We start from the raw sequence: 60,159 nt of genomic DNA on the forward strand, positions 1-60,159 counted from the left end.
GTACTAAAATCCGATGAACAAAAAAAAAACCAAACATTCGTGTGTATAGATAAAGAAAAAAAATAAAAAAAGGTAAAATAAGAAAAAAAACTAAAAACATGCAATGAAAAAAGTTGGTCCTCTAAAACCATGGTTCGAACTTGAGACATTCTGTACTTAAACACATGGAAGTGCCACTGCGCCAACAGACTAATCGCTTAATTAATAATAAATATTTTTAAAACCAATATAGTAACCATTCACTTTACAAACGAAAATTTCCATTGTAAATCTCAGAATCCCTGTTTGAGCACCTCCCCGGGTTGGACCTCTAATTTACCCTTTTTAAATTAGCCTATCTTCTTCCCATATGTCTAATCTATCTCTGTACCAAGTTTCATCGCAATCGGAACAGCCATTTAGGGATGCATAAGGGATAGACAAGCATTAGTTTATATATATATATATATATGTACATTATATACATAGATAACAGCTAGCACATTCTTAATTATATAATAATAGCCAACCTAACTATTAATACCGAGTTATTATTATAGATGTACGATTTTATTTGGAACGCCGACGATATTCGTTGACATTATGTCTGTTTTCGAAAACCTTTCGCCAACTCTACAAGCCAACGATTTGAAGTTCGGATTATCCGGTGGTGCCACGTGTTCTCCGATCTTAATGACCAAGTTCAATAACATGTTTCCACGCGCGAAAATATTGGTATTTTTAAATTGGTTATAAAATAACTTTTTTTGGTTCACAATATGTCGTGGTAATTTAGTCTCGACAATTGAAACGATATAACTATAATATTATTAATATAACTTGTTCGTTTGACTACCTATGTATAATTTTCGAATTCTTCAATAATTTTAGTCTCTGTTCGGAATGACGGAAACCAGTCCCTGTTCTTTTCAAAGTTTTACAGACGATTCAGATGAACGAGTAAAGTCGACGATGGGTTTCATACAAGATCACGTGGAGGTCAGTATGATGTCCAACAATATTTATAAATATATGATACAAACGTTGTTATAAGGGAGGGGTTATAATAAATTAATAAACCTTTTCGGGAAGGCGTTTGTCGTTACATTTTAGTTACCTGTTGTAGTCTACGGTCACTCCACCCTCCCCCCACCATACACACACACACACACACACACACACACACACACACACACACACACACACCGATGGTGTAGGTACAAGTGCTACGTATATACTATGAACTTACATCATTTTAGTAAATAACTTTAGTGTGCTACAACTATAGACTATATTCGATCAATCGATCGATGGTATTATGTGAAAAATATTAAATACCTACAATGAAAGTTTGTCAAATTCTAGGCGAAAGTGGTCGATACAAATGGCGATATGGTACCGTTCGGGACTCCCGGGGAATTGTTAATTCGCGGGTACCTGAACATGAACGGTTATTTTAACGATGAAGAGAAGACAAAGGAAACGATTGATTCGAACGGGTGGCTACACACAGGGTAAACTTTATTGTCTATTCGAACTGCAAGGCGATTCTTATATTGTGTATATCGCTATGGCATTGCTTGTGGCTCGCGATAAAACAATCGATCTGCATAATATACGTATAGTATGGGTTTAATTTTATTGCATACCTATATATTATATGTTTTTGTGTTGTTAGCTCATTTTGATATTAAATGATACTTCGATGTTTATACTATTGTTTTACGGCTGTATTTAGAGACCAATTTGTTTTGTACGAAGACGGATATGGCAATCACGTTGGCAGATTAAAAGAAATGATTATCCGTGGTGGCGAAAACTTATTTCCCAAAGAGATAGAATACTTCTTGGAGTCCCATCCGTCGATTTCGCAAGTCCAAGTAATTATGTATATGTATATATATTAGTACATGCATGTACTATACGATTGTTAAGTATATAATATATTAATATGTATACAAAGTATATTATATAGTTGGGAAAAATCAAAAAATACCATTAGGTAATCGATTATTATTATTATAATTATTTATAATTCAAAATTTTCCAATCTCCTGAACCACCCCGCAGTCTCTTTATCTCAGAACTATCAGCTGTTCCCACTATTCCTGACTCCTGTTAACCCCAGAATGCACCTATAGAACAAACGCGGTATCGTGATCTATTAATTGACTAACCCCCACTTTTACATGTTATGAAGTTCTATCAATGGATGGCCACTTCACTTCATTGTCTGAAATGTTGTAAATTTTATTTTATTAATTTTATTCTACTTTTTCTTATATTTCTTATAAATCCACAACATCACGTCTTGTGCTTATTAGTTATTGTAAAAATAAAACTTTAAAGATTGTAAAATTACTATAGAATAATAAAAAAAAATAAATTTACAAATAAAATATAAAAATATAGCAAACGATTACGAACAAGCTATACCTATACTGTTTGCTCTACGATGGACGTAGAGAGACAAAAAGCTTAGAATGTGAGATATACCTTCAGTGTAGAATTAAACTAAAAAATAATAATATAATAAAGTGTGTTTTCACCTCGCTATCATATTGTTTAATAATATGAACTTTTAGGAATATAATTTTAACGCTTTTGTTTTTTAATACTATATAATATGATAAAATTATGATTTATGGTCGATGATAATACTATATGTTATACCTAGTCAAAATATGACAAATTATGTCAATATATGTATATTATAGGTACTTATTAATCGTACACTAAAAACCCGCGCCCCACGGGCCATGACTGCGTACTAGGTATTGCCTATTATTATTATTTTAATATTCTTCTAATACATATTTTACACGCACAATATTATAATATGTGTATAATAATTATTGCTGTTTTTCACAGGTATACAATATACCGTATTGTATATTATTATTTTATTTTAATAATATTCTTATAATACATAATATAAGCACAACTGATGGATAATCGCTTTGTATCGCAGGTTTACGGTATACCCGACCATCGGATGGGCGAAGAAGTGTGTGCCAGCGTCATCGTCAAAGAAGGGGCTACCGCGGTTACCGAAGCCGACATAAAAGCGTACAGCAAAGGAAAGGTTTGTTTTTAATTGACTGTACCACAGATGTAATTATGCTCCACAACGGTTTCGTATTTGTAATGTGTGTATTGTTTTATTCAGATCTCCCATTTTAAGATCCCCAAGTACATATTCATCGAAAAGGACGGGTTCCCGATGACGGCGACGGGCAAAGTGCAGAAGAACAGATTGAGAGAAATGGCGATGCAACGGATTTCCGGCCTTACATAATATTATAGTTTTATTTATTTATTTATTTTATTATACAATACGGAACATTGAACGTGCCCCCTCCCCACAAGTCAGCTGCAGTGTATTATATTTCCACAGGCATTTGAATCTATCGTCTTGTATGCGTTATCACTGTGATTGTTAATTTTTAAAACTATATATTATTATCAACTGAATAACTGTATTTTACCATAATACAATATAATATTATTATCATACATACATACTGCAACTGTCCATATACCTTATACCTACGTAATCAAGAAGTCACGCCGTTAGGTTTTCAAAGTTCAGTAGGTATATATTATAGGCTTAATAATTGTATTGTAATTAATATTATTTATTTTACGTTAATCGCGTGTATCTATTGTTATTGCCTAGGTATCTGGAATACCATTATACAGATCGATTATTTGGTTGGATTAAAATATACATATACCTAACCTACTGTGGTAATTGAGTAAAATAAATTTTATTACATTTTATTATATTTAACTATTTAACAGCGAGGTTAAATAAATAAATCGCTGGGGATACAAACCGAAAAAAAATTGACGAAACTATAGTGAACGTAGTGAAGAAATTCAATGCAATCGGCAGCCTTTTGTAACTTGGGAAGAATTGCTTATAATCTTAAATTTTAAAACTAAATGGAGCTGAAATAAAATTATTATAAATATTTATGTATTACATTTAACTAAATTTAAATATATTTTATTAATTATTAATTGTATTGTAATTAACAGAACCTTTGGTGATAACATTTTTATTTTTGATATTTCGTATTTTACGTGGATATTTTGTATTGGAGATAATTTTATTGAAAACATTCTGACTTATAAGTTACAACCATTGCAAATTTCAATACATATATCTTAAAAATAATAATGTATAGAAATAATAATTTAGGTGCATTCAACGGTATAATATTTGGTACTAACCAGTACTAACCTATCTATTCACACAAAATATAAATCAGCTGGTTCAAACATTATTAAAAATATTAATTTATTAATTTTCCGCACTACCCCCACACGATCTCTAGCGTACCACCATGTAGTTTTCCACATACCCACTATAAAAACCGCTGCTAAAGTATTTCAAATACTTAAGAGGGTCACTATACCGCACCTACTGTTCTATATAAATAATACGCAGTTTGGAAAATCTAGATTCCGAAAGGCAAAAACAGTTCATTATGATTACCGTAATATCGATAGAGGTATAGTTTCGGAGACGGTATACATTTATAAATGTGTGAAAAAAAAGTAATATGTGTGGCTCGTGCGGGAAGACAATTTCAGTCTTCGGCGAAAATGAGTCGTCGCCCCCGACTGAAATAGCTCATTCCCCGCCATTGCCAAACGCCAACACAACATATATGACTTGAATCGTTGAGTAAATACAACATTAGGTATTATTTTTAATTACAAATATAATAATATGCTCGTGATTAATTGATTGATCTTAGAATCGTTTTTCTTACACAATGATATTATATGATTGAATTCAAATTGAACACCATTCATTACAGTGACCCACTTGTAACCTACTGTACAGCAGAGCGACACCCACTTGCCCACCTTTTTAAGTTTACACTTTTACGTAAAACGACTTCAAATAATAATATCATAATATAACCAAGCAGATTATTTTTTCTACGAATTGTAATATAATATAAAAATGGAATTTCCAACGAGTGGTTATAATCAGTAATCACTTATATGTATTTAAAGTAGAGGGGCAGAAAGTTCCTCATGAAATTTGTAAATTGTTCCTTGCAACAACTATACTCTGACACTCTGTTCATCTAAACTTTGAATAATTGTGAATTTATAATTAATTTACTACTTACTTTTACGGAATTCGATCTTTTAAAGAAATGTTGGAAAAATATTGGGAATATTCTTGGGAATATGAAAATACAAAATACATGTTTCTTAAAAAAAAAAAAAAATAAGAAAATGACCATGAAAAGTTGTAAAAAATATTTATTTTAAAAATTGTTCGTAATGGTTATACATTTTACAAAAAAAAAACTTAACAACGTTATTACTTTTCGATAAAATGTGTGTGTTTAGTGTTAAAATAATCACCCAGTGTGTAAGTATAACACAATGATAAAAATAAATAAAATAACCTTTTAAGAACTGTTAGATAAAAAATAATAGCAAACATCATTTATTGGTTTGTGTTCAATGATTATAATATTATATTTATTCTAACGTGTTTTATTATTATATTGTAGGTCCTTGGAGGTACATTGCTAATTTTTTGTTGAATTTGGTTATCGCCAAATACATTTATATACCTAGATATAGTAGGTAAGTACTATAAATTCTCAAGCACTTCTTGTAGGTTACGTACCTACGTCAAATTAATTTTTTTCGTAACAACTTATTTAAATTCTGTTCAGTGAATATAAAATCTTCATCATCTTTGACAAAATATTAATATTAAATTAATGAGAAACAACTAGGAAATCTTTGTCTTAACTGAGCTTTTATATACATTTATTGTATTTTGTATACATAATATTATGTACCTATAGGTATTAGCTTCGTCCGTGTGGAGTTTTTTGTTTTATATCAGTTTTTATACTACACTTAGATATTGTCTTTCGATCATTAGCGTTAATAATATTATAAATTAATAATAACTATCACATTGATTTATTAAGAATAGTTGTTTCTGGGTACTCTTCTAAAAATTTATGAGGTCTTACGATGTCGTTGTAACATAATTACGTTATGGTGATATACAAACACACCAAACTTTAAACTGATATATTTTATTCATGTCAATACAACAATACCTTTTTATACATACAATTTGTGGTACTGCATTTTGGGGCTAAAATAATCATAATTTATATATATAATGACACCCCCTAGTTGCAGGCAGGATGTGGTACGATAGCGGTGGTGGTAAATCCTGCCAAATATAATGTTTTTTGCCTTTTTTTATCATCATCCAAAAAACCTAGAAATAACGTTTTCCATTTTTACACCCTTTTTACAATTTGGGAAAATCGTTTCTTCTTGGGTATCATAAAACGAAACTACTGAACAAATTCCATACTCGTAGCTTCAGTGGTTTCGGCTAAGTGCAAATTATATATATACCTAAACCCCTGGGGTTAAATTTTGGACGTAGCCTAATTATTCGAGTTGTTTTTACCAAATAGAACATACGCAGGTCTAAAATTATATCCAATCATAATAACTATTTTATTTTCTGTAACCAATTGGCAATAACAACGACATATATAAATAAAATAATAATAGTTTTTCGTGTGTCAACTATATTCGACATTTATATGTTCAAAAGTAAAAAGTAATTAATAAATTATAGCCCATGACACGACGGATCTGGCTGACTCTATTGACGATAATTTTATTAAAAACCGGCCAAAAACAGTACGCCTAAATAGCTTTGTGAATTAATTTTATATAGATGGGCAATTTCGGAATAAATTTAGCTCTTTGTATATTTTTTTCCAACTAATCTCTAAACTTTTCTTATGTCTTTAAAAACCTTATCTGAGATTTTCTTAAAAATCAATTCAGTAATTTTTTTGTATGTATACTACGAACATGCATATCTTGTAAGATAGGTATATATTTCTATTTAATTGACACCATGTAAACGTGACGATTTGATGCATGCTTTGCATGCAAAAAATTCAAAAACTTATTTCTGCTATTACTATATTATAATGTGCAACAATCAATGGCAACCGTTTATAAACGGAAAAAGATTTCAAGTTCCACCGTGAATCTCAAAATCTTGGTTTAAAGACCTCTTTAAAATGCCAGTTTGGGAAATTCCTTCTTAGTGGGTATTAACACCATAAAACGAAACTAAAACCAAATGTCATAGTTTCGGTCGTTCCGACTAGGTGCTGATGAAACAGTCAGTCAGTCAGTCGGGACAAGTTTTTCATATATATATATATATATATATAAACATTTAACATGCCTACCATCTCCAGTGGCCCAACCAAATGTAGCACTGTATAAGCTAGGGTTAGACCTCCCGGAAACTCCTGGACACGGTTATTCTTGTTACGGAGTACCAAAAATTACCAACAAAAAACGATTTGTCTGTAATTATTTTTTGTTATTATATATTCACGTATCTAGATTTATGTATTTTTTACACAAGTAATATTGTAAATACCTATTATATATTATAATAATTTTAAAATGTATTATGATAAAATCCTGGTATATAAAACATAATATTATGATACTTATTCATCACTATAATATTATATGCAATTAATATTTTTAGCAGAAAAAAAGGTAATTTTGATCAGAGTAAGTACCAATGTACATATATGGCTATATGCCTATACATATATTATACTACTAAACTACTGATGAAACTTTTATAAAGTAGTTTTTTGAATTCTGAGGGGAATAATGAAATGCTAATTGTTAATTTTTTTAAAAGCCAAACACTAATGCTTTGTTTATTAGCCGATTAGGTATTCATTGTTATCGAACTCTAGGAATGCCAACAAAATATTCATGACATAAATCAAGTTATAGTGGTATAGTTTCCCATTAAATTTATCTATTTGCTAGTTAATATGGACGCCAACCTGCAGTTATACATTTTACCTTAAACTACGCGTATTTTGTAGGTGTGCCTATAATATGGACTTTTGTCTAGGGCGTCGCTTTTTGACCTTTTTAGTGTCGCAACCCCTGAAATAGGTCAACATTAAAGTCAATCACCTCACGACCCACTTGTAATAAATACTAATTTGAGCCTAATTATCGTTAGGTTAGGTTCTCACCAGTTACAAATATTTTATCACATATTATATTATATCACACGCTTGTTATGGAAAGAAAACATTTCTGAATGCTTATTTACTTTTAAATGTTTAACAAACACAACAATCTTGTTATATTAAATTGTTAAAATTTTAATTAAAAATATTATAAATTAAAGTTTTTTTTTTACACACAAGCGTTTAATTATTTCTAACCCCCATGATCCCTATTCCCCTGCCTTCCCTTCCTCTAACCCACAGGTTGAGAAACAGTGGTATGTAGGGCCTAGATTCTAAGGTATCCTGCAAACGTCCCGGTGTCTCAAAAATCTTTATCTGGATTTCGGTACCTATATGTCCAAGAACTATAATTCGTTATTCTAAATTTCTATTGCATTATTTAAATTACCTTTCTGTGGAATCGTCATACCTGCCTATTTATTTTATTTAGCGGTGAGGTTTTGAGTGTTTAAAATTGTTTAATATACTAAAAAGCTGATTTATTTTATAAGTTGTATTGCAGTTTAAATGTAATATCATTATTAACAGTTATAAAATATGTTTTGGATTAAATTGTTATTTAGTACCTATATATACCATTATGTCAATAAATTGTTTGTTTATCATTTTTTTCCCCATTGAATTTTTCCACCAATATAGTATTAATGCCGCATAACACATAATAGTACATAATATACATATCTCAATTGAACCCTTGTTTTTAAACAGAAATTCAGCGAAAAATTTGAATATTTAAATTAAATTCGCCATTAACTTGCCATAATAATATAATATGATGCGTAAACTATAATCCGTTCGGTTTCTGTATGATTTCTAAGAATTTCCACACGTTTCCAGAAGTGTCCATCCTTATAGTATCAGCTTTTATTTGTATATAAGATGATTCGTTTCGTTTACAGTTCGAACCGGGAATAATGTAAATGGAATTGGCTCTGTACACCCATGATAAAATATATTATATAAATATTCATATACATCAATTTTGTGGTGTGGAGAGAGGGTATTGACGGACTGTTAAATTTTAATAAGCCTTAATGAATTATTCAATTTAAACTGCAAAATAATATTGTGATTTGAATTAAAGTCTTGTTAGGTGATTCTATTTTCATTTACCGTTGTCAATATGAATACATCTTAAAATGAAAATATAGGTACTTTATTTTACAGTAGTTGCAGTCGAATGCGGTCAAACTATTTTCAATAGACGCATCAAAAATAAAATTCGGTCAGAACTGTCTAATAATTGTTGTTTATCGTTTATGTTTTTATTTTTGTTGTGTTGTATAAACATCTTAAAGGTATCGTAAACCTATACCAATAAGTATTACGTTTAATAAAAATAAATTATATGTTTTTTTTTTTAATTTTCAGACAACCAATCACAATAAACATTCAACGATCTCGTCCCACTCCCACGGTCGAATTTGTTCAGTTCTTTCTTTCCGTATACAGTGTTGAACCATATTATTTTATTTTCAATATCACTGATAATATAGGTATTATTATTATTATTATATAACGGCAAGATAAATTATTGTCAGATTTTTAAATATGACTGACAGTTGTTAATCAACTTCAGAACGTCTAATATACACAAGACTACAGTAGGTAAAATACTAATTAGTAACTATTAATTTACAAAGTAATACAGTATTACAGTTACACGGTTTAAATGATTTTATTTCACGTGAGCTATAAGTGACTGGAATTAATAAAATGACAAACAGCTCGTTGTTTAAAATAAGAAACCTGAAAGGACTACGTGCTCTTTATGGACATAAAATGTAAGTACCTATTATTGCAATGAACTATAAATACTATGTGTTCTATCGTTGATAAAATATAAAATAAATACAAAATAAAATAATACTAAATATTATTATTTATTTTGTCTATCTTGTACAATATACGCGTTTCAAAGTTTAAACATTTAGAAATGGTTTTATTATTATTATTATTAATATGAGAATCACGCGTACCTAATGCTTTATTATTTACTGTAAAATAAAAATACATTTGTATTTTGTACGTTTTCTATAAAATTGCAATATCAATTTGGACTATATGTGCAACTACTCTAGTTCAAAATAATATGGTAAAATATGAAAATTTGATTGGGCATATCGTGTTTTTTTTTATTTTAATTGCATATAGGTACACAAAAACGAATATCATGGTGCAGCACTAAAGTGTAATACAGACTGTAGAGGGTAGGTCACTTGTCACGCGTTCACCCTCCGATATTTTCTAGCCCCTTGGCCATTTTATTCGGCTAAAAAACTGGAGAAGTATATTATAAAGTATATATATATATAGACCAGGTTTAGCACGCAACTAGGTCATTTTCGCACGATTGGCCATGAGTCATGACCTACAGAGCTTCTAAGTGTGTAATACGGCATACGGCGTATTCCACGCGACGGTATAATAATATAATGAATGAAAACCACTTTGATTTTTGAACCACACCAAAATAAGGTGTACCTATTTCAACATAGGTATAGGTACGTTTTAAAATGATGAAAAATAAACACATCAATTAAGAATATTAAGATTAAGAACAATAATAATTGTTATTATTTATTGTATAGTCTCGTTTTAATTACCTATATTATACTATACACATTAAAGCATATCAAACAAAATTAAATTTGTGTTAACTGTATATTAGCTGCGTCTTCAGAAGAAAATAATTATCTCGAATACAGTGACTACATAAACGGTATAATATGGTATGCTTAAATATTTGTATATCGTGTGATGTTTAACGCGTTATTTCGGAAAAAAAATCAGAAAACGCCTACATATTATATTACAAGACTTACTAACTTACTAAAACACTGCGCGTAATAACCATATTATGCATATAACACAACAATACAATGTATTATTATTATTATAGTCTTGTAATAATACCGTACAATAATAATTATGTCTCCCATAATTCATCGTCATTATTTGCGTTTTTTCGCAGTTATCATAAATGTTGGAGAAATAATCATCACTGGTCGAAGTACAGCTACGTATGCGGGGCCTCGAACGATCCGCTCAAAGCTTATACGATCGGAGGAATTTTCAATGACGCCGTGCAACAGACTCCGGGCCGAGAGTTTCTGGTCAGTCGACACGAGAACAAACGATACACGTTCGCCGCCATGGATTCCGAGGTCAGCGAAAACTAAAAAATACAATTTTATTATCATACTATTATAAGTTTCGCCGAAAGCGACAGTACCAGCTATACCTATAATATAATATTACCATGATTTGTCCTATATTATATTTTTATCATTATTACACCCGATTATGACGTGTAGGTATCTACAATAATTATTACGACGGCGCAACACCCAGAAAAATATTATGTACTCTTACTGTAATAAACTCGTATGCTGATTGATTCAAATTTTTTTTTTTGCCACAGGTGCATGAGCTTTGCAAGAGCTTTAATGCCATCGGCCTCGTGCACGGGGACCGAGTAGGAATATGGATGCCCAATTGTGCGTTTTACTATTCGATGATTATCGCCACAGCTCGCCTGGGACTGATTTTGGTAAGTATATTTATCGATTTTTTTTCTTTGTTTGATATAAAATCAAGAACGAAAGTCTATGGTATAAGTATTTAAGAATTTCGTTTCGGAAAAAAACAAAATGATTATGATGACTTATTCTGTGTACCTAGTAATGCTGCAGTGTCTTTATGTATTTCAATGAATTTTAATTTTTTAAAAACTACCTAATTGTTTTTTTTTTCCAATCCACGCCAAGACATAATACTTGAAAACAATTTCGCTTATTTCGCTTATTTCGCTTACCGTTTTTGTTTGCAACTACGTGTTATTGAACGTCTTCGATATTTTTCTACGTCATCTATGATATTTATATTGATACGTAGCAGTGTTTGTTATTAGTTTGTCGTGTAGTCGTATGGAATTTAAAAAATTTAATAGGTATCATAATTCGTAAATAGGAAACGGATTTTATTGTAAATACGTCATATTTTTATTGGAATAAGATATTTTTATCTGGTAAAAAATATGTACGATTTATATCATTTTAATTGAAACAAACCCACATTTTTTTTGTATATTATGTAAATATTTTATTAATTTTTTATTTGTTCTGATTTTTTCATTGATTTTTGACGACGACAAACATTAACTGCTTAATCTAAACGGCATCCACTATACTCGTATCGATATGCTGCTATTAAATATGCCGTTGATAAATTAAATAGGTAATGAAAGCCTAAAAAAACAAGATTAGTAAATTTTGAAAACTACTAAAATATGCTCCATGTTATCTAAATTACATTTACGTACTGCTGACATGCCGCATTGCCGCTATTATATATGTTGTCGATAAGTACCTACTTATAGTCACCTATAGGAAGACTTGGGTAAAATACTTTTTAAATGTATTTCAAATAAATATTCCGAATATTTAAAAATAAGTATTCAGAATATGTATTCGAATACTTTATAATAATAATATTCCCAAGTATTCGGAATACTTCGCAAAAAGTATTCCAAATATTTTTCGAGTAATTTTTTTACTTTCTACTTCTTACTTTACATCTCTGACCAGCCTACCTCACTCCATACTTTAGTCGGTGATTTTGCCGACGACAAATTCATATTAAAGCCCTTGCAAACCCTATTAATTTTTCATCAAAACGACCTTAGCGACTGACAAAAATTAAAGTACTTCTAGTGGTTCGATTTAAAAAATATAAAGATAATTTAATTGGCCAACAAGTCTACTTTGCATCGGTCGGAGCATAATTTTTATATTTTAAATATTTTTTAATATATTCAATATTAAAAGTTTATAAATTTATAAAATGTAAAATATTTATTCTCGTCAAGAATTTGTCAAAATTGAAAAAGTGCTCCGACCGTTGCAAAGTAAACTTGTTTACCAACACAAACATCTTTACATTTTTTTAAATCGAACCACTAGAAGTATCTTAATTTTTGTCAGTGCGACGGCTATTTCACGTCCATAAATTGGTTTTGTAATGACTTTAAATGACTTGTGCGTGTGCGTGCGTGTGACCATACACCACATAAGAAATAACAATGAAGTGTAAATTGATGCAGGTCGCGAGTGATGGTAGGGGAGTATACTCACACTAATGATCATTTACTACACACACAAAGACAATCAGTAATCGAAATAACGAAATAATTGCCTAAACACAACTCCTTAAAAATGACACATTTGCAGGGGCCTTAACAAGAAATATTAATTAGAAATTGCCTAAATGTTGCCCCTTAAATAATAGCAGTAACGAGGCACCTTAAAGAAAAATATGCATATTATGTATTCGGGAAAAATCATGGACTAAAAATATGAAAATAATTAGAGACTAGGTATAATATATATATATATACATAGGGTTTTAAAATTCCATGAAATTTATTTTCATGAAATATTTCATTTTGATGAAAAATAAAAATAAAATGTTTATTATACCTAAAAGTTTATAGTCGTCAACTTCTAAGTGAATATTTTTAAAAGCTGATTTATTATATGAAACAAAGAAAATATGTAACATATTTACATATAATTTATAAGTAGTTTAACAAATCTATAACAGTTATAACAAACTATATGATCTAAGTATTAAATAATGAGCCCAGAGCACCTTCACATCACTCAGCCACATACACACACATATTATACGAATTTTGTACACTTTATAATTACTGAAAATACACTATTATTTTATTCATTGTTGGAATTGACTTCAATTTTATTTCAAACCATTACCTTTTGGACCACTGATATACAACAATATTTTAAAACGCATGTAAAAAAATGTTTTTATTCTCAAAATAATGCCAGGAATATTTTTCAGCACTATATAATATAGAATATACCAATATGAAATAATAAATCAACAAAAATAATATGTTTTTCTTTAATTATAAGTGTGTAATCAATTTATTGTTTCTAATCATCTTTAAGCTATAACCGAACACGTTTAAAAAAAGAAAAAATATTTTTCATAATTTCATTGAAATATTTCAAGAACAATGAAATTTTCAATTTTGAAATATTTCAAGTGAAATATTTCAAATTTAGAACCCTATATAATATATATGTAGGACTAAATCCCACAGAATCACTGGACGTTGAATTCACACCACTTGATATAGCTAATATGAAGTATGTCCATTGTCCACATTACATCAGTCGATGTGGAACGTTCGTTCAGTGAGTACAAAAACATTTTGCGACCAAATCGTCGCCAAATTTTGTTACATATTTTGATAAAAAAGTATATTTTTGATTTTTTTATCAATAATAAAGTCCGTTCCCTAATCATAAATGTATATTTCAGTACATCTGATCCGCATTCCGGTGATAGCAATATATAACAATATATAATATCGATGTGAGTTTAATCCATGTGCTGTGTGAATGCAAGTGTGAGTACCTACCAAATTTTATTTTTTTAAATAAAATTTCCAGTAGATCTAGTAGTTTTCCCAAGTTGTAACGGTTTTATTGTGTATAGAGGTTTTGACATCGGCACATGGCTGGTAGCCGATGTATAGGTTATAGTTATTTATTATATATTAATTATTGTACAGATATTTAAAACTCTTTTGCTGATTTTGATATCATATAATATTATAAACTATTATATAATTTCATAATTTATATTATAATATTATGTAGGTAGGTACACTCGTGATCCATGTTCTCAAATTGTATTAACTGATAATAATACTTAATTCGTAAGTCGTAACCGACAAAAAATGTTATTATATAAGTACAGTTCATTATAGTCGTCGGAGTAGGTGATATTATATTGCTAAATTCGACATCTATGTATATTATGGTTGTAGGTGAACGTCAATCCAGCCTATCAGAGCGACGAACTGAAACACAGCTTAACGCTGGCTGAAGTGAAGTGTCTGGTGACTTTAGAGAAGTTCAAGACCCAAAACTATCCCGAAATATTGGAGAAAGTCGATGCGGACATTTGGAAGCGACCGCCCAATACGCCGGTTAAATCGAAAAAGTTGCCCACGCTGGAATCGATTATTTTTTGTTCCGAAAACTCTTTAAAGTTAGCAATTGCATATTATTACATTTGATATTTTGATCAATAACTGAAGTACCTACCTATTCGTCCTATATATTCAATACTCCGTAAACTGAAGATAATATTGAATAGTAATAATTAATATCATAATAAATTATGTTACAGTGGTGCCTTTAATTTACAAACGTTCTTGGACTTGGGGTCCAATACAAATTATAGTATTCCTAAAGTCCAGCCAGACGAAGGATGTAATATTCAGTTTACTTCAGTGAGGAAAACAATGAACTGTTTAGATTTTTATTATACCAACCTATGCTATAATATTGATTTTTTTAATACATAATAATAAAATGCATCCAAAAATGTATTGGTGAAATTGTTTTTAGGGTACCACTGGCAAGCCAAAAGCAGCATTGTTGAATCACTTTGGACTAATTAACAACGCATACTTTATCATGAAGCGTTTAGGGATCTATGATGATGTCAATGAAGTAATTATTAGAAATATTTTGTTATCGATTTTGGTTGTAAATATTATATTATTACTTACCTATCTGCTGATACTAAGAGTATTATATACGTATAGGGTAAATTACATAAAATCTGCTGTCCAATGCCTCTATTTCATGCTTTTGCTTTATCCATTGCTGTTGTTGCACCTTTGGTTACCAAATCAACAGTTTATTTACCGTCTGCCCATTTCGATCCGAAAGCTACGGTCGATGTTCTTACGAAAGAAAAGTAAGCTAATGCATGGATTATTATTTTTATATACATATTATATAGTATTTTATTTTAATTTTATATAAATAACTACTTTTATTATTTTACGCCAATCGGTAGTTAACAAGGATAAATATATGGACGTATGGTGGCAATAATAATTAAGTACCTAACAATAACAATGGCTATATTGTATAACAATGACAATAAGAAAAAGCGTACAAGTCAAGGTGGATTGATATCAATCCACCTTAGTACAAGTGATACAAGTAGCCGGAGAACGTAGCTAAAACAAGTAAGGAGCATATTATGACTATTAACTCGGAGCATTCTGTGTAGTGGATGATTCGAAAGTATCCGCATCGGCTCCCGTTTGTCCATTTTGGCTCCTTCCTTTCATCTGAAGGTGGCCGTATCGGCTCCGACCCGATGCCAGTGGTATGGACTTATCGGCTCCCAATCAACAACATTTTCCTTCCTATTTACAGGCTGAGGACTGGCTACAGCGAGAAGAAATTCTCTGTAGGCATGGTTAAAAATGTTGTTGGCGTTTAAAATAAAAATTTTTGTTGACTTTTAAAAAAAGAGTTTTATTGACTTAAAAAATTGTGTTGACTTAAAAGTTTTTTTTAGTTTTATGTTAACTTAAGTAAGGTAAAAATTAAAAGTAAAAAATTAAAAAACTTGTGGTTTGAACTTGAAAGAAACTTTTTTTACGTATTCCGCTCTGGTAATGTTTCTTCTTTAAATTGATCAATACATTTCTGAATAACACTAAAAATCTTTTGCTGGTTCTTAGTTTTTTTCTTAATATTCGTACTGTGGAGCCTTATATACGTGTCAGCCTGTATCTGCTTCAAAATTTCCATGAGATTGAAAATGTTGAGATGAGCAGACGTGAACTCAGCATTCAATTTTGCGTGGAAAGATTCGCAGCAGTTCGTGGTGCGATCGCCTGTACTCGACATATCACCCCACATTTCCGGGGGGAAATGTCCGTCATCTAAGTAAATGGCACAAATGTAGTCAAAAAATTCTACGAGTTGCTTGTTATCTTCTAGTTTTAGAGCAAATAAGTCTTTTACATAACAACCCACAACCTAATCAGGCGGAAGCAATGGTAAACCAAAAAACATTTTTAAAATACTTCCGATTTCTGATGTCTTGTTATTGAATTCTGGTGACAAACCAAGTGCTTGAATTTTCCTCCACCACGATTGAGCTAAGTGAAATCTGCATCCTCTGATTCTCGTCCATGACCATGTTGAAAAGACTGCACTATGTATAGATTGTTCAAAATCTGAAAAAACTGTTGTCACATTTGTCATGTATGGTGCAAGCTGATCCATAACAATTTGTCGGGCTTCTGTTGTTTTGTTTGGAAGAAGACTAAAAACAACAGGGACGTAGAAATTGCCTACTGTTATAAACACGGTGAACATTTGACAAAACAGTTTAGGAGTGCTTCTAAAAGTACCGTCAACGAAAACAGTAGTTGCATGTTGAAGTGCATCAAGATTATGTTGGCATGTAAAGATGATAATATTACTCACCTCGTCATTATAAAAAACAAAATTCTCACCTGTGGTCATTTTCAGAGAGTATGTACGCACACACTCATGAAGCTCGAGGACGGTTGTAGGTAACTTGGGAAATTTTCTCAATTTGGCGGCACTTACATTTTTCCGAAATCTATTCATATCATCAGTAGTCACAACATCCGACATTCCACTGCACGCTATTTCACGCCTAATAATTTTTGTCGGGCGTTCACATAGAGCATCACTTGCTTTTCGTTTCGACGAATTACTTATTTTTTGGCGTGCTAAAGTAGTATCTGCTTCATGGCTATGATCAAGATCACTATCCACTATCACTTCATTCAGACTTTTATAAAAGCGGTACACCCACGTTTCGTACACTTCCACCACTCAATATCTCCTGACAAATTTTTATGGAATCCGAATTTGTATTGGTCAATCACACCTAATAATTGTTTACCAGCTTTGCTAAGCATGTATTCCATGTCAAAAAAAGAATAAAATAAACAGAAAAATGCACTTCGCAATTTTTATAATAATTGTAATATTTTTATAATTTTATATAATTGACAATAATATGCTTAGACACAGTACACTTCGCAATAAAACGAGAATTAACAGCAAAAAATATTTTGTAATTTTATATAACTAACAATATAATTAGACGCAGTACACCAACGGACGGCAAGGAATAACGACCCGGAGCCGATACGGACTCATTAACATCCAGCGGGAGCCGATGCGGTATCATCCGATGATTCTAACCATACAGAAGAGTGGTGATAGATATAAAACTGGACTAGGCAGTTTTGTATTCTACTGGTAGAAACTTTGAATAGAATTTCAGCAAGTAAATTGGGAGCGTCTAAGATACCATTTAGAAGGGATATTAAAAATTGTTCATCTAAATCGACGTGGCGAGAATAGGATGTTAAACATATTACGTAGTCAGACATAGTCATAGCCCATAGGGGTCTCGCAGTTATACAGAATGACGAATGCTAAGTTACCTAGTTAGGAAGCGATTTTACACCTGCTCAAGCTTATATATCATAATATTATATTGTAAATAGTAAATTTTCATATTCCCAATTAATTTTTGACACATAATAATATTATTCATCGTATATAATAATATATAATATATAAATAATAATATTATTATTGTTATTGATGTTAGTAATTTTTACGACGACACAGATTCAACTGTGGTAAAAGTGTAGAACGTGTAAAATTATTACAACATTTATAAAAAATATTTACTATATACTATATTTACTATATTGTATTATGTATTATTAAAATGTTAACGCATTATAAAATGAGTAGGTATTTGCATAAAATACCACAGAAAATGTTCTGTGAAAATACTATCTGAAAAAAAGATAATAAATAGCTAGTACCTAAATAATGTTCTAAAAATAAATATATAATTTATAACTTTATGTAACTATTATAAATGCGTTATTATTATAGATGTACATTCATATTCGGTACGCCAACGGTACACGTGGATACCATGTCCGCTTTCGAAAAACTTTCACCAGAACTACAAGATAACGGCTTGAAGCTCGCAATAACCGGTGGTGCCCCATGTTCTCCGATTTTGATGTCCAAGTTCAAGACCATTTTTCCACGCGCTAAAATATTGGTATTTTAAATTTGATTATAATATAATAACTATTTTTGATTCACCATTAGTCGAGGCAATTTAGTCTAATTTTATCTTACAATTGAAACTGTATAACTAATATTATTAATTAATAATATAACTTTACTTATTCGTTTGACTTTACATAATTTTCGAATTCTTCAATAATTTTAGTCTTTGTTCGGAATGACAGAAACCAGTCCCTGTTCGTTTCAAAATTTCACAGACGATTCAGATGAACGAGTAAAGTCGACGATGGGTTTCATACAAGATCACGTGGAGGTCAGTATGATGTCCAACGCAATATTTATACATACAACATAATATGACACAGATCCACGATCTTGGGGGGGGGGGGGAGTATAATTAATAATTATAATTACTTTATAAAACCTTATTCGGAAAGGCGGTTTTCTTACATTAATTATTATAAGTTACCAGCTGTAATCTATATACAATTCGCCCTCCCGGCCCCCCTCACCCCTACATGCAAACCGCAAACGTGTTACCTATACTGATACACGATTTAAGTAAATAACATTATTGTGCTACAACTATACATAGACTATAGTCGATCAATGGACCGTTGATATTATGTGAAAAATATTACTATGACCGTTTGTCAAATTCTAGGCGAAAGTGGTCGATACAAATGGCGATATGGTACCGTTCGGGACTCCCGGGGAATTGTTAATTCGCGGGTACCTGAACATGAACGGTTATTTTAACGATGAAGAGAAGACAAAGGAAACGATTGATTCGAACGGGTGGCTACACACTGGGTAACCTATATAATGTTGTCTATTCAAACACTGTGTGATTCTTTTGTCGTGTAATCCTTAAGATTTTGTCTGTGGTTAAAAGAATCAATCTCTACATTGCATGCGATTAATTTAATTGTATTATAATATTATTATGTGCTGATTAATTGTTAGCTCAGTGTAATATTATGATACCGCGATGTCTATATATTGTTTTACGGCTGTGTTTAGAGACCAATTCGTTTTGTACGAAGACGGATATGGCAATCACGTTGGCAGATTAAAAGAAATGATTATCCGCGGTGGTGAAAACTTATTTCCCAAAGAGATAGAATACTTTTTGGAGTCTCATCCGTCGATTTCCCAAGTTCAAGTAATTACTAGTTATACATACATACTACGACTTACAATTAAGTATATATTACATCGTTTCCCAAACTTTTATGAGCGCGACCCTAACATTTTAAATTAAATGTTTTGCTATTCTTAAAAAAATCACTACAATTGCTAACATAATTTTTATATTTTAGGGAGATGTTTTTTTTTTGAATATTCAAATTTGATTGAATGTAGATAAAATTCGTCAAAATCGCCAAGATTTGCAAAATATTTTGTAATTAAAATACACTATAAAATTTATAATATTTACTATCAACCAATGAACCAAATGTCTGTTTTACAAAGATTTTTTTTTGTTTATGTAATACTATTGCTAGATAGGACGTATTGTAATTTATCTGCTCATCGTATGTGCTGCAATGTATTTTTACTATCGTATCATAATTCACCAGCATCGCTACATTATGATAGCTGCAATAGTTTTTAGTTAGTATTATATAGTTTTGTCATAGATTTAAAATGTATAAGTTTCAATAAAATATGCACATTTGTTGCATTTTTTCAATACATTATATCAATCAATATATTAATATAATCAATATGATAATAAATAATAACTTTAAATATATTTTATAATCAATAATAAAAACTAAGCTAAACCAAATATTTTATCATTGGCAATGCTATAGTTTTTAACCATGGAGTATATCTGTATTAATTTCAAGGACTAGTTTTTATACTTAAACTCGATTTACATTGACAATATAATATATTATAGACTATAGTAAAATTATATGATTTTAATAGTTTAATGCCTATTTCCAAATTTAAGTAAATGTATAATTAACTATTTTATGACCGATGAACTCAGTGGCGCCGAACCTATAACCTAAAAAGGGCGACCGCCTCCCTTTTTTCCGGTGGGTGGGATTGTGGAGTCCGTGGGTACCCCAACAAACTATTTATGAATTATGTTGCTAACTCCTAAGCTATTAATGCAGTGGCGTCATTTGGGGGGGGGGGGGGGGGCAAGGTGGGCATTTGCCCCTGTCTGATTTTAAAAGCAGCCCGATGGGCCGGTGTCCAGTTGTTGCCGTTTTACCATTATTATATTTTATTAGCGCAAAAACGTGACCTATAATAATGTTATAATAATATTTTTAGTCAAACATTTGCTGTCTGGGTATTTTATAATATTTTCAGAAAATATTATAGTATGTACTAAGAAATTATTGTCACAATGATACATTTTTACTAATTGATAGTTGGAATATATTTATATTTAGACGTATGGGGGGACGTACACATTGTATGTATGGGTATGTATTTATCTATGTTTGTTTGTGTGAGTGAGTTTTGTGAAAGTAAATGAACAGTTAGTATCATAATCTCGTATTGTTTAATTTCTAAAATCTAAAATGAATACAAATACTAAAAACAACAACCGATTGGCACTCTAATTATTTATCATTGATCACGCCATCACGGACTTCAGTTAACTTGCAACAGTCGTGTATGATTCAACTATTCTGCGTATTGTGTTAATTTACCTAGTTGAGTACCTTATTCTACCTAAATTAAAATTAATTTTTTTCTTGACACATGTTTACAATAATCTTTTAATTTGGGCAAAATATGATCTAAAAAAAATAAAACGGTAGTGCGACTAAAAATATAAAATTACCGCAAACTGCTCGAAAAGTATCGAAAATAATTTCTAGCATGAATAAACAGACAAGACTTGAGCCGATAAGCAAGCAAGCATTAAAAAATAAATAAATAATTATTTATGATAATATTAATTTGTAAATATATCATATACCTATATAAGAGTAATGAATCAGGTAAAATTGATTTATAGATAATGCATTTGATATATTTTCAAAAATAAAAAAAGAAGATATCCTAATAAACTACTAATATTTTTGTGGTTTTTTTTTTACCCATTCGGGCCGGTCAAAACCTTTCCCCCCTCTATTGAAACTGAAATGACGCCACTGTATTAATGTATACAATATATGCAGCAACATTTTGTAAACAGGGGTGTTGGTCCGTATAACTTTTTACTTGCCCCCCCCCCCCCCCCCCCCTTCAAAATATAGTTCGGCGCCACTGGATGAACTATATACAGTAGAACCTCGATTATCCGAACCTCCGTTATACGAACCCTCTATTATCCGAACTATAATTAGCGTATACGAATGTTCTGTTATCCGAACATGAAAACTTGTATCCGGCAGGTATTGATAATTATGTCAAAAAAATATAATAAATGTCATGTATTTGATTATGTTTTTATTTATTTCTAATAATGTATGTATGTACCTAATGTATTTCTAATAATTTAATGTATTTCTGATAATGTAATGTAATATGTAATGCAATTCTAATAAAATATTTATAATAATAATAAATATTTAATTATAAAAATAATAAATAATTAATACATAATATTATAAACATTTTTTATTTTATATTTCCAATATCCGAACTTTTGCGTATCCGAACTAGGTGCGGTCCCAATTAGTTCGGATAATCGAGGTTCTACTGTAGTTAAATATTACAGTCAATAATTGATTGCGTATTGTTAACTGTTGTGTTTAAACCAGGGACTGGAACCTTGATGAATTTACGGTTCTGGTTTCTGTTCGGTTCCCAGAAAAAATAAAATTTAGCTTTTGGTTTAATTTCGGTTCTTAAAAGATAAAAAAATTACTACCTATTTTGGTGTTTTACTAATATAAAAAAATGTGCAAAGCAAAAGTATTGGTTCCGGTAAGGTTCTGGTTTTTAAATTAATTTAAATAAGGGTTCCGGTAAGGTTTCAGTTCCCAATATTTAAAGAGCTCCGGTTCCAAGACCGGTTCTTTACGGCAAGGTTCCAGTCCCTGGCTCAAACTCATAAAAAACCACACCACACCGCGTGACCTATTGTTATTATTATTATTGTATTTTAATAATATTCTTTAAATACATATTTTACAAGCACTATACAGATTTTATACGCTTTTTATCGCAGGTATACGGTATACCCGACCATCGGATGGGCGAAGAAGTGTGCGCCAGCGTCATCGTCAAAGAAGGGGCTACGGTCACTGAAGCCGACATAAAAGCGTACAGCAAAGGAAAGGTTTGTTATTAGGTCGTCGCTTGTTTTTTATTCGACAGAGCCACTTTAGTTTAACTTCACTACGGTTTCGTTTATTTTTTATATTCTCAGATCGCCCATTTCAAGATCCCCAAACACATATTCATTGAAAAGGACGCGTTCCCGAAGACGGCATCGGGCAAAGTGCAGAAGTATAGATTAAGAGAAATAGCGATGCAGCGGATTTCGAGCCTTACCTAATTATTATATAACACAATATTAATGTGCGATAATATGTGTTTATAATTATTTAATCGTACCTACTAATTATCCACATATAAGTTGTATGCGTTTGATGCCACAAATCATAATTTTGGCAACTATAACAGCTGAGCTATATTTTATCTTAATATTGTCATACTGCAACTATAGGTGTAAACAGGAAGTACGCCGTTACTTTTACAAGGTTCAATAGGTGTATTGGCTAAATAAACGTATTGTAATTATTTATTTTTTTATGCTAATCGCACGTATTGTCATTATATTATTATTTATTCATTTATTATACAGATTGATTATTTGATTGGATTAGTAATTATTAATTACGTACTGCGGTCTGCGGGTATAAATTATAATAATATTATTGTTGATTACCTATATTCCTTTTTCAGATGCATCGGAATCCATTCCTAGAATCTTTTTTTATACAAATTCAGTTCCGGTTAAAAAAAAAGAATACCAATTCCGTTCATGGTGAAAAGAAGGTTAACTACAATAAGTATAATTTAAAAATATTTTTAAAAAACTAATTATATTTGATTTTTAAGATAATTTTTTTACAAATTCCAATTATGATATTTGACCGGAATTGTACTCAAACATTTTTTCTTTGATAAAATCTTCTTTAGCTAATAGGTACTTACATATATATTTTCTTTGTTTTAAAGTCATTCTTAATATTATATAAGTTGTAATCTTATCTATAACGTATTTTAAAGCTCCTATTAAGTTATAAATATTTTGATAACATTTTTTCATAAAGGAGCAAGGTAACATGGTCAATTAAAATGAAAATATTTTATAACAAGTGCACTCGATAACTGGGCCACTTAACTATTTTTATAAACTTCATAATACATACCTATACTTGTCAGTGGATTTAACAGGGCCGACGTTACAAATTTCGGGGCCCCATGCGAAATAATATAAAATAATATTTTGTTGAATTATACCTACATAGCCACCTGCAGGAGCCATGAGGTACCATAGGTACATTATAATATTATATAATATGTATACCTAATACATTTATGAAATGTTTTAAAACTGATATTGCACCGGCATTGTAGATTTATTATGTTTTAAGTTTTAAATGATACACCTAAACATTTTCAAAGGGAAAGTTTGTACATTTCCGATCTATAGAGATAGTAACTTTTGGACGAAGTTTACTAGCCAAAAAAGTGTGTATAAAAAAGAATAAAAATAAACATCGTCGTATAGCTAATATATAATTTATTACCTGATCTTTCACTTTACTTATAGAATCTAAAAGTAAATAAAGATATTAATTAAGAGTGGTTTTGTAAAAGACACCTATAATATAGAGTATTATAGTATAATTATAGGTTTTTAACTTATAACTTATTACTTATATTTAAATGAATTGAAACTTTATTATGCACACGTCTATGGTTTCATATTAGTTTAGCTTTAGACTGTTCAAGTAACTAATTCAATACCTATAATCACGATTTACGTTGTTTATCCTCTTCAATGTACAGTAAACATTAAATATTGTTAAACATTTTTGAGATTTTTAAATTTTTGTATAAATAAGAAATGACATTTTAAATAAAGGTTAGGTTACACGTGTAATCGTATGGATGTCACAGAACTATTATTTCAAGTGTAGTTTGAAAAATGTTATATTTTCAAAATTGTAATACTTGTTCAGTAATGATTTGCATTTCTGAAGTGAGTTCCGTCTCCGTGGGGCTCTACATTTACACGGGGCCCCGTGCAGGTGAATTGGTTACAATGTCCTTGGACCGACCCTGATGGAACATAATATTATGCGATATATTGTTAGCTTACCGTACTTAAGATATATTTTTATAATACCTGTATGTATGCGTTATTTCAAATGGCAGCTTATTTTAAAATCTAGACAAAGTTGGTTGTACACTTTTTGTACAATTTAAAATGATCATAACTTACTTAAAAATATTAGTATCAATAAAATCCTCCAAAATGCACTAGATAGTACAGGGCCTAAAATTGTGTGCAATAGCACATACTATGTGCAGTAGCTAATATTAAATGTGAAGTAGCAAATTTAAAAGTGTGCAGTACTTATTTTCGGCTTTTATACATTTTTATTTGATTAATATTGAATATCGATTATTGAAAATTACTAATTAGCATATTGTATTCGTTTAAAATCCTGAACACTAAAAATAATACCGACTACACCATATTTTAATAAGTATATTAACCCAAGCTATTTCGTTTTTAATTTTAAAATGTTTAGTCATATAGCCATCTGCCATATAGGTATCAAGGACATATATAGAAGATTGTCTTAGATTGTATTTATTATAACTAATTATTAATAAATAGCAAAAACAATTATGCAATGAAGTTAGATGTGGTGTGTGCACTACTTAGTCTATGTTCATTATTTTAAAATATTTTGTTGTGGAATTAGGTGTGCAGTAGCAAAATATCTTAAGGGGATCGTATGTCACGTATTTTTGGTACGTTTTATATCAATAAGCGGTGGTAAATTACACATACTTCTGAATGTCCGATTTTAATTTTTAATATATGTATGAATTCCTTGGCAAAATAACTAGGCTTTCTAGGAAGTTGATTTTCAATTTTCAATTTTAAAGGACCATAAAATTTGGATTCCGAAACGTATCTAAGCACATACTAATGATCATTTACTTCGCACACAACCACACTGCGTAACGAGTATAAGACATCGAATTGCCTATACGCGACCCCTTATTAAATCACCGCCTTCAATCCCTTTAATTTTAGTTCCTGAAATAATATTCTTACCTTTAAATTTTATAAGAAATAAATTCACACTAATTTTAGAAATTACAGAGAACAATGTGTTATTGTGAACGTACAGTTTGTCATGTTGTACGTTTGTAAGACGGAGACAACAAATGACCGTGTAGCGTCCTCTTAATAATACCTATTATAGTGACTTCGGTATAATAATAAATACGTGACAGTAATTATTAAATTTAATTAAAAAAATTTCACATTAATTTACTAATACTATGGAAATCTCTAATCTTAACAGACAAATATAATTCTGATAGAGCATTTCCTATCACCCGTATTATTATTTTTCAACTTCGGGTGCAGTACGACAATATTGTTCGTCATGAAAACATGTCGGTGCACATACAGCATCATATAAAGGTGCATCATTTACAAAAAACTGATAAAATCCACAAACAAACCAAAAATAGTAAAAATCCTAACACAACACGGCACCGCACATCACTATGCATCGTATTCACCTCCGTCCGGTCCATCAGACGCCACTACAACAGCCTGGGCGGCCAATATCCAGTACTTACAGATTCAACGTCAAACATTTTTAACGAACTCAAAACATTATTGAATCCATTAATATCTCTAATGACCGTAATTTCAAGCAAATACTCACAACAATATTCCCACAACATAGTCATTATTTCTAACATTAAATCTCTTATCTACACAAACCTCATCGAAATTATTTACAATCTCCATACCTACTATATTATATTTGTATAATAACCGAAAATCAATTACTAACCGTAATTAAATTGTAATCGGAAACTTGTAATAACATGTTTAATAATATGCTGAAACGTTGTAATTGTAATAAATAAATAAAAACTTTGGGTGTGATTATTGGTCTGCCAAAACGACCGCGACGCCAGCAATACGATTGACTAGTGGACGACTACCCGATCTCTCTCATATAATATATATATATATACCTAGTACCTATGTTATAAGTCTGTGGCCCAATTGACGTACACTTTCAACATTTCAAATTTTGTTTTGTCCAATTGGCTCAATTGGTCAAAATGCCGTGTAGATTTAACTCTGGACACGTATATTATAATATAGGAGGTCAATAGTGGGTCTTCCTAAAATATACCATTCGAAATGAGTTTGTAAAAATCGACAATGCTTCTGTTGAATAGTAGGTGCCTTCCTAGCTTGTGAGTGTATCTCGTAAAATAATATATTTATTAATAATTAAAATAATTTATTGTCTATTGTGCGTATGTCTTATTATATAATATTATGTTATAAAAAATTGAACTATAAATAATTAAAATTATAAAACATTAAACTCGTAATTCGTATAGGTACATCATATATTATTCTCATTCGTTCATGGTGAGAAGCTTGGTATGTTGTGATCGTCCAATGGATAGGCTCCTCGATGACAATGGCGTAGCCAGGGGGATTTTGGGTGTTTAAACCATCCCCCGCCCCCTTGACATTTTTCCACTTAATAGAGATTATGTCGTAGATTATTTTAGATAAGTTATAAATTTGTCTTATGAAATGGCGAAATTAAATACAAAGTTTGATTTTCCATATTTTTGAATATTTTAGGAAAAGTACACATTTGAGCATATTTTACATTTTTTTAAATTTAAATGTACATACAATTGTCGAGAAAAATCATATTTGGATAACATTGAGAAATATCTTAAAAAATATTATGTTTGCTAGGTACAATAGGCACTAATTTTGAAATTTGGGAAGGTCGAAGCCTAAAACCATACTATTATAAAATTGAATGAGCTTAAAAAAATTTAGTAAATGTTTGGGAGGGATGTTAAAGATGTTGGTGGAGCTTGGCTACAGTAGGCCCTATTTTCGCATGTGGTACGTAAGGTTTTATAAGACTCTTTGTGACAAAACTGTGTTGAAACTATAATTGACATCTATAGATTCTAGATTTTACGAAGAAATGAAAATCAGTAGATACGTGTTCGTTTATCACGGTGTTCGCATATTACTTTATTCGTTATTACTTATTTATTAACCTAGTATTTTATACCAGTATTTTAAAAATTAAGTTGTTTTATTTCACAATAGTTTAAAAATGTCCAAAACATGCAATAGTGTCCTCTGTACATCATATTAATCAATATTATAGGTACCTACCTATATTCAAATTAGTAAATAGTGTAAAAAATATTTTTATCATGTTTATATACCTATTTATTTTTTAGTTTTTTTCTTCCAAAATTATTATATGTTTTTTGCATTTTTCAAAAATAATATAAAAAGCTGCATATATTTAAGCATATTTTGACAATGTTGACTGCATATTTCGATAATTTTTAGTGCAACAAATCAAGTCCCGAATCCTAAATTTATTTATGTACTAACTGTAAAAATTTGGTTTTAATCCATACTTAAGCACCCCGGGGATGTCACCTCTATTTCATAATCCTGGCTACGCCACTGCTCGATGATGGGAGGGGGCCCCGGGGTTCTGCAAAAAACTGTTAGACATATTATAGATTTGTGAAGTATATATTTCCCAAGCCGCTCACGATGGTAGGTATATCCGATTTGGCAATGTATCGTCTATATATGTAATCACGCACAAAAGTGAGCAGCAACAAACCTATACTTCCATAATATACCTACACATATATTTTAGACAACTTATTTCGTTTGTCCTCAATAAACTAAAAACCTGGGCCAAAGTGATTTTGAAGTTGCCGTCTTTACTGTTATTTAAAAAATCTCAAGGAAATGGTCATATATACGACTAACCTTAGAATATTGTAATAATATTATAAAATAAATTATAATATTATTATAATACTCGGTCTTGATGCACCCTGAAAACTGAGCGGTAAAATAGAAATATACTTGTGGCGCTATCTCGATGGTTACCGAGAATTTATTATGTATAAACAGAAAAATAAATTTTATCGAAATGGATTATTTCTATTATTTTTTAATGCGATTATTTAAACATTATATTATTTTTGTATGAAGTTGTTATGTGACGTTATATACCTAATCGCATGTAGTTTACATAAAAATACAAAGTAATGCAAATAATACCTACTATGACATAATATTTAATGTGGTGAATGACTACTCTATTATAGAATTAGATAACAAAGCTTGAAAAACTCCTATAATAAGTCAAAATTAAAAAGCATTATCAATACCATGTTTGTATTATATATAAATATATTATAGGTATACGATAAATTATAATTTATTATAGGTCGTGTATTAAACGTTATGCACCGATATACTATATAGATACAATCAAACATAAATAATATAATGATATCCGACTGGCATATTAGCGGGCAACCAATATCACATGGGAATTTACGACAAATGCGTGGACGTGCGTCATCCGGTGATAGGACAGTATTGCTGGTCCGAAATAAATCGAAGCTCATCGATGGGCAGAGATTAGAGTTTCAACAGAACGGACAATCTTGACGATTTTGGGAATAATAACGCCGGGAAAACAACACTCTGAGTACGCTAATTTATTGGAATAAGTACTTACTATTAATTTTTTTTTTTCAAAAACAAAAGTACTGTTATATATATATAAATGGTAGATTAATAATATTATACAATAACTACGTCTCCCTACATAATATTATGCTCAAATTGTTTCTTAAGAAGTTGTCGTTTATGAGTTTATACAATGCTAGGTATTACAATAAAGTTAGAACTTAAGTGTAAATCATAATATAATTATAGATAATATTATTTTGTATGCGTATACAATATTGTGTTGCACTAAATACGACAACAACGGATTAACTATTTTGATTTTGATTTTAGGTAGACCCAAAAAAAAAATGTTGAATTCCTAATATTATAACAGTTATCATTTTAGACAATTAGTTATTAACAGTGACCACAAACTCGCCCTATATTTTATTATTTTTTTGTTACACCTGCTCTGAAAGTGTAATTTTCTATGCCGGTTAGGATGCGTTCAAAATTGACCTCTTTCCCCGTTCAACGAACATTAAATATTTTTTTTCCAACCAGTGGGAATAATTACGAAGTGGTCAGAAAAATTTCCACCCAAATCAGAATAAATTACTATTACTTCTTAAACTACCTACATAATAACATACTTATTAGGTATAGATATTAGTTATTAGTGTTAATGTGTTATTACTTACTAGTTTAACTGATACTCGTTTCACTGGACATACGTTTTCAATTTTGTAACATAGATTTGTAAACTTGTAGTAGCGTTTTTATACCGTAATACCTACATATTATTATACATGTGGGTACCTGTAAAAATATAATATGTGGTTTTGAATAGTGAACAGTTGTGACGATCTCAATATTTTAATAGATAAAAAAAACAATGGATTACATTTTAATTTTAATTTTAGGTAATATAATAATATAATATAAACCGAAATAGTATATTGTGTGGCAAGGGCGGGAAGTGAGCTATTTCAGTCGCGGGCATTTCGCCCAAGACTGAAATTTCCTTCTCGCACGAGCCACACATACTATTTTTTGTCACGCCTCTGCGTTCATTGATCGCGCCATCACGGCAAAGGTAATTCAGGATAGGACCTATGCAACAACCAGACTATCACGGTTTAAGATATTTATAGTATAATATCTTAAACCGTGCAGGCTATTCTACGAAAACAATATTTCATGAAAGAAACGATTTGGTTTTTATTTATTTTAAGCGTCATGCATGGAGGTTATAATAATATGAATGTAAGATGTAACCAAAAGCTTATGTTTTGCAAGGACCGTGGTATAGATTTCAGTATAAATAATTATTATTATATTAAAATAAAATAAGAATAAAAAAATGTAATCAAGGCAAAGGTAATGCATTCAGCATTATGCGGGGATCTATGCATCAACCAAATTATTATACGAAAACAATTTCATGAAAGAAAAATGTTTACGCGTCATGCAAGGAGGTTATAAAATGAATATGAGATGTAACCAAAAGCTTGTGTTTTATGAGGATCGTAGTATAGATTTTAGTGTCTGTTTGTTCAGAGAATACCCGTGATATCTGAGCTCAGTACTCTTGGGGATTTCCATTTTACCGCCCGGTACTTTTGGGGATTTCCACTTTACCGCCCGGTACTTTTGGGGATTCCCGATTTACCGCCCGCTGGACGGAAAAACATCGCTTTCCAACGCTTCAACCGTCATCGAAAACTAATCTTTCGGTGCAGGCGTGACAAAATAGTATATTGTGTGGCAAGGGCGGGAAGTAAGCCATTTCAGTCGCGGGCGTCGTGTGCCGCATTTCGCCCAAGACTGAAATGGCCTTCCTGCACGAGCCACACATATTATTTTTTGTCACGCCCCTGCGTTCATGGAAAAGGTTATGCAGGGATCTATTCAACAATTATAGACTATTCTACAAAAACAATTTCATGGAAGACATTTTATTTTATTTCAAAATTACAATTTTCACTGAGTATATTTTATTATTGTAACTGATAAGATTATTATACAAATTGCGTGAAATAAACTTACTAACGCATCGTTCGACGCACTTATCTAGGAACAGTGCAAATTAAATATGTTTAAATGTTTATGCGTCATGCAAGGAGGTTATACTATACATTTAAGATGTAACCAAAAGTTATGTTTTGTAAGAACCATGGTAGGTAAACATTTTAGTTTCTGGTTGTGCAGGGGATACGCGCCCGGCGGCCGGCACTTTTGGGGATTTCTTCTTTTCCACCCGGCACTTTATTTGGGGATTTCCTCTTTTCCGCCCGGTACTTTTGGGAATCCCACTTTACCGCCCGCTGGACGGAAAAACATCGCTTTCCAACGCTTCAACCGTCATCGAAAACTAATCTTTCGGTGCAGGCGTGACAAAAAATACTTTTCAATTTTTATTATTTTCAGGTAAATTTGAATTTTGTATCTCTAATATTATAACAGTTAAAACAGTCTAGTTATCATTTTAGAAAATAAACTATTGACCAAAAACACGTCCTGTGTGTGATATTAGTTTTAAAGATAGGTAGGTAGGTACATCAAAAATTTCAAAAAAGTGTTGTGAAAAAAGTGCGATTTTCTGCAATCAAAAGAATTAAGTTAGTATAACACAGAACACTTCTTAAATTTTACAAAAAATCTAAGTACCTTCAGCAAATATTTTTCTAAATTAAAATATGAGCCACCTTTATAGGTTGATTTTAGGGATAAAGTTAGAAATTAATAAATACCAAATAAAATTCGATGTAGTGTTTGGTGACTTATACTAAAATACACAAGAGCATTAATTTAATCAATTCTTTACACGTTTTTTTTAATAGCGAAAAGATATTATGGTTATTTTGAAATTTAAACACATTTAGGGTGGATAATAATAGTACAGAACGTTAGAATGATAAAATAGTACTATCACAGGCCACAGCCATATTTAACTATAAATGTATAGGGATTATAGTAGGTTAGCAAATTGTATAATTACTCATTATCCACAAATATATTTTTATACTAAATTGTATGTAGCCTCAAAATATGTAGGTAATTAATTGTGTCTAATAATCAATAAAATCTTATTGGATATAATATGACGTTTTTCAAAATCCTAACCTTATATTAAAAAGCCCGCGCGTCGTTCTATATTATCCACTATATAATTATACATTTTAATTGTTGCAAGCCGTACAATTTTCTTATCATATTAAAATGGTATTAATTGTTGAGCTATAATAGTTTTATACTGAAAGCTATTAAAAAAAAAAAAAAAACATTTATTTTTTCACAACCACAATAATTGTATATTGGGTAATATATTCTACATAACACTATTTCTAGTATTGTTGAAAGTTTCACAGAAGACCAAGGATAATAGAGAGTTGACTCAATTTAAATTTTAGATTATATAGATAAACATTTTATAGATATTCAGCCAAAATGTTGAGAAAAGTATTTTAATTAACTGCACGTCGAGTGCCACGGTAATCGGTTCAATGTTCAGAAGGGAACTCGTGATTTCTATACCTCACGGTACACCTGGATTTGGTTGACGGTTATTTTTAGTGAATGCTTTATCCTTGAAAGATGACGGCGCTGCCACTGCCGATAACTTACCATAAAAATGAATAATAATAAAAATCTATTTAATTATTTATATGATGTATTTATTTCGATAGGTATGCACAAAAAATTATTTTTAAGTCTAGTTTTCGATGACGGTTGAAGCGTTGGGAAGCGACATTTTTCCGTCCAGAGGGCAGTAAAGTGGGAATCCCAAAAAGTGCTGGACGCGCAGATCATGCGTGCGCTCTGCACAACCAGACACTGAAATCTATACCACGGTACTTACATAACATGAACTTTTGGTTACATCTTATGTAATCATATTATAACCTCCTTGCACGGCGCATAATCATTTTTCTTTCATGAAATGGTTTCCGTAGAATAATCTGGTTGTCGCATAGATCTCTGCATATAGTGCATTAAGCGGGGTTCACACTACACCGTGACGTGTGAAATAATCACGGTTACCACAGTGACCATACGATACCGAATAGTTGAATATATTCAACTTTTGACCGTGTTAACCATTTATGTGCGGAAAATTGATAGGTAACCAAAATAAAATAATATTATGTTATCATCAGCTACAATATTCATATCATTGGTATTTCATTTTGGTACAAACATATTTATACGAAATCACACGACACGGTGTAGTGTGAAGCCGGCTTTACATTTGCGGTGATCAATAGTGACTAATGAGTGGTAATTACAATTTTTTATTCTTATTTTATTTTAATAAAATTATTATTATTTAAACTGAAATCTATACCACGGTCCCTACAAAACATATTATACTTTTGGTTACATCTTATATATTCATATTATATAACGTCCATTATAATGCATGACGCTGAAAATAATTAAAACCAAATCGTTTATTTATGAAATTGTTTTTATAGAATTGTCTGGTTGTTGCATAGGTAACTGAATTATACTTTTAGCGTATACCCGCGACTGAAATATAGTTCACTTCTCACACTTGCCACACAATATATATTATGTACTATTTAGAGTCCGAGCGGAGCAATGAATGTATTGATTTTACAATGATGTAGGTTTGTTTTTTGTATGTATAGGTATTAGGTACACAATAAGTATTTATACACATAAATTAAGCTTACGCCTGTTATTATAATATTATATATTAAATAAATAAATAAGAAAATTTCGATTTTTATTAGTTTTATTTTAACTATTGTGGATAAAAAAATATTCGTTCGGTCAAAATACTTGAAAACTTAATACTAAGATGCTCATAAGTTCTTATTAATGGAAATTCAAAAAAAAAATGAGAGTAAATCCACAGTAATTTTTGATGAGCGTCTGAAGTTAGGATTTCAACAAATTCGTCAAAATCACGAAAATTCGAAAACTATTTGGGGTATGAAATTCATAAAAATGTTTCTATTTATATCTCAGATTTGAAAATGTAATACAAGATTCCTCATAAATAAATTGTTATAATAACAGTTAAACAATATTAAAGCAACAATACAACAACGAATAACGTTTTTGGAATTTTATCTGACTGTCGTGAAATATTTAAAATAGATGTAGAATAAATATATGTAAAATAAATTACTTCTAAAAATAATAACGAAAAAATTCAAACAAAATTAAAATCTATCTCTTAATTTGGTGTCATCGGCGCCTAATTGTCACCATTTCCCCATCCCCCCACAAGTAGTTTTACCAACGTACGTAACCCCAGCACAACCACATACGATATGCGCAATTTTTTTGAAAAAATATTGTATACGTTTTGTATGACAATTTTTGTTTGGTCACATATTATTTTATTTATTAGGTAATCCTATGAATAACCCTAAATTCATAGAATTGTGTAAGTCACGAAAATATTTTTGAAACAAATTATTATATTATTAGAGTTAAGATATTAGGGTGGTGTCTTTAAATTCGAAAATAATGTGCGCTCGTTAAAGTTACCCATCTTGTCAGTATATTATGTTCCGATGACAGTGCCAAGGTATAGGAACTTTGAGTGGTAGGCCTCGTCTTCCTTTGTTGACATGATCGATTCGATCATGGCGATCAGCTCATTCCGATTTACCATCGATTAGAGCAGCAATCGTTTTCTGGCGATAGTTTCCTCCGGCAGGTCGGCCGGCGAGGGTCCGCACAGGATTTCCTCGACGTCGGTGATTCGTGTTTGCAATCGTAATCATAATATTATTATAATGATACAGGTGACTCCATTTGACTATACCTACGTAATAATTAGCAGTAATATTGTATTGTTTTCCTGTAAATTTAAATCACACATAGATGTGCACTGCAGTTATAAAACATAATGAATAATTTTAATATTATATTATGTAATATATTACATACGGCTTATATTACGGCTATAGCCGTAGCTAGTAGGTGTTTACTAAATTTACTAAAAGTTTGTAAAGTATGATAATACCAGTAAATCCTGACCTTGCCTTAAATACGTCATTACGATTGCGCACAAAAATGAGTGCAATATGATGCTAGGGTAACAAGCTGTAGGTACCAATTTTTAGTAATTACCTACTAATACAAGTAGTGTGTGGTATATCATAATATGGCCGTGAATTTAGTCTATAGAACATAACATACCGAGTACAATGACAATTATTATATTTTATTATTACTATACTTATTATATTTTTTCTACACAATTTATATTATTTAGGTTTCGTAGAATTTTGCTGGTCAAGTTGAAATTGAATCGCTGGAATTTCTTTTACGATTTTCTCTGAGAACTTGACGCTTAATTTTTTTTGAGCTGTGTCCGATTCACGATTGTGCTCACCGATTACTGCACTTGGGATTTGTTAGAATCAGTTAAAATGCTGGTATAACAACTTTTGTTGCAACATATTACCATTTTTTACAATCCATTTTCTTATAAAACGATATAATATATTGAGGAAAGAAATACAATCGTACGATACGGCCAGCGTGGTGTATAATATATTATAATATTATATAAGAATTATTTTAAGTATGGGCGAATTTAACAGTAGCATAACCGCTACAACTAGAATTTGTTTAGTAGTCTGGATGATGACAAACAATAGAAATAAAGATTGATATTTTATTATATTATATTATTAAAAATAGTACCTATGTAAAAATTCATTCTTCTATATTTTTTTTTTTTTTATACACATTGAAAATCTCATCTATATTTATTGGTATAATGTTACGATAATTCGCCATCAAAGCAAGTTCAGACAATCTATAATATATTATCTCTTTGTTAATTCCTCAAAAAAAAGAGTACCAAGTAGGATATCTCAGAAATTTAACCGAGTTAATAGAAAATCCCTATGTAAAAAGAGAACACACCAGTATGCAAACATATAACTACCATAATCATTGATTGATGGTTATCAGTGCAAGTATAAAATTAAATTCCAATTTTCATAGTTAAATAATGTTCATATACAGCCAATATGCATAGTGAGTAGTCAATAGACTATCAAAAAAGAGACATTTAGTATGTCCCTACATAATATTCATAATATATAATGCAATAGGTATTCATAAAATATTTTAATTGAACCGGAAACTTCACTATACGCCACCGTGGAACTTAATATATAATCACAAAGCACGTATTTGGTAATTATTATAATTTAAAACTAAAATTTAAAAAAATCAATAGATTATTCAAATTTATTTGTATGCATTTACATTAGTTTAAAAAAAAATAATTATTTAAAATATATATTAGAATCTAAAGCGTTACCTAATGAGTGAATGGAAATTATTTTTATTTATGCATACTTGGTAATTGGTACATATAAGTTCATTATGCAACAGTATAACACCAAATTAATTATTATACATATTTGTATAGTTTTAAAAATACAATTAGGTTTTAAGTTTATTATGTTCTTGTGCACAATATTTAATAGTAACTTCTAACTAGGTATAAATTACATATCTCCACTCTTCGAGTTATATTCAAAAATATATAGGATTTATTTTAAACTGACTTTCACTCTTATTTTCATTAAGATGAGTGAATACTCAATTCATATAATACAAAATGTGTAATGCAATTTATGTGTCCTACTAATTAATAACTCAATTTATTATGTATTTAATATAATAATTAAATTTAAATTGTTAAATATTTAGCCGTGACTGTCATAAGTCATTATTGGATGCGATTAACCATATCAACACGTTTTATGAAAATACTATGTACATATTATTTGTCATTGTTGGTTCATTAACACGATTAATTAATATTAATATGTATATTATAATATATCCTACTCTTAAATATACATAATGTACTAATATTTTTGTGCCCCTACATCGTATATATCGTGAATAAAGAAAAAAATTATTAAATTAATTGTAACTATATACAGAAAGATTCACCTTTATAACAGAAGTTTGTATTACCACAGAACATAACTTAAGTAGCACAAAAATATTCAAGAATTTGAAAATATAGTCTTTGACTAGGTATATTTTTAAAAACTCCAAAACCAAAATTTGAAAAAAATGTAATTATTTAAGGAAACACGGGAATGTGCATGCTCAGTGGATCATCCTATTATAATATCACGTAAGATACTTATGGCGTAGGTATATTTATGCCTTTAATTATATGTTTTCAAATTACATATAACTATGAAAAAATAAAAATATTTAAAAATCATTAAATACAATAATTAACTTGGAGGGGGTGGGGGGTCCTTCGTCGTACCTACGTCAATAAGCGTGATAAATAATAAGCTGGGATTGCCGCAAACTTCCTACGCGTAAGTACCTATATTATATTATGGTTGGGCCGTTATCCGATGTCGGTGATCTTGGCAAGGTTAACTCATCGAGTGCAATTGCGTTGATTAATTATAAACAACATCAAAGTAATTCAACCCCAGACGTTTGCGGCGAGCTCCCCCACTTATCTATACGAGGTTGCATTGATAATCTATAACGAATGTTACTTTTTTCCTTATATATACGTTTTACAACCGCGCGACGACCAAATAGTCATATTATCGCAAGTGTCGCGCATTACTGCAGCACTATATTTAGCAGCTTTTCGCCGACATTTTACATTTTTTTTATCCAAACATCCCACTAAAACAGCGTATTTGTACCATCGAGAGTTTCCGATATAATAGTATAGGACTATTCGGAATATTCTTGGTAATATATATTATTTAATTTCATCACCGCGGGTATAATATTATCATATCTATTGTTCGCCTACACGTTTACAATATCGGCATTTTTTCTCACCATAGTTGTATTAGGCAGAAGAAAATGTCTCCGCAGTAGGCACGATTTTATCATTCTATGCGTGGGACTTATAGGGGAACGGTGTCGAGAACCGATAAATTATATATTTATTAAAATATAGAGATCGTCATGGATATGTCAACCGCGATCGTCGTAGGACTGCTCGCGGTATTGCAGTTGGTCGCCCGATCGGCTTCCGACGCGCATGTTGAACAAATTCTTGCAGTGGCTGCCGCTGACGGTCTACCGAGACCGTGGATATCCGAGCTGTTTCACCAGGCACTGGCCAATTTCACCGTTCGACACGTCGGAAGCTCCACTTGCCGGCTGCAATCCGAGATGTACGACAGACATTTGCGGAACCACACCAGTTGGGCGGTAAGAAGTGAGTACTTACATATATATTATAACCACTCTCGTTATCCTAATACACTATATTAGAGGACTCTATACCCGCATGCGTTGTCTCCGTCTTACAAATGTACAACACAGCAAAAAACTGTTTTATTCATCTATCATAATTCCGAAAAATCAAAAATAGCATGATGAATTCACAAATTGTATTTAATATTATAAGGTATAATAATATTCTAAACGAGCATTTCACAAATATTTATATTAGTATAATTTTATGTAATATTATGTATAATGTATATTAAAGCTTTTTGAGCTATTTACAGACATTTTAAATTTTGGACTATTTTTAGTTTTTTAATTTTTGAAAAATTGTAGGTACTTCGTTGTAATTCAATGAATATTAACCGTAGGGACTAGAAGGATTAAAATGTTTTCAGAATTACATAATTATTAATATTTTCTAAGCAGATTGGAGTTATTTCAATATTTAGACAAATTTTTAGCTAGGTATATGATGAACATATTCATACTATTCTACGGTACATAGCGTCGGTATTGACTTATATAATGATATTATAATATTACAATAAATTATGTTTTAATAAAATTAGTTCAACACCAAATAATGAAAATAACAAATACTATTAAAATAATATAAATATAATAAAATACTTAATAATATATTATAATTTATAATAATACTAGGGCTTGAAACCGGTTACCGGTTTTTACCAAAAAGCAGCAATTTCCCGGAAAATTAGGGACCTAAAATCGGTTACCATTACTTTGAACCCATTTTTATTCCCGGTTATCGGTTCCCGGTTACCGTGACGATTTTTCAGTTACCTAAATAAAAGTACCTAACATAAAACGTTATAATAACATAATTACATGTATCAATCAGTTACCGACTACCGTTAGGTACTTATAAACTATAATATTATTTCGTTTATTTTAGCTACATAAATAATGATAAGCTCGTAGTTCTATTATAGTTTAGTAATTAATAACTTCTTAAAATTACTCTTAAATCATACTACATAGGTGTAATACAATTGTTTTTAGAAAACCGATATTCAATCGGTTATTGGTAACCGAAAGTTGTTTGAACCACTTAATCGGTAACCTGTGTAATATTGAATATAGTACCGGTGTAACGGAGATTAATTACCCCCGTGAAAATTTACCCCCTCTGTTAATTTTGTTCTCGGTACATATCACACATGTATTTTCTATTTTTTTTTTAATGGTTTTGTATGAAAATTTGTTCAGGTTAGGATAATTTATTGTACGCAATAACTTTATTAAGTTTATTTATTTACCTCTCAAATTATAGCTATAATTATTTTTAAAACCTTTTCACACGTTAATTGGAACTCATAGGCTGTATACCTACATAATATAAAGAAAAAACTGTTAAATTATATAAATAATATCAATAAGTATACCTATTATTATATCAATATAAATGTATTTATCAATAGAGTCAAATAGTTCATAACCGATTGTGTATAAATGTCAATGTTTAAAGATAAAAAAATGTTGGAAATAATAATCAATATAAGTTTCATAAAATGTCTTACTAGTTACTAGGAATTGTAAGAAAAATGTCATTTAATAAGTTACACACTAATATTAAAATAATTAATAATTAATAATCCTAATAAACAATTAATTATGAAAAGTCAGAAATCAAAAATAATCAAAACAATCAAACATACAAATTAAAAGTAAAAATAATTAAAATAACTAGACATACAAATTAATAGAAAAATATATTTAGTTCATATAGCTACAAAACATAGCTACCAATACATTTAAAATACATAATTTGTTTAAAACAATATACCTTTAATACCTAATTAGTAATTATTGTTCACACATATCGTTATAAAATTAACTTTAGTTATTAAAAAATTTGAAGAGTATAAAAAAAAATTACCGGAAGAAATATTCGCTAGTGATAATTTACCCCTGGAATATTTTACCGGGAGGTAAATATTATCTAATGAAATTTTACCCCCCTCCCCCCCTCCGCTAAAATTTCTTTGCTAAAAATTTACCGGGGGAGATAAAATTCCACGAGGTAAATAATCACGGGTACACCGGTAATAGGTTACTGCTAACAACAGGGCCGGTTTAAAACCGGTAACAACGTTTTTTTTAACCAAAAATTTCGATAACGGTTTCAAGCCCTCTATTGAATACAACTATTATCAAAAATAGATGCTGATACCCGTCTCTTTCGCTCAATATCGTTTTTTATTTATTTATACAATGATTTACCATTGAATTCAAATTTAACATATCCATAAAAGTGACCTATACTTAAATGCGGAGGTATGCCCATAACTATCACTATACCTACTACAGCATAAGCGACTTTTGCAAATTTTGCTTATAAAATAGATACAAGCAATCAATAATTTTCCATAGTCCTAAAATATGTATACAATCTGAGCTTGGTTATGTATGTACAATTTTTGAATTTTCACAATGACTTATCGTAATAGTATGACGTTTGATATAACGCAATATACATATATTATGTACGTCAGAAATAAAGTATGATACCATCAATATTATAAGGTAAATATATATCTACTATAACTATAATTCTCTGTATTTAAAAAAACAAATCACAATGATTTGCCTCACGTTTTAGATAATATAGATAATTTTTACAAGACATCACAAGTACGTATAATAATACGTTTGTAATTCACATAATTACTCACCTAAACACCAATGACTATAGGTATAATAGCATATTTAATTTGATGTTCTTAAACAATAAAACCAGTTTGATACAATTGGTGTACATAAGTATATAACGGGTAATATGCAACTTTTCAGTTGAAAAATTTACCTCTCAATTGTTATCTGACCTGCGTCATAATATGACACATATTATATAATATATCTCATATCATATTATGTGTTTTCCCATTTCATCATTCAATTTTCCGCGAATTTGAGTCGGTTTTTGGGCTTATAAGAAAAAACTAATATGCTTAAAATCTCCTCTAAAAAATGCTTTATAAAATTTAAGAAAAATAAACCATTGACATTATTTAGGTAACCTGTATATTTGCATCTAAAGCATATAAATCATAAATGTAACAATAATACAAATTAATAGTATAATACCTATTCAGACTAAAATTATAATATTATACTCGGCCATTCACCGAAAAGTTCATCTCCAATGTTAACTTTAAAAATGAATTTTTTTTAATTCTGTAAACACACATTATATAATATACCAGCTGCTTCACGTTTTGTTATATAGAATTATAGCGTAAAAAATATGTCAGAGTTTGATTTTAATCGATTTTTTACTTAATGTTTTGCACGTTTTTTCAATAACGAAGAGCTATTGGTTACTTTGAAATATAAATTCATTAGGGAAAATAATAATAGTAGGTACATAATGTTGAATTACTAGAATAATAATAGTACTATTATGATCGTATTTAATTATAAACGTATAGTAAATAGAATTATTTATTTATTTAAATGGATATTACTTATATTTATTATTAATTTTCGTGTTGCCATAAAATATATAATTTTTTGTGTAATATACTAATATTAAGAACTCATTGAATATATTATGTTCATTAATATCCTCCTAACCTTGTATTACAATTCTGCGTCGTTTTATACCACTTCCTCCCTATTCTATGTTGCAGAGATTTTCGGTGTATAAATGGTAAGATATGAGAAAATACAATCCGTATAATTAGTGTGAGGTCATATTATAATAATTTAAAACGGCGTTTCCTGAGTGTTTTAAATGTTTTCATAGTAGCCTTTCTTTATTCTTTCTTAGTTAAACTTTATATTAAAATACGATCTTAAGGGGATTGCAAACGGACAATTATTTCAACCAAAACGTACCAATATTTTGTCCATCATATACCTGATAACGCGATAAGGCTTCTGAAAACTGATTTGAATTCGTTAATATGTCTACTTGAGATCGGTCATGCCACTTTTTAAATTGTGTTCTTAAACTCTTACAAATTTTGTTTGAATATTTAAAATGTACAACATTTTAAACGTTGATTATTCGAAAATTAAAATAAATATCTTAAAATGTGGCCTGATCGATCTCAAGTAATATTAACGAATTCAAATCAGTTTTTCAGAAGTTTTATCGCGATATCAGGTCCATTGATAGGATTGACAAAAAATACATACAAACAAGCACAAATTATTTACTGTTCACTCGCGCAACGCTGAAGCGGTGACTTTTACATGTGCGTGCGGGAGCGTTCTGTTATTTTATTTACACATACTAATGATTATTTACTACGCACACATTTAGAAGATTCGCATGCATACAATTTGAAAATTTCCTATTTTGAACTCTTTAAAATCTGTCCGTAATAATGATTTAATACAGCAACATTACTGAGAATAATAATTTAATCAACACGTTAAGTGCCTAGGTTCAAGACGGACTTTTTGTTTCGATATACAGTTGCTCAATGCTCAGTAGGATTTCGTGGTGTCTTCGCTCTTCAACGGTTTATCTTGTTAACAGTTATTTTTAATGAATGCCTTATCCTTGAACGATGACGGCGCTGCTGTCAATACATGAATTCAAATTTTTTTTCGGAAAAATAATTATATAAAAATTTAGATTAGAATTTGGATTTTCAACCAACGAAGAAAACAAAAAACAAGATTCTGACACGGTGTACTTAGGTATTAGAGCCGTAGCCAGAGGTGTGGGGAATTGGGGGCAAGTGCTCCCGGCATTTTTTTTATGAACAATGGTGTCATAAAGTAACAGGTGATAAGTATTCTATTTCTATAAAAACTATAAAAAAAAATTAAGTACCCTCCCCTACAGAAAAAAAATGTTCTGCCTTCTGCACTGTAAGGTGTACTATATATTAATATAGCACGCAGACTTGTTAATCAAATAAGCACATAACATCTTAAATAAATCTCATACTTATAGGTGTATGTGTCTTATAAAACCATTATTTTTCAGTGGCGGAATCCTGGGACCGATATCCGAACGGCATACTAGTGGGCAACCAATATCACATGGGAGTTTACGACGAATGTGTGGATGTACGTCATCCGGTGATAGGACAGTATTGCTTGTCTGAAATAAAACTAATCCCACCAACGGGCACAGATTACAGTTTCAACAGAACGGAAGATCTAGATGATTTCGGCAACAAAGATGCGTGGAAAACAGTACTCGGAGTATGTGTGATCAAATATTAATATATTATAATATATTATAGGTTTTTTAAAAGTTCCGATGTAAAATATATAAAATTATAGTTCACAAAATGCAACGCGTTTGTAAATTGTATACGATAATGATTAAACTATCAGTTGAATCATAATAGACCTTTTAATAACAGACCGGCCCACTTCATATTTCCACCAAGTCAAGATAGGTGGTGATTTTCGGTTACTGAGTCAGGGCCTAAAATTATGTGCAATAGCACATACTATGTGCAGTTGTAGCTAATATTAAATGGGAAGTAACAAATTTAAAAGTGTGCAGTACTTATTTTCGGCTTTTATACATTTTTATTTGATTAATATTCAATATTGATTATTGAAAATTACTAATTAGCATATTGTATTCGTTCAAAATCCTTAACACTAAAAAAAATACCGACTACGCCATATTATAATAAGTATATTAACCCAAGCTATTTCGTTTTTAATTTTAAAATGTTTAGTCATATAGCCATCTGCCATATAGGTATCAAGGACTTATATAGAAGATTGTCTTAGATTGTATTTATTATAACTAATTATTAATCAATAGCAAAAACAATTATGCAATGAAGTTAGATGTGGTGTGTGCACTACTTAGTCTATGTTCATTATTTTAAAATATTTTGGCGTGGAATTAGGTGTGCAGTAGCAAAATATCTTAATTTTAGGCCCTGTACTGAGTTACTCTGATATGGTAAAAAATAATATATCTTTATATCCATATTACATATTTATACTAAACGGACTGCATCACTGCACTATTTCGGCTCGCGACTATCAATGCTTTTGGTACATGATGGACCGGTCCACTAGCGGTCTTAGAAGATAAGACAATTATCTTCTAAGACCGAGGACCGGTCTATAAGTAGTAAAAGGTCCATGAGTTGAAAAGCATGATTTGCTTTTATTATTATATTTTATCGTCGTAAATGATAACGCGTGAACTATCTTGCTGATCGACGTGTTTCTCTTAGATCATATTCCAACCATATATTTTGTCTGTACATATAATCTGGTGCAGGTGACAATGCCAAAACGGCCAACGCTAAAACGTCGTTATCCAATAATTAATTACAATACACATTCTGTGTTAATGTATAATATATTAATATATTCAATATCACTGATCTTAACGACAGTTAAAACGAAACTCAGTTAAAAAAATTCAATAGTTAATAGGTAGGTAATTAATAGGTACCTACTAATTACTAGGTGTATTCAATATTGTATGCAAGAATATTAAAAACATAGTAATATGATTTGTATTTTGCAAAGTGTTAAAATATGCATATTTGGGTAATTGATTATGCATATGGACAATGGTATTGTCCGAGTTGCGGTCGCAATAGACGAATTGCGGTCTTAATAATATTGAAGGTAAAATTAACGTCTTAATTGCGGTCAGTATCCGGTTATCGATTATCCGATGAGCTCTTATCCAATTTTCGATAATATACGATGTTGCCAAAATTTTGTAATTTATTATTTTCAAGGTCCATCTCAATGCCCCCCCTCCCCACTTTCGAAATTTGAACTTCTGACCACTCCAAACGTTTGTGCATCGTTTGTGCAGAAATGTGCACCAAGTCCAATCGTTTGTGCATAAAAACTGAAAGCTCTATCCCTAAAACAAAATGGGGGGCCATTGAAACGGTAGCCCCTCCCCCACATTGAATATTTGGATTTTTGAATGTGCCAAACGTTTGTGCATCGTTTGCGCAGAAATTTGCACCAGATCCCGACGTTTGTGCACAAAAACTCCCAGCGCTATCCAAAAAACAAAGTGAGGGGTATTAACACGAGGATCCCCCTTTTTTGAAATTTTAAATATTTGTCATATTAATAAATGTTGTTTACGTACCTAATAGGTTTAATAGAATTTTACTATTGCCATGTAAACGTATGACAAATAAAATCTTCAAATATTTTTAATTTATCAAGAAAGCATTATCTTGTTCTAATGTTTTTGATTTCAAAATTGTATGAATAAATACAGTTTTTTCTTTATGCATTTCTTTAATTTATATTTTATATTCAAAATTTGTATTTTGACCGTTTCATTTTTGTATTTAGCATAATAATATGTAACTATGTCAATATTTAAAACATAATAATTATTAATCATATTTTTTTACCGCAACTAGGATTTTTACCTATTTTGATATTTAACCTGTTTTGATCCCGACCGCAACTCGGATTTTTTTTTTTACCTGTTATAATCTCGACCGCAACTCGGTATCAACCTGGACAATTATTAAGGTATATAATGTTACAAATGTTCAATAGGTAGGTATACACAATTTATCCCCATTTTCCTCATAAGTCATACTTTAATTAGAAATTAGAATATTCAAATGTATACTTTACATTCCAGTTTTTCAAACGTTGGTTCATAAAAGATAACATGTAAATTCGTAAAAATCAATCTGTTATGAATACTATAACTGAAATTTACTCTTATTAGTCATTAGTCATTACATAGGTAGTCTTAAATTTAAATTATAATTAACTAATTAAGTACCCGTATGAATGTATCCATTTTCGTCTGTGTGACCAACTGACGAGGTTATAGTTATATCAGGTGCCGGAAATCAAATGGCCAAATGCGACGAATTTATTATGTATAATATGAAAATTAATTGTGTTTAATATCATGGTAAAATACTAAAATACCATGGGTTAATACTAATATTATATACCTACCCGGAAAGAAGTACCTATACGACAATACACGTCCTACACCGATATGCGGTCAGTCGCCAGTTTAAGAGGATGTCAGCGCACTATCTGTTTTCTCTCTCTGTCTACGCGCAACATAGACAAAACGCATTTATAGAATCATTTTTTCTATGTTTTTAAGTAATCTTAGAGTAAAATCACCCATTACAAAAAAAATAGACAGTAATATTTTTGAGTTAATGACATATTGATGTGTCTATTGTCTCAAAACAATTCAAATATAATTTAAATTTACAACATTTTTTGTTTATTTTGTTAGTCGAATACAAAGTCAAATAACAATAAAATATAAAATCGAAATGTCATTCCCTCAAAAACATTATTGTGTATTTTTTCAGATTTTTAATGAATTAATATTGTTCATCAGTTATTTAACTTTTATATCAGGTAAAATCGATTCAAATGTATTGGTAGGATTGATAGATCGCCACTACTCTTCTTATAAGTGTTTTCTTATAAATGTTTTTGCCGTTTTTGGCACCATAACGCATAGTCTTGCAGTCTCGTTTTTCTATACCATAACATATTGTATATTACGTAGGTACATGTAAAACTATAATACTTGGTAGTTGGTTTTGAATATTGAAAAGTTGTGACTATCTCAATATTTTAAGCGATACAAAAACAATGAATTACATATTATATTTTGATTACATTTTAGGTTAACCAAAAAATACTTTGAATTGTCCATCTATATTAAACACTTATAATACAGTTTAATTATCATTTTAGAAAACAAATTATTTCCGGGGACCACAAATACGCCCTGTGTGCTATTATTTTTAAATACCTACATAATATATTGTTTCAGTGGGGCGATTATCCGGATCAAGTGCAACGAAACAGTTTGAGTTTAGGAATATGTATTCCGGCTTCTTGTTCAGCATTAGACCTGCAAACGGCACTGCAAAACCAACTGGACTCGGTATTTGCGCTAAAGGAGTTCGTGGCCGTCGTCAAAGTAGACCCAATAATGTGCACGGTCAGAGGTGACATGTATCCCTACAATGCAGCATACTTCGTCACCAGGTCATTCATCAATATTAATAACATCACGATATTTTACTCAAGTTAATTATTTATTCCTGTTTATATTAGCACTTTTTTATCATTTTTTAAATAACATTTTTGGACCTCCCCTGTATAAATGTATCCGGGGCCCTTTAAGTACCAGGCCAACACTGTCCGAAGTTGTATTGTATATTTTAAAGATTGGGCATCCAGCAACACAATAATATTATAAGAAAAGCAAACTCAAAAGATTTTTAAAATAGATATAAAATATTATGTTATTTAAACAAATATAAATCAATCATTTCATTTGACGTCATGGGAGCCTGTGATGAGCGCCCCCCCCCCCCACCTCGATTATGACTAACATACGTTACAGCTATAATACTATTTTACGATTTACACCATTTTTTTTTCTCAAATATTTGTAGTATACAATTAATATGAATTTGTATGCTTGTTCACAGATACGATTAATATAAGGTATATTAAAACTGTTTGTTATTATATTGTTTCAGCATGTTATTTTTACTGATAGTATTGATTTGTTGTGGCACAACGTTGTATCATTTTATAAGAATATCATGCTTTAAAAATTCAAAAGAAACCACCAGTAAGTGATTATCATTTGTTATCTATTAGTTTTTTTTTGAAATTACATTATTAAACAATGCACATATACTATGTATAATTTATTTTATTTTATCAACAGATGAAGGTTTCAATTCATTTTGCAAAACCTTTTCATTTATTGAGTCAAGCATAGCATTGGTTAAATTCGATAAGTACAATGAATTGAATGCACTGTATGGTATTAAATTTATGACGATGATATTCGTTTTGTTTGGTCACCGATTGTTTTATTTAATAGGAAATCCTATGAATAACCCTAAATTTGTAGAAAGTGTAAGTTACAAAAATGTTTATGAAACAAATTATTATGAAAATTTTACGTTCGACTCGTTAGATTTGTTGTCAGTATAGGTTCCGATAGCAGTGCCAATAGGTATGGAACTTTATTTTCAAATATCCGTGTCCTGAAGGGAGTTTTTCAAAATATTTTTTTACATTCGCAAATTATTTTATCTGAGTTCTTAGGAAAATTCAACACCAGCTACTTCCAACCTATACAAATAATGTATAATTACAATACGCGTCAATTTTTTAATTGAACGTCCAGGTTTTTATTATAATATCGTGTAGCGTCACTTAATAAATGTAAAACATCTTTATATATTCAACACCGTGCGGCCAAAGAATTTCCCCCCTTGACTAAACCTATACAAATGGAAAACATGTTACCGTCCAACCATAATGTGTTCTACAAAAATACTTCCCTGGATTTGTTTAATTAAAATTCCAAGGGTAAGGTACAGCTTATAACATTTTCTACGTACCTACCTACATTTCCTCAGATATATTTTAAGTTTTTTTAACGTTAACATTATATACATATACATTTCCTCTATATGTGAATATTAAACTGGTATTCACTATTCCTGCCACAAAATCAATAAATATATTTTATCTTGCAAATTTTTTTTAGCGTTAAAATTAAATTACAAAACATGCGGTCGCGAAAAAATATCGTTTAGGGAAAAATTATCAAACTCATTTGGTATCGTGTGTTACGTATATACGATAATTAATTAATTACTTTAACAATATTACAGATGTATCTCAACGGACCAAATATTATATTGACTAGTACAAACATGGTCGACCCGTTTTTTTTCATTAGCGGTTTTCTCATGCACCTAAATATTAGTAGGTCATTCCAAAAAGAAAAATCCGGATCTGTTTTGAAGAAAATCACATTACCAATTATCCACCGAGTAATCAGGTGAGTTACAACGACGCAATTAATGGGGCCCAAAATATCATGCACACGTTTGATGGGGGGGGGGGGGGGAATATTCTCCAAACTAACACTTGTATTACACGCGACAGTATCGTAACTACGCCATTGACTTACTTTAAATGCTAAATAATTTTCATATTTTAAAATAATATTCTTGAATCATCCTGTATAGAATGTTACCGTCGTATTGCGCGATGATGGCGATCACGGCGCACATCGTACCCCACCTAGGAGACGGACCACTGTGGTCACAGAAAATATGGGAAGAAGCTGAAATATGCAAAAACTATTGGTGGACCAATTTGTTGTTTATAAGCAACTTAGTCGACGTCAAGTATGAAGTAAAATGCGACTATATATTTTACTTTAATCAATAATTATAATAAATTATAGACTAGGGCAAGGGTCGGCCATAATAGCGGCCCGTGGAAGGGAAATAACTGGACCATCAAGAATATTTTTTTTAATGCTGTTTTCGGCACATAATAGATATTTGAGCTATTTTCATGTTGTCCGTTCTCCAAAATGACGTTTTTAAAGAATAAATATCGTTCAAGATTTATTGATCTCCACCTCAAATTTTAAAAATCTGGTCAATATATATTGAATAATTTGCTTAAAATAGCTCGAACTGTATTTTTAACACAAAAATAAACATTAGGTATATTACTTTTTTCTGGCCCTTGAAAATTTTTTTTTTCAAATTATCTGGACCACTATAGAATTAATTAAATTGCCGACCCCTGGACTAGAGTCTATAGAACCATCGTATTTTATCAATATTTATACCGGTAGACAAAAACGATCTAATACGAATACCTATATTAATTTATTCATTATATCTGTATGTATTTTATTTCTAATTGTTATGCTTAAATATAATGATTCAGTGCCTCATAGTAAGCTGGTACGTATCATGTGACGTTCAGTTTTTCGTAATTGGAGTAATAATCGTTTACGTTTACACGAAGAACACAAAATACGGGATTGGTTTACTCGGTACAATACTGGGTTTGTGTATATGTGTGCCGTTTATAGTAACGATTTTTTCAAAAACAGACGGAATAGACAAAATGCAGTTACCGTAAGTCAAATTTAGAATAATATTAATATAAAAGATATTCAATACTTTACCTTCGTTATAGTTTATTGTGTAATCATAAATTGAAATAGGTACTGTAGTAAATATAGGTACTAATAATAAGATATTTACATATTATTATCTTTGCAGTAAATATGAAATGTTTAGAAATCAAGGATTTTTTTTTATAATGTCAGTGGTAGGATTTTAGATTAAATATTTGTAACAAAATTAATAGACTTAGCCGTGAGCTGTCGTGGAAGAAAAATAATTATTTGTATGTGTTTGTCAATATATAAAATATAGTGTATAAAGTACACAATATGATTTAGTTATTTAAATGTATCGTGGGTATTTTATATACATAAGTTACTCTACAATCAATACATGATTAATATAATGTTTTTTTTCCAAATTACTTTTAATCTTGTAAATCAATATTTTAATTATTGCCGAAAAATAAAAATAAAAATGTTTAGACATTCAATAGGTACAGTAAAATCTAACCTAGAAATTGTGAAAAATGTTTGTCTATAATAATTAAATTTAATTATAGCCTATAGGTATGTAATAAACTAATAACCAATTTATTAAATATTAAACTAATTTCAGATATCTAGAAAACATAAGAGTATTCATATCATTAAATAAAACGTATAGATTGAGTTACATGCGAGCCACGCCTTTCTTCTTCGGTTTAGCCTCGAGCTTCATCGTGGAAAAGCTGAAGGAAAATAAATTTAAATTTTCACAAGTAATACAATATTTTACGAATAACGCTCAAATTTCGATTTAAAATAATTCAAATTTTGTTAATTTCGTGTATATAGATGACAGTTTACATTGGAACATTCGTTGTTTTCCTGATTGGCGTCTGTGTTCAGCTTTATGGTGCCAAATTCTACACTCGACAATTACCTTATTATCCGTTGGAACATGCTTTATACTCGATCGCTAACCATTGTACATGGACACTTCCAAGCATGTGGATTGTCATTTGCTTGTTAACGTCTGGATATGGTAATATATACATTTTATTAAATAAATGGGTTTTGAGTAGTTTATGACTTGTGTTTTAATAATACGGTAGAACCAAGGTTGAAATATACAAGGTTATTGCATTTATACCCCTTCTAGATCAAATATTTAATGATAAAAACAAAAATGGCAGCGTAAAGGGAGCCAATAATAATCAGGTATACATGCACGGGAATTTTAAATGTGTTAGCTTTTATCAGCGTTTTTTTGATGACGAGAAAAATGTATATAAAGCAGACATTTTGTTTATGATGATAACAATCCGAGTCATTATGCAATAACCTGTATATTTCAACCATGGGTAAAACTGAGAAGCTTTGGGACAAATTCAGATTTTGTTTTTCACTTGCGTGTTATTACCACACATTTATATTGTCTCTACAAAATTCTCAGAACAAAATAAAATAGTTTGGACATTCTTCGTTTCAATTAAGTTCATTTTATGAACGTATATTAATTCAATGTACAATATTACATTATAATCCCGACATTTTGGCCTTACGGAATCTAAGAATCACAGCAAAAATTTAATTTGTACCTATACAATTTTATATTACAATATTATGACTCATCCCTTATGACGGGCGACAGTCCCGAGTTTAACATCACCTATGGTAAACTATGGTTGAAGACGCCATATATAAATAAAATAAAGGTTATGAAGGTAAATATATTATAACTTTGTATTGGTATTAATTATCTTAATAGTTAATCTCAAATAATCTCAAAAGTTGCCCAATCCCAAAAAAAAAATAATACACTATAATATACTCACGTCCATCATCGAGATATCTGCACAGTATTTATATTGCACATTTAATTACTATGCGTATATTATTATTATTACCATATCAGATTGTAAAATATAAAGCTTTCATAGGTACATTACAAAAATTAAAAACCACTCCACCGCACTGTACGTTGTAATGTACCAAATATAATATAATACCAATATATAAACTAATATATTTTATGACGAATTATAAATATACTACAAAGGAAAAGCTCCTATATTCCTTATAAGTATACAATGTAATTTTTGAAGTGGGTGGTCTGAAATTATAATAAATTGAGATGGCTATAATAGCTCCCTCCCCTCCAAGCTCACATATTATATCACAGCCTGCAATGACGACGAAAAACCATAATAATAGATATGTCTACAAGATCGTCAAAATTGCGAATTATTAAAGACATAAAAGTTGACTCAAGTATTTGCTCATTACCGTTTTTTTATGCACTAATTTATCAATGGATCTATTCATATATTCATATTACAATGACCTTATTCTCAATGACGAGTGAAACATGACACCTTTCTATTATTTACATTCATCACTTCAGTCGAAATATAAAATCAAATAAAACATTTTTTTTCTTTTACAGGCCCCCTTTTAAAATTATTTAACAACAGAATTACTGTGACTTTGGGGAGACTCTCGTACTCCGTTTTCTTAGTGAACCTCACAATCATGATGATGTCTCAAAGTTCGCAGAGATTGCCTGTATACCTTTCACCAAAATCCGTGGTAAGATGACATTTTGTGTTGATACATTTAAAATTTAAATTAATCGATGAGTTCAAATTTAATCTCGATGCGTCTCGAGTTTGGATAACTGACCACTGAATTTTTATTATAATAATTTTATGGTATGAAACTCATTCGTTTTTAGATCGATGCTTGGATATATGATACATTTAAGAGTTACGTGATGGGCTTAGCGTTATACTTGGTTGTCGAAGCACCATTCGCTAAATTGGTTAAGCCATGGATTTGAAAAGTGTAAATATTATTGTCTGCGGTTAGTATTATAACGGTTGATATTTGGAATACTTTGAAATCAATTGAATAGACAAAAAAGGGCTGACACTGGACTATTATAATATATATTATGTTAAAAATGTTTATTTGTTTGAACGAAAGTGACCGTCTCCGAGATTGAACTGGTGTAATGTACTATCATTCCTGCTATGTTTAAAATATTCGTATTCATATTTTTTCTAACTTATTTTTTTTCCATCTTGGTCAACCTCTTATTTTTTAGTACAAATCTACATCATAATTACAAAATTGTTAATTAGTAGGTAATTAAAATAAATAACGATTTATTAATTTAATTATATTTTTCTTATTGTTACCTATTTATTACCTCGTACCAAATTCAAGTTATAATATTATTAGTTTCTTTTTTTAATTGTACTGTGTTTTTAAGTCAGGGGTTGTTGTTCAAATTTTTTGAATTTTTATGAATTTTACTCAAAACGAATATTTTTGGAATAGATTTTTCATAGTTTAGGGCTTTAACTATAGGGTATTTATGTAGCAGATGCTCTACATTTGAGTTACATATAATAAAGTTACTTGTTGGCAATCTATATAGAATTCTATAAATATTTCGCAACGGTTGGGTACCTGATTTTTTGTAGTAGGTATAGTACAGTTGATCTGGGGCGCTTTTACTCTTACATTATTTACCTATGAACTATTATTATAGTTATTACTTATTACATAATATATTCAAAATTAATTCCGAATGCCAAATGTTTAGTGTGATAAAGACAACATAAACCTATATTAACTGCTAAGTCATAACAATATGACTTATATGTATATTTTACATATTATTATATTGTACGTACCTACTGTATACCTTAAAGTTAAAACTAGTTATATTACCATTTAAAAATATATAAATGTTCATTAAAAAATGTTGAGCTATGAATAATTGTGAATATAAAATCTTATATGGCTCATATCACCTAATGTTATATGAATTTTATCACATTTTCAAACTTATACCCTATTATGACCCTATTATAGGGGTGAGGTGAAAATAAATAATAATTATAGGTAGGTAATAGGTATAAGGTAGGTATAAGTATTAGGTAGGTAGCACATTTTATACACCTCTGAATAAATGTTAAATTGTCTACTAATGTATCCATGTTACTTTTAAAGAGAAGAGTTCCTGAATAGAGAAATGAACCTTATCATACACCACCTGAAATTTATACCATGTACTATACAACAAGTTGTATTATTTTCTTATATTCACTTATTAATATTATTTTTTGTGACTATTTAGTTGATATTATTAAGTTTTAGATTCTGAGCGGAGCAAGGGATCTAGTGGTTTGACAATAGTGTTTTTTTTTTATCCTGTATACAAAATTTTTACCAGAAGGAGTGCTTCGATTTCAACATATAGTATCTTATCTTTTAGCGAATTGGATAATGATGGTACTTTACAGAGGTCATTTTTCGATTTCCTCATGAGTTATATAATGCCATGAGAAAAACCACCGACAAATTACAAAAAAACCGTTAAAAATGGGATTTTAATTTCTAACGCTTTGTTTATCACCATAGAAACGACTAAAAATAAAAATAACGATTTTAGTTATTTTGTTGTAATTCATAATATTAATTCAACATACAGACTATTATAAAATATAACAAAAATATCAAATATCTAGACTGATAAACTGTCTCTTAAAAATCCCTTCATTCGCAGCAATCGTACATAGTCAACGGCTAATCGAATGTAATTTAAGTTAATGAGCACTTAAAGCTATGCTTATATTCTAAATAGATAATTATGATTATGATCTAGTGATAATTATAGTAGTATGCATCTAAAATTATGATTATATTCTAAATAAATAAATATGATCACGATTTAATAATAATAATATAAATGTGCAATATATGTTGGTGTGCGCTTATAACTATACTATAAACTAAATTCTGCTCTTAAAAATCCCTAAATTCACAGGAATCGTACATAGTCAACGGCTAATCTAATGTAATTTAAGTTAACGAGCACTTAAAGCTATTATGCTTATATTCTAAATAAATAATTATAATTACGACCTAATAATAATAATATAAGTGTGCATAATACTACAACTATGCGATGATAGTCACAGAACTTGATATTGTAAAAGGCGAATATATAATATGTGAATGAATAAAAGTGAGTTTTTTTTGGTGATGCGAAATAATTAATAAGATAATCACACCGAATGTTGGAATAACCTAACATACATAGTACATACATATTATATGAACGCATTCGCTTTGATTGACAGAAATTTTGTCGAAGTGCATACTGGTGTGGACGTTGTGCATCCGGTCGTCTTGTGGAAAAAACTGCCGGCGAGTCGATCCGGTGGGGTCCTTATGACCTTATATATTAAGATGATTTTGGTGTAATTTTGGTGTAATCCCTTCTTCTGACATGCATCGATATCTGCGTTTATGTATTGATGTGTTTATGATTTTGTCTTCAGCGGTGTGACAAAGGTGCCGCTGGTAATTTATTGTGTTATTATGCCCAAACGTCTTGATCGGAAAATTGTCGACGGGGTCTTGAAATATATGAATTACAATGCGGTGTCGTCTGGCGCCATTGATAATTATTGATGGTTTTGTTTTTACTCAACGTCTGGTCGGAGAGGTGTTGAATATTATTTATGTTTTGCATGTGTCGTGTGTGTGTACGAGGGTGCGTAAATATATGCCTAATGCATATATATGCGTATAATGTGTATGTATATTGGATCACCCGACATTCCATTATATGGTCCATCGTTTATAAGTTATCCCGTGTTTTTATTTAAGTCTAATTATTATATATTACATTTTTGAATAAACACAAAAATGAAAATCGTTTTTTAACGCGTGAATATACAATTTCATCAAAATTTAAATATCAGATGCTCATAAAAAATATTTTTGGAATTAAGCTCCATTTTTTTTTCTTACAAAAACTCAGGAGCTTTGTATTCAATTTTCAAATAATTTAATATTATAATATATTTAATATTTTTTTATCTCCTATAGGAAAAAATATAAAGATTTTCATATTAAGTTTGTTATTATTACAAAATAAATTGAAAATTGTCATTATTTTTAAAATTAATCAATGTGTATCTTAATATATAGAAAATTATATTTCAAACACTTGGTGACAATAATATTATCAAGTACACGGAAAAAAATATAAACCAAATATTTTTAGTTGGAGTAACTAAATTTTAGTTAGATTTACTGGAACGTATCTAAATGGTATAGCAAATAGAACCAGAATAATATAGGTAAACAATAAATTTGTTCTACTGATAAATTTAGTTAAAGCAACTATAGTTACATGGTTGTTCAAAATGTTCACTGTATCGTTTATAGTTGTCTCCACAACGTTTAATTATAAATTGGTAATATTGGTATATACCTAAATTTGCTATTTTTAAATCAAGAATATTAGTATTTTTAATTTGTGTGGGTTTTCCTTCTTTTTTTGTTGTCCGACGCTGTAATACCTATCGTTCCCGGTTCCTGCGCCTGCAGTCCACACTCCACAAGCGCGACAGTCAATTTAGTCAAATGTCAATGACAATCATTAACCATAATAAAAATATAAAATATATTGTCAATTTGTCATTTGCCTTTATAGTTATTTGTTCTATTGCGTCGCTGCATAAAATATACCAGCATTTTTAATATACGTTTAAATAATATATACTATACGCCTGTAGTGTTGTTGTCTTGATTTATTTGTCAGTTAACCTATTGTTGCTTCAGTTGCTTGTAAAATTATTTTAATGGACCTCTTCACGAAAAATATTTTGTCCGAATGAAGATTTGAATAATATATGATCGAGCAATTTAAAGGTAAGTTAATACTTTTTATATTTATCTCCTTATTAGTTATAAAATAACATAGTTAGGGTGCTCATAGTATAATATGGAATATATTATTTATGATTATGATTTATGACTATTATAGCATCTATACATATATATAAAACTGAAATCAAGCAAAAGAGGAAATCTTTGTTACGGTTTGGCTTCGAAACTTCTTATCCAATTGTCATGCAGTTTTTTTTTAAATGAAAGAGGATATCACGGATCAGGTTTTAGGCATAAAAAAAGTCCGATAATGTTAGTCAATAATTAGTTATCTATACATATAAAATCCAAATACCACTGACTCACTGATCGCTGTATCTCAAAAACTACTCAACGTACGGACTTGAAATTTGGAATAGAGGTTCTTCTCATATTTTCACCGTGCAATTAGAAAGGATTTTCAAAAATGTTGCGTTTTAGTGGAGTAATTAACGATTATAATTATTCACTACCAATACGTGAAAATCCACCTGTGTATAATATATTGGTTGCTATTGGTTAATCGGGCATATTTGTTGATTTGTATTATTGTCTTTTGTCAAATAAGATAAATAAGATCTAATAAGTAGTTCCAGAGTTTAGTCTGTATAGTTATAGTCTGTGTATTTATATATAGTTAGTTGGTAGATTGAACCTCTGGGAAGAAGATAGGTTAATATTTACAAAGGGTAAAATTTTTTTTTTTATTTCATTCATCGGATTGTAGTACGGTTAGGTTAGAATAGGATTTTGTATAAATTGATTATATTAAGTACAAACGACAAACTTGGTAAAAATTTGATACTTTAGAGTTAAATCGTACGTACAAACAGCACGGGGTTCGCGATCTACCGCAGGTAGATTGCCTACCTGTTAATGCGTACTGCTGCGTATCAGAATTTTTATTCCAGGAAACGGAAAAGTTAAGATACATTTTGAATACTATACACCGAATATTAAATAACGAATTGAACAAAGTTTAAGTCATATAGAGTTGATACATTTAACGGGCAACGAAGTGCACGGGATCAGCTAGTATTATATAATCTGTGGTTGTAGCCTGTAGGTAAATATTTAATATATTATTATCTTGTTATGTAGATACCTATCATTGATTAATAATTTAATAACCTTATTAAAAATATTAAAAATACACTAAACGTTTGTACCTATTTGTACTCTGATTTGTGGTCTAAGGCCTTAACTAAGGTATTGGTCACACTACACCCGATATCGGCCGTATACGGCCGAATATATTAATTCAATTGAATCTATTTATAATGGTCACACTAGTTCAGAATAATTCGGCCGTATACGACCGTTAACGGGCAAAAACAATATTATTTGTTTTTATCGGCCGTTTGAATCCGAAAATGGATATTTCCTGCGCATCGTCTACCAATCCGAAATAATACCAATATAGTTGAACAATTATTATTATTAGTATTATTATTCATTTACATCAAACACTAGTAAGAAGACGGTACGTCGTACGTCGATAGTTTTGTGTTTCATTGCCTGTGTTTTATTTAAAATACGTATCTTTGAATTTTGAAATAATGGTTGATTGCGAACGACTAATTAGTTTAGTTTTTGAAAGAGAACCTATATGGGATTCTACAAGCAAAAAACACCATAATAGAGATATAACCAGGAAATTGTGGCAGGAAATTGAAAAAGAAATGCAGGTCAAAGGTAAGTAAATATAAAAATGTAAATACATAAATTTAATTTGAAAATTAATAAAATATTGTAATTGAGATTATTGTTTATTATTATTATTATTAATATTGTGATGGTGGTAAATCTGAATTAAATTTGATAAATAGATAATAAATAAAATACAAATTTAGGTTATGAATAATTATATAATATTATTATAGGTACAATTTAACAATTGTTACTTTTATTTTATAGCTCCAACAGTTGTGAAATAATCTTTAAAAGTATCACGTATTATGAAAGCTTCCGTTCTTGATCTGTTATTGCGTCTAGATACTGAATGTGTTTCTGAGTTTATAGTTGGGTCACGACGAACCTGCTCCATATATTTTCAAATTATGTTGTTACCTAGAAGAAAATGTTGTATTAATTAGAGAAAAAAAAATTTTAATTATAATATAAGTGAAGTGAGAATGGTAATTTGATAAAATGTAAGTAGATATTTTCTTACGAGCGAAGCGAGCAATTTTTTTTACTCATTTGGGCCGGTCTAAACCTTTGCCCCCCTCTATTAAAAACTGAAATGACGCCACTGTATGTATGTGGATGTGTGTACAATAAAACAAATAATAATAAAATGGTAACACGGTTTCTGGTAATTAAGTTGCTGTATAATACGCAAATTGAAATAATAGCAGTACAAATTATATATTAAAACTCACCGTAACACAAATGTATAAAAATTATATAATAATAATAATAAATGACCGGCCCTTATGGCCAACCGAAATAATAATAATATATTGACGCGCAGCTATTTGAGCTGAAGCTCGTATAAAATAATATGCGGCCCTTCTGGCCAACAAATTAATA

At 30.1% G+C, this 60,159-nt stretch overlaps 3 protein-coding genes across 4 annotated transcripts in view; all 3 read left to right on the forward strand.

Moving 5' to 3' along the window:
- The window catches only part of LOC132941611 (medium-chain acyl-CoA ligase ACSF2, mitochondrial-like), an 18,451-nt gene extending 14,718 nt beyond the window's left edge, over window positions 1-3,733 (forward strand). For both annotated transcript variants that reach the window (XM_061009742.1, XM_061009743.1), the window contains exons 10-15: window positions 540-714; window positions 871-978; window positions 1,345-1,493; window positions 1,718-1,859; window positions 2,951-3,064; window positions 3,149-3,733. In XM_061009742.1, the coding sequence (XP_060865725.1) occupies window positions 540-714; window positions 871-978; window positions 1,345-1,493; window positions 1,718-1,859; window positions 2,951-3,064; window positions 3,149-3,277 (817 nt within the window). In that variant the 3' untranslated portion in view covers window positions 3,278-3,733. The remainder of the gene's footprint in view (window positions 1-539; window positions 715-870; window positions 979-1,344; window positions 1,494-1,717; window positions 1,860-2,950; window positions 3,065-3,148) is intronic.
- Window positions 3,734-9,197: 5,464 nt separating this feature from the next.
- On the forward strand, window positions 9,198-23,832 carry LOC132941719 (medium-chain acyl-CoA ligase ACSF2, mitochondrial-like). Its single transcript, XM_061009868.1, has 14 exons — window positions 9,198-9,382; window positions 9,456-9,868; window positions 11,059-11,251; window positions 11,509-11,637; window positions 14,947-15,170; window positions 15,312-15,414; window positions 15,533-15,637; window positions 15,733-15,887; window positions 18,887-19,061; window positions 19,236-19,343; window positions 19,695-19,843; window positions 20,054-20,195; window positions 23,181-23,291; window positions 23,382-23,832. The coding sequence occupies exons 2-14, from the start codon at window positions 9,801-9,803 to the stop codon at window positions 23,508-23,510; spliced, it is 1,791 nt and encodes a 596-aa protein (XP_060865851.1). The 5' UTR covers window positions 9,198-9,382; window positions 9,456-9,800; the 3' UTR covers window positions 23,511-23,832.
- Window positions 23,833-38,735: 14,903 nt separating this feature from the next.
- Window positions 38,736-54,032, forward strand: LOC132941299 (nose resistant to fluoxetine protein 6-like). Its single transcript, XM_061009292.1, has 12 exons — window positions 38,736-38,991; window positions 43,972-44,192; window positions 47,773-47,990; window positions 48,491-48,585; window positions 48,685-48,878; window positions 49,646-49,815; window positions 50,006-50,174; window positions 50,724-50,917; window positions 51,527-51,668; window positions 51,745-51,934; window positions 53,339-53,481; window positions 53,627-54,032. Exons 1-12 carry the CDS (start codon window positions 38,736-38,738, stop codon window positions 53,729-53,731), a joined length of 2,097 nt encoding a protein of 698 aa, XP_060865275.1. The 3' UTR covers window positions 53,732-54,032.
- Window positions 54,033-60,159: the final 6,127 nt, after the last annotated feature.

Source organism: Metopolophium dirhodum, chromosome 3 (genome assembly GCF_019925205.1).
Source record: "Metopolophium dirhodum isolate CAU chromosome 3, ASM1992520v1, whole genome shotgun sequence".
Taxonomy (NCBI): Eukaryota; Metazoa; Arthropoda; class Insecta; order Hemiptera; family Aphididae; genus Metopolophium; species Metopolophium dirhodum.

What these genes read in the sequence shown, in the direction of transcription:
- LOC132941719 (XM_061009868.1), top strand. Translation starts at nt 9,801, where the DNA reads ATGACAAACAGCTCGTTGTTTAAAATAAGAAACCTGAAAGGACTACGT. An exon ending in TCGCCGCCATGGATTCCGAG is followed by an intron (nt 11,252 to 11,508) that starts GTCAGCGAAAAC and finishes TTTTTGCCACAG; the next exon opens with GTGCATGAGCTTTGCAAGAG. An exon ending in CGTCGATTTCCCAAGTTCAA is followed by an intron (nt 20,196 to 23,180) that starts GTAATTACTAGT and finishes TTTTTATCGCAG; the next exon opens with GTATACGGTATACCCGACCA.
- LOC132941299 (XM_061009292.1), top strand. Translation starts at nt 38,736, where the DNA reads ATGGATATGTCAACCGCGATCGTCGTAGGACTGCTCGCGGTATTGCAG. An exon ending in ACCCTAAATTTGTAGAAAGT is followed by an intron (nt 48,879 to 49,645) that starts GTAAGTTACAAA and finishes ACAATATTACAG; the next exon opens with ATGTATCTCAACGGACCAAA. An exon ending in ACCTTTCACCAAAATCCGTG is followed by an intron (nt 53,482 to 53,626) that starts GTAAGATGACAT and finishes ATTCGTTTTTAG; the next exon opens with ATCGATGCTTGGATATATGA.